Below are 64,407 nucleotides of genomic sequence, written 5' to 3' on the forward strand. Positions count from 1 at the left end.
TTGTTTTACAAAAAGACATGCAAAATCCTAGAATCCTTCAGCTCTTTTTCCTTAAGAGACAGGAAATCAGATTTCTCTTGTGAGGCAAGCCCTGTGCCTCCAAAGGTCTAGCTTCAGGGAGGAAGGAGAGGGTTGGCTGCTCAGGTTCTTACTGCAGGGTCAAGCCTCCAGCCGTGGCTGCCATGACAGTCATGCAATCTGTGTGCAGCACAAAGAACCCGGCTGTGGTGCCAGGGGAGTGAGCCCGGGGGCTGAGACTCAGCCTACAGTGCCCTCGCCAATGGCATTTATGCCCCTGGGTTGGCTCCTCCCAGAGGGGGGTGCACAGAGGTACAGTACAAGCTCAAACTCTGCCTCTGAAACTAGATGTCCCTCGTGGACAATATGCGGTTCCTCAGCATATGACCAGGGTGCTTCTCAGGTCAAATGTGACCCATCTCAGAAGTTGACAATGCTCAGTTTTATTGTATACTGTTTCCTATTCGAGGAGACAAGTCCATGCCTCAAAGCTTAGTTGTCATGGCAATGTCAAATTTCTAACCAAGTATCTGGACATGCTCACATCTGTTCATCTTGTCTCGACGAGTCAACTGTTTGCATAGCCCTGGGCCTAGAAGCAGCCCTGTTCCCTCCCATTGCGGGTCCCTCAGGGACACTCTGGGGCCTTGTGACCTCACTTTTTGGGAGCTGATCAGAAACCAAGGGCAGAGGTAAGGTCTGAGAATGACTTGAGGGAGGGCTGTCCAGAGAGAAGGGCAGTGAGGTCCTCCTTCGACAGGTCCCCTGCAAATGCTCTCAGTGGCTCCTCAGCTGGTTTGGAGAGGCTATCTCAGAGGAAACACCCACCTCTGGGCTCTGAGAGGCTGCCTGGCTTGGTCCTGTTTGTGAGAAGGCTGATTTTAAAATCTCCACATCACCCTGGACTTCTGGTCCAGGCCAGATGGCATCAGCAATGCAAGGTGTTCTGGTTATCTATTGCTGCATAGCAAGTCACCTTAAAACATAATGGCTTTATTTTTTTTTTTATTATCTCTCATGGGTCTATAGAGCTGATCAGGTTCAGCTGGGTGGGTGGTTCTGGCCTGGGGTTGCTTGTGTAGGTGCAGTTCGGTGGAAGCAGTGGCTGGAGTCATCTATAGGCTCAGCTGGGCTGAAAGTCCAGAATGGTTCCTTCACTCACACGTCTGACGCCACAGCTGTAATAACTAGAAGAGCTGGGGCTTGGCCAGATCTCTCGGTCTCCCCTCCAGACTTCTCCATGTGACTAGCTTGGGCTTCCTCACATTATGGCAGTCTCAAAGTAGTCAGACCCAGAGCAAGCCTTACCTGAGAGCCAGGGGAGAACTGCAAAGGCTTCTTCTGATGTGGCCTTAGAAGTCACTCAGTTGTGTCCACTACAATCTATTGGCGCACACAGGGCCAGCCCATATTCAAGAGGGAGGGGGCAATACAAGGGCATGAATGCCAAGAAGTGTGGTTCATTGTGGGAACCATCTTTAAAGACTATTTACCACAAGGGGGGTTTCCTATGGCAGGGGAAGGCCAAAGGCAGCCAGGGTAGGACAGCTCAACAGTTCCTTCTGACTCAAGATTGAACTGGACTTTTTCAGAAATGTTGTCATTCATTGACTTCACAATCATTCTCTGTCACCCACCACATTGATGATGACTCAGAGCCAGCCTGCCCTAGAGTCACCAACTTTCAGAAATATAAGTGCCTTTTTCCTATAGGAAATTGCCCTATATTCCTGTCCTCACTACTTAATCCCAATCACTGATTAAAATCTACATTTTATTAACTAAAGCCTTCTTCATGGTCAGCTAGTTCAGAAATGCTCAGGAAGTTTTTCCTCAAGTGCAGTCTCAAAATGATTTAACTCACTAGTGGATTTACAGCCAGACCAAGGAAGTACACAGCTCTATATCCATCCACCCCTGTGATTCTGATCAAGCTCTTCCCTTTCCAAGTCTCAGTTTTCTCCTATAAGAAAAGGGGTTTGAGGAGAGAGATGAGGTTGACCAGAAGTCTGGACTCCAAGATAGGCCATCATGATCAATAGGTTCCAACTATGGCCTTGGACAAGTCCTTGTCATGCTCCTAATCTCCCACCTGTAACATGGGAAGTCAGATAAGATGACTCTATGGGTCCTTCCAGCACCATCATTCTTCAATTCAGGCTCCCATCTGGCCCCACTTAAGCATATGCAAGGATGCATCCATCGCCTTAGGTTTGGGAGTCAAGCCTGCTGTTCAGCACAGATTGTTATTCCCAGACCCAAGCCCTCCAGCAGTTCAAACATTGCAGACAGGCAGGCACTGCCATGGAAACTGATCTGGAATCCATTCACTAGCTCCCAGCTACAGTTGAGTGATGGGTCAGCATGGGTGGCAGGTTGGTCTAGGAGAAAAGATTGAGATGAGGGGTCAGCCAGGCTGGGTAGAACTCCAGACTGCTATTTGGTTATGGAGTGACCTCAAGGAATGCCTTAACTTTTCTGAGCCTCAGTTTCCCCACCTGTACAGTGAGAGCTATAATGCATACTTTCTCAGAAAGGCTGAAGAGTTAAAGATCTTATTTGAAAAAGCCTGATGCAGTGTCTGTTATTATTCAAACTGCACACTGGAAAGCACCGTCTGTCTCAAAGGCAGTGGCGCCGCTTCTTGTCACCGCCACAGTCTTCCCTGCGATAATTTAGGAGGTCTGGGCTTGGGAGCGCTCCCTGGGCAGAGCTGCCATCTTCCCTGTCGGCTATGGGATGGATAGGCCCAGCAGTCAGGCTGGAAGGACTATTCGTGCTGCTGCCTCCGACGATGCCCTGGGCTGTCGCACTCTCCGGCACGCTGTGCTAAAAAATGACTCTGAAGAAAAGTAAGCAGACACTCCGGGCCATAAATATTTCAGAGCGGAATGAGCGTCCTTCCCCCAGCACTGACTTGCCATATATATTATTTATAAAACCATAACTTGAGTTGAAAGGTAGTCGTCGAAAGAATAGACAGTCTCAGATTCACTTGGTGATTAGAAAACTATCTAGAAGGGAAGAAAATTGTGTCTGGGCTAGATGAGGTCACAGGAGGTCATCTGGTCCCGCCCCCTGGTCCCAGCCTGGCCCAGAAGGAGTCTGGCCAGAGTGACAGGTTGGTACAGTTGGGAGAGGCCCTGGACATCAGCAAGCTGCTGGGTTCACACAGCCCAGGGCCTCACTGGCTGTTTGGAAAGTTTCCATAAATTACAAACAAAAGTCCACAGGTTTAAAAAAATCTTTCATCCACCTTTATAACAGGGAATGGAGTTGTCATGAGAGAAGAAGCTGAGAAAGGCTATCAAAAGCTATTGAGTGAGCAGAAAGAGCCCTGGGCCAGGAATTGGGAAACCTGGGTTCTAATCCTGGTTCTGCTCATTCATGATGTGACATCTGGCAGGTTACTGTGCCTTCCTGGACCCATTTTTCCCATCTATGAATTGGAGGACTCAGTAGTCCTCATTCTCTAAGACTCAGCATCCCCTCCTATAAGAAATGCTTTGTGCCCTGGCCAGGTAGCTCAGTTGGTTAGAGCATCATCCAGATATGCCAAGGTTGGGGTTTGATCACCAGTCAGGGCACATACAAGAATCAACCAATGAATGAGTAAATAAGTGGAACAACAAATCAATGTTTCTCTCTCTCTCTCTCTCTCTCTCTCTCTCTCTCTCTTTCTCTCTCTTTCTCAAACCAATAAATAATAATAAAGAAATGTTTTGTAACATCTCCTTTTCTCTCCAGAAATTAAGTTCACCATTAATATAACCTATCTGCATACATAATTTTACACATTAAGATAGCAATTCCTTAACCTGTATATAAAGGAAAAATAAAAGGAGAGTGATTTATAATCAAATAATATTTTAATAATATGTAAATGCTTGGGCATGTCTACACTAGAGGACAAAATGAAGCAGTGGAATTGGGGCACCTGTTCATATACTCATCACCAATGTGGCATTTCAAAGTGCAGGCTGACGTCGTGCTGTTGTATCGGCCACTCAAATACCACGGGCAGCCTTGAGTTCGGGATGTGACTGTCTGAAACAGTGAATGCTCTTGGTAAAATCCTGCGACAGAACAAAGGACAATCTCTCCTCAATTTCCACTATTGCTGCATTCCTGGGAGATACAGTGTATGTTAGAATTGTGGAAAAAAAAATGCTGTATGTTATATATGTAAAACAGACTTTAGTTCTAGGCCCAGGTCATTTTGAACAGATTTCTCACCCACTGGAATGTCTGGTGGGATATTTGCAATTTGAGTGGGATGCAGTAACCATTCCTCCCAGAGCAGGCCCATTGGGCACAGTAGAGTCCTGGGCACCCCGGCTCACCAACTGCCAGTTCCCCCTCCCAGGATTGTGGTGACCGATAATGCCCTCATGCTTGTCCAAACACCCCCGGGATGGAATAAGCCACACAGAGCCATTGCCCACTCTGTTCCCAAGGCCCTTCTGGCCTGCTCTGATCATCTGACACAACCCACCAATGGCTTGATGACAAACACTAACCAGACTGGCCTTGTGGTGCCCACTTCAGTTTCTGCCCTGCTGTGACACTTTGGTTGCAGGGTGGCGGGACTTATAGACACACCCAGCACGATTGGAATGGAGCCTGGGCCCAGCACCTATATGAGGTCCTGACCCCATCCCTCTCTCTGCCCACTCACAAAGTTGAGCATCTGATGGGCACAGAGGGAGTCCAGCACCCACAAGCCTGGATGCCACGTCGTCTAAATAACAGTGCCCTTGAGCACCCCAAAGGAGGTGAGGGGCCCAAGCCGGTCTCCTGGGCTGTGAACACCCACACTGCCCGTCCCTGACCACACCTCTGCTGTCAGCATCCAGCCAGTGGGAAAGGGGAAGCTGCTACAAAGGGGAGATGAAGAGTGTGGGTTTCACCCCTCAGCACTGACAATGGGGGGCGCTTCTTGCTGATTGAAGATGAGCTGCAGTTAACTGTGAGAAGATGTCTTGCAGACACCTGCAGATGTGCTCCCGAAGGCCCAGGAGGCACCTGCATTTGTCCTGAGAGCGTGCCTCTCCCCTACAACCCCACAACCCCACATCGCGCCCACAGCCCCCAGCTGCCCGCTCAGACACGCAGAGCCCTGGGGGCCATTGTTCAGGCCCGAGAAAGGCCTCCATGACCACTGCCTCCCGTGGTTGGGGAGCTGCTCTTGGTTTTACTTTTTCTATTATGTGCCCATTATAGGAAATTTAGAAAATACAGAAAAGCATAAAGATAGAACTAAAAATCACTGGTAATTCATGACCCAGAGGTAGTTCCAATTAACATTTGGTGTGTGTGTGTGTGTGCCTCTGTACATGTGTATGTGTGTACATGCCTCTACATGTGTGTATATATATGCATGTATATACATACATACATATATACATAGGTATCCTATAGGATAGTCAGAATGCCCCCTCTCTTTAAAAAAATATATTTTATTGATTTTTTACAGAGAGGAAGGGAGAGGGATAGAGAGTTAGAAACATCGATGCGAGAGAAACATCGATCAGCTGCCTCCTGCACACCTCCCACTGGGGATGTGCCCGCAACCAAGGTACATGCCCCTGACCAGAATCGAACCTGGGACCCTTGAGTCCGCAGGCCAACGCTCTATCCACTGAGCCAAACCGTTTAGGACAGTATGCCCCCTCTTTTTGTTCTCTAAGGAGATGGTCATCCAGGTTAGCCCCATGGAGGCCATGAGACAATGAGTCCAGCAGAAGTAAAGCCCTCCTGGCAGGAGAGGGCTCAGGCGACCCAGAAGAAGCTCCTGGCGTCAAGACCCAGCCCAGCTGCTTGGGGGCTGCACACACATGGGGGCTGACTGAGGAAGGATCAAGGTCCAGTGGGCTTCTCCTGGTGGTGGTCAAGGTGAACAAAGCACCATTCTCAGCATCCTGGCCAGAGAGGCTGCCCCGAATTTCCTGCCTTCTGACCGCGGTCAGCGAGCCGTCAGGACATGGGGTACCGTCAGAGAAGATCGGGTCTCTAGCAGCCACTTTGCAGTTACCTGGCCTATGCCTGGAACCAAGAGGGTCCCAAAACTCCGAGTGTCTTGCCCAGCCCTGAGGCTCTTTGCTACATTAGGGAGGTGACTCAGCTATTAAGCCATGGACTGACAACACACAGGCACATGCCACTGGCAGCCAGTGCAGGGCCTAAGGGCAACTTTGCTGTCAAATGCTCTGCCACTCACCAATTGCCCTCGAAGCCTCAGTTTGTTTAGCTTTAAAATGGGCATAAAAACTGTACCTACATTATAAGTTTATTGGGAAGACCTTATATAAACTGCTCAATAAATGGTCACCCTTATAACTGAGATATCCAGAATTTCCTTAGGCCTTATCAGCCGGTTTCTTGTAATAAGTTCTATTTTTATGACTCTCAACCCCCACCCCTGCTACTATGGGACCGCCCTCATGCAGCAGTTCAAAGTGCCATGGAATGTCTCACATGAGCTCAGGGTTTTCTCTGCTACCAACGAGAACATCAGACTGTACAGAAGCTCCTTTCTCATTGCCATCAAGAAGGTCCTCCCTCCCAGGACCCCCCATCTGTAGGCCAAGGTGGGGGATGCTTCCCTTTGTAAGCTGTCCCCCTCTGGCACCCAGGCTCTGGGTAGAAGGCCTGTACCCAGCTCCTCAGGGCCCAGTGTCCCAGGTCTTGCCTGCAGCTGCCTCTGCCTGGACCAAACTAGGCCAGGGATGCATAGGCGTAGATTACACCTTCACCCTCTGCTCAGACTGACGACTCCAGATGGAGGCCCATCCCACTTATATCCCATGGCTGCTGCAACATTTTACCATGCCAATGGTGGACACAAATCTGGCACCCCAGGTTAGCATATCATGGTACAGAGCAGCGGGAGGTGGTAGAGGAAGGCACATGGGCTGGGCATAGTCTGGAAGGTTTCTCAGAGAACCTGAGCTGGTAAGGCTTGCACAATGATGGGGCCTGGTACCGAGACAGGGGTGAACCTCCCAGGAGACGAAGGATGTACACCAGGCCCCAACCAGAGACAGATGTCATTGGCCAGCTGGGAGCCCACAAGGCCCCAGCATCCTCCAGGGAGACCCCAGGGGTCTGAATCATTAGGCACTCTCAGGCTCTTTAAGATCAAATACCTATTGTATCCCCAGCATTTGAGGGGGAAGGAGCACACGCCGTGCTGAGAGGTGATGGGAGCCGGGCTGGTGCCACTGTGTACTTCTCAGAGGGCAGACACGTCGCCTGTGAAACAGGGTTTGCAATGCCTGGCCCTGGGGTAGAGGTGATAGTGGAAGCGGGGCGAGGCCCCGCAGTGCCCGTGCGTGACTTCAGTGTGGTCATTCACACACAGGCAGGCCGGGTGGGAGCTTCCGGACTGCTGTCTTTGGCCAATGGGACAATAGGTCCTAGGAGTCCTGCTCAGACCTCAAGAAGCCTCAGCCACTGGCTCACTATGAAGCTATCGTGTTCTTCTACTTGGAGGGCACAGAAAAAAAAAGTCTCTAGGAAACGTGCTTTGTAGGCAATGAAGTTCTTCAAATGTGTGTTTCCGCCACCACACCCCACCCTGGGCCCAGCAGGACCGGAGGCCACATCTTCTCTGACAGTCTGTCCTCCCAGCCCTCGGGGCCTTCTCACAGCAGCTGTCTCGGATCCATCCACCTCCGCCTCTACCTACCTCCTCCCCCTCGGTACCCACCCACCCCCCAAATTTAAAAAATAGAAATAAAAAACGGAACGAGTTAATTTGCTAAAATGGAACAGAGTGCAATAACTGATTACATTTTCCCCAAAGGAAACGAGTTAATTTGGCCAGTGACTCATGTGCCAGGCTGCCAGTTACAACACACCATCCCAGACACAACTCCTCGCTGGGCCCAGCTGGCAGCCGCCCGCCCTGCTCTCTGCAGCAGACGCAGTTTCCCTCGCAGGAGGGGCGGGGGCCGGGAGCCGAGTGCCCACAGGATAAAGAGCTGTTTGTGGCACTTCTGAAAGTGGAGGGCACACACACACGTATGTCTACACAGAAGCACATGCTATAGCAAAACTCTGGCATGGGCCACTCAGTACATCATGCAGCGATAACCTCTGAATACCAGTCCTGGGGGAAATCCAATTACACGGACTCATTACTAAGTCATTCCCATTTTCCCGGCATCTTAAAGCTCCCGGGGAGAGAAGAGGAGGATACGCAGGTGCTAACGTGAGCTCTGGATGGAAATCCCTGGCCCAGCATCTCGTGGGTGGAGGCCCCAGATGAGCTCCTCCACGTCCTTGGCGTGAAGAGAACACTGGGACCCCAGGCCCACCACCCGTCCTCTTCACGTGGCCACGTTTATCAGGAAAGCAGCGCCCAGCTCGGGGGAAAGTCCCCAAGGAAGACCCTAGAGACAGAAGACTCACTAGGCCCAACCTCGTCACACGTGCTGTGTGATTTTGAGCAACACGCCCTCTCTGAGCCTCACTTTTTTCTATAAAGTTTCTTGGTAAAGAACAGGGTCCATGTGGCTCTGATGGAGGTCAGGAGCAGAGAGGGCAGAGGGAGCCAGAGCACCCAGCACCTGGTCCTTGTGCTAACCCGTCTTACAGAAGAGAAAGCTGAGGAAGAGCAAAGAGGCTGAGAGGTGGGCCCGAGCCTCAGGCCAGCCGGGAGGACCGAGAGGCCAGGACTCCCAGCCCAAGCCCATCGCACAGGGGCAGGTGGTCTGAGCTTTCCAGAGCCAAGCGCCTCACCCCCAGATGAGAAAATTGAGGCCAAGGCCACCCGAGTTCAGCGCTTTGCGTGGTCTTCCTGCCCACACTGTCCTCTGGGGTCCCTCTGTTAGAGCTCATATTGTGGGCTCCCTGGGGCTCTGTGGAAGGGTTGTCCAATCTCTTAGAGAACGACAGCAAGGACCCTAGTGACTGTCCCAGCACTTAGGGTGGGGGTCAGGGGGCAGGTAGGGATTGCTGGGAAGGGGTGGGAAATGTCTGCTGGTTTCCCAGCAGGGCCTCTTGCCTCTTTGGCCGGGGTTCTCAACCTTCTGGCCCTTTAAATACAGTTCCTCATGTTGTGACCCAACCATAAAATTATTTTCGTTGCTACTTCATAACTGTAATGTTGCTACTGTTATGAATCCTAATGTAAGTACCTGATATGCAGGATAGTCTTAGGCGACCCCTGTGAAAGGGTCGTTCGACCGCCAAAGGGGTCACGACCCACAGGTTGAGAACCACTGCTCTTTGGGGAAGGCAGGCGTTGTTATCAAGAATGAAGGACATCGGCGCCCGTCTCAGGATAAACTAAGAAAATCTCTCCCTGTGGACTGACACATGGGGGCAGTGCTCAGAGAAGCAAGACCCCATCCTACACTCCTGCCTAAACTCAAGGCCCAAGGCCCACGCACAGAAGATCACCCACCCATGACATCGCAACCCCGGGGGAGCAACTGCCGGGTTTCTGGACAGCAGTCACCAGCTGTGCCCACTCTGAGGCATGTCCAGGCTCCACCATGCCCTTGATAATGGCCGGTGCCCCTGCCTTGGGGTAGGTCAAGCCTGGCTCAAATCCTCTGTCACTTACAGAGGGACCTTGGGGAAGGAGGTTTGATAACCACCCTGAGGTTTGCTCCCCGCCTCTGTAAGGAGACACCTCCACTGGGGGCTCAATGAGCTCACAGCCCTCAATCCGTGGGAGCCCCTCCCCCTCCGCCATGGACATCTGTGGCCTGCTCGCTTCTGGGAAGGGCATGACGAAGGACAAGCAATGCTGGTCAAATCTGTGCTCAGCATCCTCCAATTCCCACACCCATTGTCATTTCAATACATAAAGCACGTGCTGACATGTCCCTTCCTCTCCGGGAAACAGGCTCGGCGTGGCCCCAACACCAGGCGCATCACTGCCTGCGTTCATGAGACCCTCCTGAGGATCTGGGCCTCCTGTCCTCCTCACTCTCGCGTCTGGAGCAGCAGATTCTGGACTTTTTCAGGCCCCAGACACAGCAGAAGACGTACTCTTGCACCTGGTTTTTTAAAGCACACACCATATGGCTCCTGAGTGTCCTCATATTTTCCACCTGAATATCCTCATACAGGATGCTTGGACTGAAGGCGGACAACTGGGTGGCCTCAATTTCCAGCTTTAAAGAGAAATTTCCCTCAGTGGCCAAGGCCAAAGGGAGCATCTGCTGAGAGTGGGACTGTGGGCAGGGGCTGAGGCATGGGGTGCGGGGAGGTCGGGTGGGGATTGGGGGGAGTAGCCCCACCTGGGAGGAGTTTGCAGGTCTTTCTGGGGACATATGCCATCTAGCTGCCCCAGGAAGGGGTGCACGTCATGGAGAGCAGGTTGTCCCAAAATTCATAGTCAAAGGGGCAGCTCTCTCTCTCTCTCTCTCTCTCTCTCTCTCTCTCTCTCTCACACACACACACACACACACACACACACACACACCAGACTAATGTCTTAATGTCCTAAAGCAGGTGTGCATGGCCTTGCCTTTCACTGAGGTTCCAGCAGGAATGGGTTTCTACTCACCCCTAAACCCCTGGACCACGGACACCGACACCTCAAGCCTCACCAGCAGGAATTACTTAGCACTCAGGGCCTTTGCTAAGTGAGGAACTGTGGCTGGCCCAAGACCACTGGCAAATTCAGGCAGAACCAGAACAACCTCCCCCCAGGCTTGGGAGACAGCACACACCTCCTTCCCCACGATGCCCAGTATCATAGGGACTGTGTCTCCCGCCATCAGGCTCAATGAAGATGTGTTAGTTTTCTTGACTCAAATATGCTGTGTTCCTTGTGTAACGGAGGGAGGGAGAGCCAGCCCAGAGCAGGAGGATCAGGATAGAGAAAGGGCCATGTCCCAGGACTGGATTCTGTTGGAGGAGAGTGGGGGGAGTCCCTCCAATGTCTGGCAGCCAGTCCCAGGCTGGTCCTTGACCTTCCCACCATCACCTCCGCATCCTCTACTCCCACCTGCAGCCCCACCCGTCCCCCCACTTCCAACCTCACACTGGGCCCCAGGCTTCTGTCCAGATGTCCCCCCACCCCACCCCCTGCTGAATCTTCAGGCCTTTCTTCCTCCTTACCCAGTCTAGACAACGTCTATTTTCTCTCACCTCCTCCTTCACCCTGGAGGCTGGGGCTGAAGAGGGGCAAACCACCCAGACCTGGGTCAAGGTCAAAGCCTGGTGTGCCACCCGCCTCCCTCCAGCCTCTACCTCCGTCCATTCAACCCCTTAGATGTCAGGTGTCACCTGCTCTTTAGGCGAAGTTGGGGGCGGCCCCTCCCTCCTTTCTTTTTTTGTCCCTGGGGGCACGGAGGCCAGAGGAACTCCGGCAGGAACCAGGTCATGCCGCCGCTTCCACTTGCTGCCACTAGGTGGCGCCGTGTTAACGAGGATCCGGATGGAAGGGACAGACTGCGTGGCAAGGGCCAGAGCCAGGTGCTCCGCCCACCCCTCCCACGCACATGCAACCATCTGGGTTCTCTAGCCTCTGGATCCTCATGCCAGCCACCTCAGCCCAAGTGCCCCTCCAGGCCCCACGCTCGCCCTGAGTCTCAGGGCACACACACTGGGGTCCCCTCCACAACAACTCCCACTTCTGGGCGCCCCGTTCTCCCTGACCAACTGCCCCTGCCCCACACCTGGATGCCTGGCCCTTCTCTGGCGTGACCCCCACAAGGCCACCCTGCTCCTGGAGTGCAGTGCAGAGGCGGATAAATAGGAACGTTGGTGAGGGAGGTGAGCCTGAGAGTCTGGGTTGGGGCTGTCCCCCACCCCACCCCGGGTGGGTCCCTCCCTCTCTCTAAGCCTTAGTTTCTTTATTGGTAAAGTTTGATTGATCCAGTCCACAGCGTAGATGAAGTGAGCGTGCACGAGTCCTGGCACAAGGCATGGCACAGACTCGTGCTCAGTAGGTGGCAGTGCCTCAGTTTTCCCTTTACATCTCCCCAGACCACACCCTACCTCTGCCTTAGTCCCCTGAGTTTCAGACTGTCGGTGCCCCGGGCTTTCCCAGGGCAGTGCAGGCTGCAGCTCAGGGGCATCTAAAGAACAGCCGCCTGCACCCCACCTCTGCCTCCTCTGTTCTCCTTCTTAGCAAATTGGCCAATTCCCACCACCTTTACACTCCAGAGAGACACCCCCTTCACCAAACTCTTCCTGGCCTCTGGGTCTATCCTGTGGGTTCACCCCACCCCGTGTCCGGGCCCTAGGCTCCTGGGACAGATCTCCATCCACTCGGTATAGCCTGGCACAGGGAGGGGGCAAAATAAATGCTTGCTAATTGGCTTCATGTGAGAAAGAGACAGGACACCAACAACACATTTGACCCCACTCTGTGCCAGGCACTGTGTAAGGGGCTTCTTTACGATATTCCCTACAAATATCCTGTGAGTGGTTTACCGACAAGGAGGAAGCTGGGGCTCGGAGAGGGGGTGGATGACAGAGTCGAGACTGGAGCCCGGTTCAGGCTGACGTCAGTTCCTCCCCAGATGCTCATGCCAAGAACCCTCCTTCCCTGCCTGAGACTAAACCCAGAGGCATGGCGGCTGGGCCACCCTCAGACTTCCCAACTCTGCATCCTACCTCTGTCCTTCTGAGGCTCCTGCTGTCTTCATCGCCATCTCCTAGCCTTTGCAGGGGACTCCTCATCAGCCTGCTGGGAAAGAGGCCTTCCCAATCGCATCACCTCCTACAGGAAGCCTTCCATGACTAGTCCCTAAATGGAGGCGTCAGGGGACACTCCATGGCCTAGGTTCCCTGCCTCAGAACCTTGCTGGAGTCCCTGGCTCAGACACACTGTAGACTCAGCCAGCTCAGGGAGCAGCTGAGAACACACCACCACCATGATGCTGTTCCATGAGGTCGTCTTCATCATACCCCAAACCCAATTTATAAAAAAGCTTTTAGAAGGGCATTTAGGGTACAGACTGAATATGCCCCCCCTTCCCTATTCATATGCGGAAGCCTCAATCCCCAGGGTGATAATATTAGGAGGAGGGGCCTTTGAGAGGTAATTAGGTTTAGATGAGGTCATAAGGGTGGAGCCCCCATTAAGGGGTTAGTGCCTTCATAAGAGAAGAAGAGAGACCAAATTTCTTTCCTGTGCACTCAAAGAAGAGGTCATGTGAGGACATAGCAAGAAGGGGGCCCTCTGCAAGCCAGGAGAGTTCTCACCAGGAACTAAATCTGCCAGCACCTTGATCTTGGACTTCCAGCCGTCAGAACTGTGAGAAATAAATGCCTGTCGTTTAAACCACCCAGTCTGTGTTATTACAGCAGCCCGAGCTGACTGGGACAGGGTAGATGGTGAAACTAGGGCCCAGAGGGAATAAGTGACCAGTGCAGTCAGCGCAGTCCCACAGTACCCAGAGCAAAGACTACACACAAACCCAGGTCTGTCACTACATTTAGTGAAAGAAAAATAAAGTAAAAAAAGGAAAATGGAAAAGAATAGATTTAAAATACATACATTCACAAGTGGCAAGACAAAGCAAAACTGGAGTGTGCAACTGGGAGAGGGGTGGCTAAGTGCTGGAGAGGCCCTGGGCTGGGATTGGAAGGCCTCTCTCGCCCACCCACTTCTGTCACTGCCTGGCTTGTGTAGCAGAAAGCTCTGCCTCCCAGTCACTAGGACGAATGCCCTGAACACCTGGGGCCAGGCCAGCCCAGGCAGCTCCCAGAAGCCCACTAGCACCCATCCTCTCAGGGTCTCAGGCTGAGAGTCATTGTACCCTGGGGATATTCTGGAAAGTTCCTCTGAGACAGCATCGTGGAGCCAGCCCTGGACTGGGATTGGAAGCCTAGGTTCACGTTCTGCTCCTGCTTGCTCCTGCCTCTGTGGTAGCCCTGGGCTCTGCTTTGAGCTTGCTTCCTCAATACAACAAACAACGGGCTTGGGTGGCTGGGCTCAGAGAGCCGTGTGCTGGAGGCAGCTCGCACTGCTCTAGAGAGAGATTGTGTACATCTGGCCTTGGCAGGAGAATTTACACCATGAAAGGCAGCAAACCCTACTGCTTCCTCCCTCTCTTCCTTCCTTCCTTCCTTTGTTTCTTTCTCTTCTCTCTCTCTCTCTCTCTCTCTCTCTCTCTCTCCAGTGTTAATCACTTATCTTCAGGGGCTGGGGGGGGGGCAGCACATTCCTCCTCCCCAACAGGACAGGACAGCCCAGGAAGCAAGCCAGCACCTCCCGACAGCGGGCCTGGCCCCTCTGCTACCCCTGCAGCCCACCGGGCCGCGCAGGAGGCAGCAACATCTGTTCTTCCACTTGCTTGATTTCTTCTTTCCCTTGCATAGGGATGGGAAAACACGCTGTCCCCCTCCCCCCTGACCCCCCCACTCCCGCCACACTTGACATCTGCCTCAAGCATGTCTGGTCCCGAAGTGTCCCTGGAGGAGATAATATTTTAACAGAGTCACATCTGGGCCTCATGGGGACCATCAACAAGGGCGGCTGGTTTCTGAGGTCCGAAGCAGGGGGACACAGCAGCAAGCCCAAACCAAGGAGAACTGTTCCCACTGCCCCGGGCAATTGCAGAGCTGATCTATCAGAAAGGTGGGCAGGCAGGACTGTCAGGGATTCAGGCAGCACCAGCTTGGAGTTGACCTAATTTGGACATGGGCTCAGCTAAAGCTGGCCTTCCAACACTCTAAGGGGAAAAAACGGCTTCGCTAAGCTATAAGCAGGATCGCAATAGAGCTGCCTAACCTACTTAAGGAGAGTGATGGCTTTCAAACACTTCTATTTTAATGCAGGCATTCAGGTACACTAAGAGCTGGTACCCTGGTTATGATCTGCCTTTTGTTCCTTGAGATCGACACCCTCCTTAGCACTACCCAGAAGTCGGAATTGCTGCCTGCACTGAGCACCAATAACGCTCCCTTTAAAGAATGTCCAGCCAGCCTTTCAGCCAGCGTCTGTCCCCTCTCTCATTTAGCAGCGTTTGCTAAAGGACAGCTGTGCCCAAGCCCTGTTGCGCCTGCACACTCACACACTGTCCGTGTCACATTGGCCCTGCTGCCCACGCTGTGGCTCTGGCTGCAGAGGCCCTGGGGATGGGACGTTGTCGGACCACACATATCCCCAGGTAGCACAGGCGCTGTGGCTGACTCTCATGCCCAAGTGTAACCTCACCTGGTGGCTGCTCCTTCACTGTGCGATGGATGGATGTTGACTGGCACTGCTCACACCCCCAAGCAAGTGGCTGGCAGGGAGGTCTGGGGGAGAAAGCCAGTAACTGCCTGCTCTGGACTCATTAGTGGCTTTTAGCTGTTTCAACATTCAAACTCGCTTTCAGAGCAGCTCTAGCTGAGGTGCATCCCGCCAGCTGCCCCCTCTTCCTGGACCTTCCCTGGATCTTCCAGCTGCTATGTCTTTGGTTTCTACTGAAGTCTGATCTTCCCTTCCTCTGGGAACCCAGGTTTAGAGGTTACTCTGAGCTGGTAATATTAAAAAACTGGTTATAATAATAACCCCCAAACACTACATCCTGAGTGCCACCCTCATCGGCTTCACCCTTATTCACTCCATGGATACTCTGGCTCCCAGGGGCCCCCAGACAGAAGGATCATCTTCTTCCCCACGTGACGGCTGCCCTCTCCCTCTACTGCTGCAGGTCACTATGGCGAGGATGCCTCTGCCAAACCAGTGACTGGGATACTGAGGCTGCAGAAGACACCATGGCCTCTGCCTGCACCTCGGACAGACTGGGCCAAGGAGCCATCTCAATGAATGACTCAATCTTTCATTCATTCAACAACACCTATGTGTCAGGCCCTGTGCTGGGCACCAGGGACACCCTGGAGCCGAGGTGAGACAAAGCAACTGCCCCTGTGGAATGTAAAATGGGTGCTGGAAAGGATAGCAGCAATTTTAGCCTGGAGTCATATGTGCGCTTATGAAGCAGGAAGAAAGGTTTGGGGGCACAGGAGAGAAGCCTGACTCAATCTGGGGTTTAGGAAAGGCTTCTTAGAGGAAATCACCTCTGGGCTGATGCTTGGAGAGTTCACCAGAGCAGAGGGTGCAGGCGAAGGGGGTTTTGGCAAAGAGAACAGTATGTGCAAAGGCCCAGGGGAAAGCAAGAGTTAGAGAAACCTTGGGAGGAATGTAGGAGCTAGAGTTTGGTGAGGCTTAGAGTAAGAGGGCAAGACAAAGGGCCAGGCCAGGTAAGGCTAGAGGGGGCAGCATGGGCAGATGGCCTGGGAGGGTGGCAACCAGCCTTCATGGGAAACCAAGCTATGCAGCCAATGTTATACTCTGTGGGGCTCAAGCCAGGGTGGCTGAGGGGAAGACAAGGGTGGCGCTGATCTGGGTGTGCTTCTAGGAAGGACCTCACCCTTTGTGTCCCAAAGCCCTGGAGAAGCAGGTCTCAGAGTCTGTGCTGCTCTTCACCACAGCCCTCCCCTGTGCCTTGTGCACTGATCCCTGGGCTCCTGGACACAGCCAAGCAACAGGCCCAGACCCCTTGCCCATGAACGAGGCAGCCCCTCGCTGCTCCAGGATTCCAAATGTTACCAGCCAAGGGTTGTGGACCATGGGGTTAGGCTCTCACAGAATGCCTTCTCCTGGGCTGCACTGGGCAGGGGACTGCCAATGTCCCCTGTGATGGGAATGTCTGGAATACCACCCTCCACCTGCCCTGGTGCCTGGCCACGGGAATGCACAGAGCCTTTTCACAGGCCTCAGCCCCTGGAAGGAATGTCCTCTCCCTGGTAGCTGCTGGGACCGATGGATGTGATGACTGATCAAGTTTCCTTCTTTAGAAATTAAAAACATCCTGGACACTAATGACAATGAAAACACAACAATCCAAAACCTCTGGGACACAATGAAAGCAGTCCTGAGAGGAAAGTTTATAGCTCTACAGGCCTATCTCAAAAAACAAGAAAAAATGGTAGTCAATCATCTAACTCTACAACTCAAAGAATTAGAAAGAGAGCAACAAGAAAACCCCAGAGTGAGCAGAAGGAAAGAGATAATAAAGATTAGAGCAGAAATCAATGAAATAGAGACCAAAAAAACAATACAGAAAATCAATGAAACCAAGAGCTGGTTCTTTGAAAGGATAAACAAGATTGACAAACCCCTAGCCAGGCTCACCAAGAAGCAAAGAGAGAGGTCCCAAATAAACCAAATCAGAAATGATAGAGGCGAAATAACAACAGACCCCACAGAAATACAAATGATGGTTAAACAATACTACGGGCAACTCTACTCCAACAAACTAGACAACCTGGAGGAAATGGACAAATTCCTAGAAAAATACAACATTCCAAAACTCAATCAGGAAGAATCTAAAAACCTCAATAGGCCAATAACTATGGAAGAAATTGAAGCAGTCATCAGAAAGCTTCCAGCAAACAAAAGCCCAGGGCCAGATGGCTTCACAGGGGAGTTCTACCAAACATTCAAGGAAGAACTAAAACCTACCCTCCTCAGACTACTACAAAAAATTCAAGAGGAAGGAACGCTTCCAAGCTCATTCTATGAAGCCAGCATCACCCTAATACCAAAACCAGGTAAAGACATCACAATGAAAGAGAATTACAGGCCAATATCCCTCATGAACATAGATGCCAAAATCCTCAACAAAATCTTAGCAAATCGGATCCAGCAGTACATCAGAAGGATCATACACCATGACCAAGTAGGATTTATCCCAGAGATGCAAGGATGGTACAACATCCGTAAATCAATAAATGTGATACATCACATAAACAAATTGAAAGAAAAAAACCACATGGTCATATCAATTGATGCAGAAAAAGCATTCGACAAAATCCAACACCCATTTTTGATAAAAACTCTCAGAAAGGTGGGAATAGAAGGATCATACCTCAACATAATAAAAGCCATATATGACAGGCCCACAGCCAACATCATACTCAATGGACAAAAACTAACACCATTTCCCCTAAGAACAGGAACAAGACAGGGATGCCCACTCTCACCACTCCTGTTCAACATAGTACTGGAAGTATTAGCCATTGCAATTAGGCAAGAAGAAGAAATAAAAGGCATCCAAATTGGAAAAGAGGAAGTAAAACTGTCCTTATTTGCAGATGACATGATATTATACATACAAAACCCTAGAGACTCCATCAAAAAGCTACTAGACTTAATACATGAATTTGGCAATGTAGCAGGATACAAAATTAACCCCAAGAAATCTGAGGCATTTCTATACACCAATAGTGAACTTTCAGAAAGGGAGATCAGAAAAACAATCCCATTTACCATCGCACCAAAAAAATTAAGATACCTAGGAATAAACTTAACTAAAGAGGTTAAAGACCTCTACTCAGAAAACTACAGGACGTTGAAAAAAGAGATAGAGGAAGACATAAACAGATGGAAGAACATACCATGTTCTTGGATTGGTAGAATCAACATCATTAAAATGTCCATACTACCCAAAGCAATCTATACATTCAACGCACTTCCCATTAAAATACCAATGGCCTTCCTCAAAGATCTAGAACGAACTTTCCAAAAATTCATCTGGAATAAAAAAAGACCCCGAATAGCTGCAACGATCCTGAGAAAGAACAAAGTAGGTGGGATCTCAATGCCAGATATCAAGCTGTATTACAAAGCCACTGTTCTCAAAACTGCCTGGTACTGGCACAAGAACAGACATATAGATCAGTGGAATAGAATAGAGAGTCCAGAAATTAGCCCGAACCAATATGCTCAATTAATTTTTGACAAAGGAGGCATGAACATACAATGGAGCCAAGATAGTCTCTTCAATAAATGGTGTTGGGAAAATTGGACAGACATATGCAAGAAAATGAAACTAGACCACCAACTTACACCATACACAAGAATAAACTCAAAATGGATAAAGGACTTAAATGTACGACAGGAAACCATAAAAATTCTAGAAGAATACAAAGGCAACAAAATCTCAGACATATGCCAAAACAATTTCTTCACTGATACAGCTCCTAGGGCAGTTGAAACTAAAGAGAAAATGAACAAATGGGACTACATCAAAATAAAAAGCTTCTGCACAGCAAAAGAAACCATCAACAAAACAACAAGAAAACCCACCTCGTGGGAAAACATATTTGCCAACGTCATATCTGATAAGGGCTTAATCTCCAAAATTTATAGGGAACTCATACAACTTAACAAAAAGAAGATAAACAATCCAATCAAAAAATGGGCAAAGGATCTAAATGGACACCTTTCAAAAGAGGACATTCAGAAAGCCAAGAGACATATGAAAACATGCTCAAAGTCACTAATCATCCGAGAGATGCAAATCAAAACAACAATGAGGTACCATCTCACACCTGTCAGAATGGCCATCATCAACAAATCAACAAACGACAAGTGCTGGAGAGGATGTGGAGAAAAAGGAACACTTGTGCACTGCTGGTGGGAATGCAGACTGGTGCAGCCACTATGGAAGGCAGTATGGAGGTTCCTCAAAAAATTGGAAATGGAACTCCCATTTGACCCTGTGATCCCACTTCTAGGAATATATCCCAAGAAACCAGAAACACCAATCAGAAAGGATATATGCACCCAGATGTTCATAGCAGCACAATTCACCATAGCTAAGATCTGGAAACAGCCTAAGTGCCCATCAGTAGATGAATGGATTAGAAAACTGTGGTACATCTACACGATGGAATACTATGCTGCTGTTAAAAAGAAGGAACTCTTACCATTTGCAACAGCATGGATGGAACTGGAGAGCATTATGCTAAGTGAAACAAGCCAGTCAATGAAGGAAAAATACCACATGATCTCATTCTTTCATGGATAATTAAGACCATTACAAACTTTTGAACAATAATAAATACAGTGGCAGAGCTGCCTCAAACCGATTGTCGGGCTTCAGTGGTAAGGCCAGGGAGGGTTGGGGGATAGGAGGGAGGGGAGTAAGAGATCAACCGAAGGACTTGTATGCATCCATATAACCATAACTAATGGACATAAGACACTGGGGGGTAAGGGAGGGCAGGGGCTTGTCAAGGGTGGGGGGGAAAAAGGACACATATGTAATACCCTTTGTAATGCTTTAAGCAATAAAAAAAAAAAAAGAACACACACACACACACAAAAAAAGTTTCCTTCTTTGCTTGGCCTCCTGTGACCTTAGGAGTCCAATGGTCAGGCTCAGCAACTGGCCCATGAGGAATGCAATAATCACAATGTTATTGTTTGATTATTGATTGATTGATTGATTATTGGTTATGTATTGAGTGCTTCTTATCAATCACTATGTGGACTGCTTTACAGGTTTCATCTTGTTTAATCTTCACAACAGCCCAAGTTTCTATGTTACCCCCACTTTAGCGATGAGGAAATGGACCACAGAACTTTGTGGGCCTGAGATTCCAACCAGCCCCACAACCTTCTGCCTCTCACTTCCTTTCCCTGCCCCTCACCCCACCCCAGGAATCTTCTTATTTTTCCTTTGTGTTCATTTTCTTCTTTGTCTTTTATGCTAGTGTCTATGCGCATTTCTGTTTGCCTGGTGAAATCCTTTTCTGGGCAAGGTAGATATGACTAGGCAAACAAACACATTTAACATGACCCTCCCTCCTAGTACTGAGCCATCGTCCTCCCCTCAAAGGTGTGGGTCTATAGGCCCAGGTGGCTTTATTCCCAGGAAGCTCCAGGCTGCTCACGCAAACAAACCCAGGGCAGGCCTGTCCTCCAGTTCTCATGTGCCCTGACATCTCAGGGGGACAAGGCTTGGGGCCAAGCGAGGCTCTTCCTGCCCAAGCCATTCATTCCTTCATCCAGTCATTCAGCACATGATTGGCCTGAGGCTCCAATGGGACCACCAGAAGGTTGAGTCTCAGCGGTGGATTGATGAGACCAGTGGGGGCAGCACTGCCGTCTGAGACAAGAGTGGCAGTGTACCTCCAGCGCTGGGGTCCGTCCTAGGACTGCACCCTGAAGCAAGCTCCCAAATTGGGCCCTAGAATCACTAGTCCTGCTCCCTGCAGGCACCTCCCTCACCTGCTCAGGCAGCACTGGGCCTCCCTGCCCACAGAGCATCGGCTTCGCGAGCACCGCGGCGAGGCTTCCTGAGAATGGCTGCCACTTCGGCGTGCACAGAGTCCCTTACTCTTCAGAGCTGTCCCAGCCCCTGGGACCTGGGACCAAAGCACTTGAAGAGGATTTGAGACACCCACCTCGCCCCCTCGTCCTACCTCAGCCTGGACCTCCCTCCCCAGCATGAGAGGCAGGGAAAGGGGAAACTTCCATTGCTCCTTTGTGTCGACAGACAAGCTGGCATTGCAGGCCTGACTCCAGGCCTGGTGGGAACAGGGTAACAAGTTTGCTGGGAACCCCTCAACTGTGGTGATGAGGGTTGGGGGTTGGGGAGCGGCCTTGGGAGGTGCAAAACAAAGGCAGGGCAAGGTGCCACCCAGGTCTCCCCGCCGGGGGCCACCGGGGCTGCCACCCCCTGGGACTCTGCTGGCCCGTGAACTCTCTGTGGCTCCTGGAGGCGCCATCGCCCTCATTTTCCAGAAGGGCGCCTTGCAGGCTGAGAGGTGGGGAAAGAGCGGTGCATTATTGTGCACTTTTTCTTAAGTCAGTGATAAGCTCCTTCTATTAGACTATAGATCTCGTCACATAAAATAGATTTGTGGACTCGCAGCCAGGGAGAGCCGCGCTCCTGAGCTGCGGAAATGGCTCATTTTCCCCCCTCTTCCTCGAGTAACTGATGGTCATGAATTTTTCACCCAAATGTCGCCACTAAAGATGTCACCAGCCTCCCACCCCTGGAGATTTTATGATCTGGCTCTAATGGGGTGGGGGTGGGGGCATGGGGAGAGGGGACAGCTGTTGTCCTGGAGCTGAAAGGGGATGTAGGCGAGTGGGGACAGAGCAGAGGCTGGGGTTTCCGTTCTGGAGACAGGAGAGCTCCGTTTATTGAGCAGTTACTGAGGGGCAGACGGAAGCCAAGCACTTCACACCCACTGTCTCGCTTCATCTTCACAACAGCCTGGGCAGGGAGGTGGCAGGGGGGCTGGGACTCAGAGAGGTGGAGTAACTTGCCCAAGGTCACGAAGCTCCTTAAAGCAGCAGAACCAGGGGCAAACCCAGCTCTGAAGGGCTTCAGATCACTGTTTCACTGCCTGTGTCACAGGCTCAGGACCGGGGGCAGGCTGTCCACGTCCCCGTCTCTGGCTCAGGATCTCGATGAGCAAATCGCACCACCTGTGGAACGGCAAGGCCGAGAAGTAAGACATACACTGGCTTTTCACTGGGGGGAGGGGGTGCAGAGGGAGCGGGGGAGAGGAACTCTTTTGCAAGGCTCAGAGTCGAAGTCAGATTTCATGGAGAAATAGCCTTTCCTCCTGCAGGGCTAACCTCTGAGAGACTGAGATGCTCCTTGAGGCAAGGCGTGTTTTCCTTTGGGGTAACTAGTTAGGGTGACATCCACAGCCGTTGCGGGAGAGGGGAGGGAATCGGGGCTGGAAATACCATCTTCATGCTCAGGGGCCACAGGCAGCCGCCCCCACTCTAGGGGGCCTCCATCGGCTCCTGGCCAACTCCTGCAGCACCAGAAAGGAGGGAACCCCGGCTCTCCACCCCTGGGGAGGGCTAGATGGCCGGGTAGAAAGAGAGGATTCTGGGAGGAGAGGTAGGTGTGGGGAAGGAAGTCCTTAGGGAACAGCCCCCCAAAGGTTCCCACTCAGTACATAATGCTTTGAGGTAGGAAGTGCAGGTCGGGGTTACTGTCTCCATTTTTCAGAGGAGGACTTCGGGTCACAGGTGGGGGTCGTGGAGGAGGGGCCTGGAAGAGCACGCTCTGGCCTCTGTACCAGATGCTGTGCCCAGTTCCTGCCACCTCCTCTCTCCCCAGTTTCATGTCACCTGCTCAGAACAAGCTCCAGCTGGTCTCTGGCCCTGCTGCCGGTCCAGCCCTGGCCATTCCGGTCATGCTTTCCCACGGGAAATCAGGGTGACCCAAGGAGGCCTGGGTGACAGGGGTGGGAAGTGGGGGGCATTGCCAAAGCCTCTCCACAGCCTAGTTCTAGTATCTCCCTGTCCCTCCACAACTCACCTCAGCTTCCTCCTCTGAATGAAGGGGCTTCTCCAACGAGGTGAGACCCTCACCTGCATCCTCTCTGTCTCAGGAGCAACAGCACAGCAGCCCTCTATGACTTGTTGGCCATGAAGCTGCCAAGGCCTGGGGTTAGGGGGTGGGGATGTGTCATCTGAGCCCATGGAACCCTGGGTAGGCCTGGTGGGCTGCAGCGAGGCATCCAGGAAGACATGATGGCGGCCCTTCAGCTCTCCCGGACAAGGATCCAGGAAAAGTGGAGGTCCGGCCCTCCCCGCCTTTGCAAAGCCCTCTCCCCAAGGGTGAGAAGGCCCATCTGGGGGTCCTCATGGAGCCATGGGAGGGGGCAGCAAGGCTGAGGGGTGGGGGCAATGGGAAGGAGGGGACAAATCTAGCACTGAGCCCCTAAAGGGAACTAGAAAATGTCTTGGATTGATTGACACTTTACAAGAATCAAACACTTTGCACGCGGGACTGCAGGCTGCAGCCATATTATTGCCCTATAAATGAGTAAGAAGCACGTTGACTGATTCATGACCAGGAATCGAGCCCAGGACAAGTAAACAGGCGATTACGATGCAGCCCAATAGATGTAGTAAGTGCTGCAGCGAGAGGAGGGAGCTCAGGGTGCTTGCTGAGCAAGTTACTAACTGCCCAGGGCAAGGAGGTGGCTGGGAACACTTCCTGGAGGAGGGGACCACTCAGCTCATAAACATTAGGGACACTTGGGCTGCAGTTCTCCCGATGGCAGACAGTGATGTCACCCTGAGGGGTGGAGAGAGGGCTGGCAGGGGGTGGGGTCGGGAAGATGGGGGCCAGCTCAGATTGCTTGGGTACTTAGAGTTTTTTCTTGAAATGACATTTTTTTCCTAATTACTTATCACACTTGTGAGTAGACAGATCAATGGAACAGAAAGAAAGCCCAGAAACGCATCCCAAAACACTGTAATTTAGTGTTGATAGTGGTGGCCTCTTAGGGATGTAAAGGTGCAAGTTCAGGAGGGGTTTAATTTGGATGAGTTTATTTGAGCCACACGGATGACATATGCCAGAAAGCAAGATCTCAAATGCTCCCAAGATGAGAGTGTTAATGAATGGTTTTGGCAGAACTGGGCAACCATCCGGAGACCAGTAAAGCTGGAGGCCAGGACACCAGGACACCAAACTGCAAATGGACCCAAAACTTAGATGTAGAAATTAAAACCATCAGAGAATCAGAGGAAACCATGAGGGAATCCCTGTATGAGTGTAGGGTGGGGAAAAGTCTTCCACTAATGACTCAAAATCCAGAAACCAGAAAGAAAAGATAATGATTAAATGAATAATACTGACAACAACAAACTTCTCCACGATAAAGGACACCACAAACACATTCAAAAGACAAACAGGGAGAAAAATGTTTGCCACTCACATCACAGCCAAGGGGCCAATCTCCCCAAAAGGTAAAGGGTTCCTAGGAAACAAGAAGAAAAAGATGAACAACCCAACAGACAAGTGGACAAAGGATTTGAACAGAGCATTCGGAGGAGAAAGAAATCTAGGTGGCCCTTAAGCATATTAAAAGGTACTCTCCCTCATTCATATGAAGACTTAGACGAATTAAAACGATACCAGGATACCATTTCTTACCTATCAGATAGGCAACAACCCAAAAGTATGACAACACAGCCTGCTGGTGAGGCTGCTGTGTTGGGAAACAGGCACTCTCATATGTGGCTGGTGGGAATGAAAAAAGTACAACCCCGATGAAAGATGATTTAGTCATTTCTTATCACCATTCCAGACGCATTTACCCTGTGGCCCAACAATCCCACTTCTGGGAATTTACTCAACAGATACATCTTGAGCACGTGATGGATGTACAAGCTTCTGCATCGCAGCTGTGTGTAATAGCAAGCCCTGGCAGCAACCCCAGTGTCCATCTGAGAGGACCGGTGAAATGAACGGTGGTACCTCCACACAATGGAATACTATGCAGCTGTTGGAGGAGAAGGAGGAGGAGAGGGCGGATATGCAAGAGCCTCCTGCATGTATCACTAGGTGGAAACATGAGGAATAGCATATGTGTTTGCAAATACATATCATTTCATGCATCTGCACAAAGAATACTGGATACACCGAAACAGGGGGTCAGGGGTTAGGATGGCTGGGAGATGAGTGGAAATGGGACTTCCGGAGCCTTTTGATGGCAGTTTGGATTTTGAACCACGTGAATATATTGCACATTGAAACTTCGATAGTGACATTAAAATAAACAACATGCCATGTAAGTAAGCGTGGATGTTTGTCAGGTACGTGGCTGGTGGTTTGTTTATCCCTAAATACCGAGGCCTAGACCTATAACAACCTGCCCTCCCTCAAATTTGGGAGAAAGGGCTATAGGCACTGGAATCACTAATGGTTCCAAGCAGGGCAGGCACACGGGAGCCCAGGAAAGCCCAGGGCTCAGGACCAAAGAACACCTCCAGGGCAAGGGGACTGTGGCCGGAATCCCACGGGCAGCTCTGGATCAAGGTGGGACCTTCTCGGGGCACAAGCACCTACACCCCCACATTCAATCTCTAAGCTCCCAAGAAGCAGCTCCGCACCCAGCTCCTGGCTTCTCTGCCAGCTGCTTTCTGCATGAGGAAGAGAATGCTCTGCTTTGGGGAGAGAGGAGCTACCTCAGTAAGCTTAAGGAAGCCCAGAGTCCAGGGGCTGGGTGGGCTGGGTCCAGGGCCCTCAGCCCATATGATGGCAGGTGGCCAGAGAAGCAGCCTGGTGCTCAGGGGACCGAGGGAGTGTCCCTCTCCTCCCTCCCTTTCAACATGAAGACTTCCTTCCAGCTGCAGATGAGGGCTAGGCAGGGAAGAAGGGAGTCCTAGATGCTTCCCCACTCCCCACCTCTTTCAGGAAGCCTTCCTGGGTCCATTGGGGTGCTGGGACACCTCTTTGAAGCCCCTCTGCCACAGCATGTCCTGGACTGGGACCCTTGATCCTGACAGTCTGCCACCCAGAACTGGTCTGCAGGTGTCCCAATCCAGAGCACCCAGCCCCTCGCCAGTGTCAGTGGGGCTCCGTCCATATAAACACGGAGCAGGAACACTTTGCAAACTTTAAGGGGCTCTGCACTAATAAGGTCTCCCTGGGGTGGGAGGGCGGGAGAGGAGGGGCCGTCTGGCTGTGGGTCCCCACCACAGGCCCAGGTTTTACTGCCGGCATTAAATGCCACGTTTGCTCGCACCCCACCCAGCGGCCTGTACACACCTGTACACGGAAGGCTGTAATTTTTCTGCATGAGTCACAGGCAGGATCACACCCAAATTACCGGCACTCCGCTCCTTAGGGCGGGCTGGCCAGGCAGTCGCCTTTGTCTTCCAATTATGTTGTTTTTTATTGCTCTTTAACTATAACAGAAACACCCAAAGAGGCAAGGTCTGGAGGGCAATTAATGACATACGGAAAAGCCACGCAAAACCACTGGATTTGGGGCCCATGGGAAGCCCTGTCTGGACCCAGCACTAGCTCCTCTAGTTGGGTATTAGGAAGCTATGTGGTGTGGTGGCTAGTGAGTGTGTTCTGACTTCCTACAGGATTCAGATCTTGGCTTTGGTACTAATCAGCTGTGTGACCTGCACAAGTCACTTTACCTCTCTGAGCCTCCATTTCCATTTCTATAGAATGGAACGGCTGAGGGGATAACTAAGCTGGCATTCTATCTATGCTGAGTCCGCTGCAGCATACAGTTGGTGCTTTCAGTTTTATAGGCATATTTATTTTCACTCAGCTTCCTATCTTTCTCTACAGCCCCTAACATACTCTCACGCACACAGTAGGCACACAGGATAGCTAAAAGAGCAAGAGCTTTGGAGTGCAGGTTTCACCCATCATAAAGATATATATATATATATTTATATTAGAGGCCCAGTGCATGAAATCCATGCACTGGTAGGGTCCCTAGTGGGGCCTCCCTTCCTTCCCCCATCTGGCCCGCCCCCTGGTCAAACTCCAGGATGAACTCCCAGTTGAGGGGACAATTTGCATACTATGCTTTTATTATTTAGGATTTTTTATTTTTATTGATTTCAGAAAGGAAGGGAGAGGGAGACAGAGATAAACACATCAATGAGAGAGAATCATTGATCAGCTGCCTCCCTGCACACCCCCTACTGGGGAATGAGCCTGCAACCTGGGCATGTGTTCTGACCTGGAATCAAATCCTGACCTCCTGGGTTCATAGGTCGATGCTCAACCACTGAGCCACCATGGCCAGGCAACCCATCATAAATATTAACTAAATACCTTGATGTGTCCAGAGCTGGGGATCCAGTGATCCAATCTCTGCTCTTAAGGGGTTCATCCTCCCTGAGAGAGTGGAGACCCAGAGCTGTAACAGGCGAGACAAAGCAGGTGACAACTACACATCCTGGAAGCAGGAAGTCATGCCTAGGGTGATGCATGCCTGAGCCTGAGCTGTGGAGGAAGAGGCAGAGGGAGGTAGGTTAGGAGAGCGTGTTCTCAGGCAGAACAACGCGTGCAAAGGTCCGGAGGCGAGACACGGCTGGAGGAGGTTTGGGAACAGCTGGAGCTGGGAAGAGGATAGGGAAAGATGAGGCCTGAGGAATCACCAGTGTCAGACCTGAAAGGACCTTTTCACCCAGGCTAAGGAGTTTGAGCTCCATCGAAAGGACAGGAGGAGCCCTTGGAAGGATTTGAAGCTTTTTGATGCTCTGATGTTGAGGGTGGGAGAAATGTGCATTATGAGGGTGGTGGCAGAGACAGTTCAGAAGCTACAGCAGTGATCAAGGCAAAAGATGGACGAAGCTAAATCTGGAGCAACTTTGAATCTCTCCTTGGCCATGTACCAGCTGTGAGAACTTAGGCGAGTGGTTTACATACTCCTGGCCATGGTTCCTCATCTCCTCATTTCTAAATCACAGTAGCAATGCCTACTTACCAAGATAGCAAGATTTAATAGGGATTAAAAGCAGGACTATGCCACACTGATGTAAATAAATAATTGGATAAATAAATAAATGGGGGAGAAAGCACAGCTCTTCCATACAATTAACACTGTAGAAGAAAATGAAAGTGATCTTTAGACAAATAGCAGCTAATAATTGTTGCAAATGGTATACACTCAAAGACTACTAAAATTAAGGCTAAGCATGTGTTGAAGAGAGACAGGATGTGCTTAGTCTCAAGTATCACTCTCCAGATACTTATTAACTAACTAGACGCCCAGTGCACAAAATTCATGCACTGGCGGGGGGGGGGGGGGGGTCCCTCAGCCCCACCTGCGCCCTCTCGCAGTCTGGGAGCCAGGGAGCAGGCCTGAGCCAGCAGTCAGACATCCTTAGCGCTGCTGCAGAGGCAGGAGAGGCTCCCACCACTGCTGCTGTGCTCGCCAGCTGCGAGCCCAGCTTCTGGCTGAGCAGCACTTCCCCTGTGGGAGTGCACTGACCACCAGGGGGCAGTGCCTGCATTGAGCATCTGCCCCCTGGTGATCAGTGCATGTCATAGTGACTGGTCATTCTGCTATTCAGTCGATTTGCATATTAGCCTTTTATTCTATAGGACTAGGGGCCCAGTGCATGAATTCATGCACCCTGAAAGGAACTGTGGGCCTTGAGGCTGTGGTGGGCACAGGGGTGTGTCTCGGCCCACCCTCCATGCCCCCATCTGGCCCCTCCCACCGGGGGACCCTGGCCCCCTGTCTGTAGGTAGCCCTGTTCCCACAACCTCCGCTCGCACCTGCTGACGGCATGGAGCAATTGGGGCTGGTGCCAGTAGCAGGTGCAAGCAGTGGCTCTGGCACCAGCAGTGGGTATGAGTGGGGCCGGTGCAGGCAGCTGGTGTGAGCGCCAGATGGGTTCATGGCATGCAGAAGCAAAGAATTTTCAGTAACCTCAGAGGCTCGCCTTGATGACAGCGACCAGTGCCCTGCCTTGGTCTGGTGCCCCTGCTCACCTGATCCACCATCCTGCCGCAGTCGACACCTGCCATGTTCCTCACTCTGCTGCCTGTTGCCAACACCTGCCATGTTCTGTGCATGCCCCCTGGTGGTCAGCGCACATCATAGCGACCGGCTGTTAGGTTGTTCAGTTGTTCTGCCATTTGGTCTATTTGCATATTAGCCTTTTATTATATAGGATAAGGGAAGGAGAACAGTAACTTTACAGGGAGAAACCTGGTGGACACACCTAGCCAAATGATCAAGGCTACTGCAATAAGTCACATTTCTATGATGTACCTAGCAGGACACAACAGTGTTTTTGTGGCATTCTCACTCAAAATGTATAACCTCACTCTAACCATGAGAAAACACAGGACAAATTAAAGTTGAGAAAAATTGATAACTGATCAGTATTTTTCAAAAGTGTCAAGGTTATGAAAGATGAAGCAAGCCCATGGACTTGTTAGCAACTAGAGTGAGGAAAAATGACAATGGAAGGCAGTGTGGGATCCTGGATAGCATTCTGGGACCGGAAGAGGATAGTAATGGTAAATTCAAGCAAGATCTGGAGTTTACTTAATAGTATTGTCCCTATGTTGAATTCTGGCTTTTCATGATTGTTCTGTGGTTATAGAAGATGCTAACTTTAGGGGAAGCTGGGGAGGGATATATAGGAACTCTAACTATTTTTGCAATTTTCGGTAAATCTAAAATTAGCTTAAAATAAAAAGTGTGGGGTTTTTTGTTATTTCTTCAAGGACTATATTAGTGGTTCTTAACCTTGGAGACACACTTGAATTAGATAGATTTTTAATGACGATGCCCAGGCCACTCCTCAGACCAGTTGGACCGGCATCTCTAAGGGAGGGACTAATCTTTGAAAGTCCTCAGGTGACACCAATGGCAGCCCTGGTGGAGGGTGCCCTCTCTATAAGGTACTTGGCCCATAGTAGGCCTTCAATAAGTCATCATTCCTCGGCATAACTGACACCTTTGTGCATTCAACAAATATTGGTGAGTACCTGCTAATGTGCAAGGCACAGCAGGGACGAACAAGAAAGACAAGATCTTTATATTCCAGTGGGGGAGACAAACAATAAATATGTGAGATTACACATGTGACAGGGACTTTAAAAGAAACAAGTGGATACAATAGGGGGAGTAACTGGAGGGGTGGAAGCTCCATTAAATAGAGTAATTCAGAAGGGCAGCCCTGAGGATTTGGCATTTAAGGGGACATTTCAACCGGAAAGATGGAGCCCGGAGAAGGGATGGGGGTGAGGGAGTACATGATACAAGAAGAACAGCCAGAGTCCTGAGGCAGCCTTGTAGCCATAGAGAGGGAGGGGGCATGGGAGACGGGCCATGAGGAGGAGTCTGGGTTTCACTTCAGGTGCAATGGAAAGACTTCAGGAAAGGCTTACGCAAGGTGGAGTGGGGGGATCTTCTTTTATCTGATTTAGGATTTTAAAAGATCTCTGGAAAATAAAAAGATTACTCTGGTGGCCTGTGGAGACTGATCAGCAGGGAACCCATCAGGAGATGACTTGCTCTGTTTGGGAAAGAGATGATGGTGGCCTGGACCAGGGAGGTGACAACAGAGGAGGTGAAATGCCAACGCATTGAAACAGGCCTCTGTGTTGAACCCAGGTTTGGGGTAAACAGTCCCCTGGCTGCCCAGCTCTCCCCTCCAGCCCCTTTGCTGGACAGCTGAGCTAATGCTCCTTCCAGAATCAGCCAGCAGCTACGTTAGAGCCCACTGTCCTCCAGGCCAGCCTGTCACGGCCCCAAGACCCCTTCCTTCAGAGCAAACCACACATCACATCACATATTAGCCCCATAAGTCAGTCACATGCTCTTTGAGTCCCTTAAACTGATAGGGAAAGTGAAACTCAGAGAGGAGAAGGCATTTACTCAACATCATACAGCACATGGAACCCAGGACAGACTGTTCCACCGGCCAGACTGGGTCCCTGATTGAGGCTCACCTCTTCCTCGGAGCCAGAAGGATGGGTGGAGGTATTGGCAGAGAGCTGCCCCTGTGTTCTTGGCAAACAAGGCAAAACTAACAGCTCGAGCCAGGCTGGGTCCACACAGCCTGAAGATGGCAGCACTGACAGCTCAGAGATATAGCTCCAGGCTGGTCCCTGGATTCCTTGACACCCTAGCCCAGAGAGACCAAGCTCCCAGGAAAGTCATTCTCACTAAGGTGTGAATGACTGATAGCTTGTCCTTTCCTGAAAGAGAGAGAGAGAAAGCATGGGGGACATACACTGGGTTCCAGAAGCAGGAGAAAGGGAAGGCACTAAAGATAAAAACTTTGTCCCCGGACACAGTTTATTCTCTTGGCAGCTGTAGGCCCTTGGGGCTCAGTTACTAGCTGCAAACTCCTCCACTTAATTTCCCAAATCAACAACAGATGCCGGAGCTCAGTGTCTCATCCACCCCCACCAGTGCTGGAGTCCCCTCCACAGTTGGTGGCTGTCCCTCCCCTGGCTTTGGATGCCGCCAGTGCCAGGGCCTTGTGCTTATCAAGGGAGCTTATGCCATATGACAACAACTGCTAGAGAAGTCCCTTTGTACAGGTGTGCAACAGGGAGGGAGGTATTAAAAAACTACAGGAGGATCTATTAATTTCCCTTTTATAGATGAGGAAACTGAGGCACTGGGAGGCAAAGGGTTGCCCGACATCACACAGAACAGAATGGAGCTGGGATGCAAACCCACACCAGAGGCCTGACTCCTGGAAGCTCTCTAGCAGGTGGCCTGAGGGGTCCAGCCCTGGCCTGCTTGCCCCATCATAGCAGTCCATTTGGTCAAAGTTCTACCAAGACCTGGACAGTGTGGCTCATAGCCCCGTGCACTGAGAGGTTTACAGTTCGATTCCAGTCGGGGTACATGCCCAGGTTGTGGGCTCGATTCTTGGCAGGGTGCGGCCAATTGGTGGTTTCTCTTTCTCATAGATGTTTCTCTTTCCCTCTTCCTTCCTCTCTTTCTAGAATCAATAAAAACATATATTTTTTAAAACGTGTGTTCTCCCAAAAGCCATGGTGAGGTGGGGTGGGGAGGGGGGGCGGGGAGGGTGGCATGACGGCGGCACAGGCCTAATAGTCACAGGCCCAACTCAAGAGGAGACGAGGCAGGGATGGGGGCCTCAGGATATCACTTCACCTCTCTGAGCCGCATTCCTTTTTCTTTTTTAAAATATATTTTTATTGATTTCAGAGAAGAAGGGAGAAGGAGAGAGAGATAGAAACATTGATGATGACAGAAAATCATTGATTGGCTGCCTCCTGCATGCCCCCCAATGGGGATAGAGCCTGCAACCCAGGCATGTGCCCTTGACCTGAATCAAACATGGAACCCTTCAGTCAGCAGGCTGATGCTCTATCCACTGAGGCAAACCAGCTAGGACTCTGAGCCACATTCTGAGCAAAGTTGGGCCCATAGGCCTGGTTCCCCATGATCTGGGCAGGACATCCCCCCCCCCCCCCCCCGCCAAGCCTTCCCACCATGCAGAGCACACACAGGGTTCTCCACTGGTGATTAGGGGACTCTGGGATGAAGGGATGATGGAGACCAGTCTCACCTCCTCCTCAGGAGGCCCTGACCTCCCCTCTGCCTGTTCCCACGTTCCTCCAAGGCTCACCCACCTCCTGCCTTGTTCTCCTGGGACTCAGGCCCCAGCCCCATCCTCCCACCCAGGCACAGCTACCTCAACCCAGGCCCCCTCCCTCCCTGCAAAAGGCTGCGAATGCTTCTGAGGGCTGGAACATCTGGCTAATGACGGGGAAAGTGCTGAGACGACAGGTTATTTCAACACTGTCATCATCCGTTGGGTATTTCAACACTCAGTGCTTGTGCAAGAGACATAATGGGACCTGTCATAAACTCACGCTGTCTCGAAGCTCAGGCACGTCGCGGCGGGGCTGATGGGGAGCTGTTGGGGTTTAGCAATAGGCGCTGTCTTGGGGCCTGCAGCCTCCTTAGGGTTGTTTTGGCTCCACTGTGGAAGGCCCCGGAGAGAAATCTCAGGGTGTCAGAGAAAACCCAGAGCAATTACCGCGGGGGTAATTAGATGGTGGCAGAGATAGATAGCCCACCTTCCTGCCTTCCCGCTTCCCTCTGCCTGCCAGGGAGCGGGAAGGGGAGGACTAGCCGCCCCATCCCACGGGCCGGCCCCCACCCAGCCAGCCTCCTGGCTTGTAGGGAGGAGGCTGGAGATGACCTCACGGCAGCAGCAGCTGTGAATCACGGCCCTGACCACATTCCCACTTCCCTGGGGGTGGGCAAGCCTGTGGGTCCTCAGAGGTGCAGCTCAGCACCCACAGCTGGCGCCCTCCCACCATGGCGGCTTCTCCGGCTGTGGGGAGGCTCCAGGCGCCCACTGAACTCTCCACAGCGGACCAGCGTCAGGGCTGGGCTTAGAGTCCTTGATCAGCTCATCCCGATCCAAGATTTGGTCTGAATCCTGGCCGCCCCTTCAGGAGGATACGTAGAAGGAGGAGGGTCATGTAGCGCCAGCTGCGGCAGGGAGGTGAGGTCCAGAGCAGCGCCCTGCTGACCACACAGGATAGCAGTAGTGGGGAGCAATGCTGGGCTCCCCCCACCACACAGGACAACAGAGTCACTGCCCCGAGCTGGCAAAGCTGGAGGGATGAGTGACCAGAGACCCCGAAAGCCAAGTGAAGCCCAAGCAGAGCACCTCCAGGCGGAGAGCCAGCCCACATCCTCCCCCTGCCCTCCCCCCATGCCCGCCTCACCCCCAACACACGTCTCCAGAGTGTCCGGGAGAGACAGTTCCGGTTGGGGACCTGGCGAGAGCTCATGGAGGCTGGGCTGGGATGGGAGTTTAGGCTGTTCACCCCGGGAGATGAGGTGTGGGAGGTGCCAGAAGAGAGCACCCAGGAAGAGGGAAGAGTGTGGAGAAGAACATGGGGTCTGGAACACATGCTGCAGGCCATGTGGGTAACACAGACTGAGGCCAGGCAGGGAGGCCCAGGAGCCTGCGTTCTTTTGAGAGGAAGCCATAGGCCATTGACCACAGGAGTTCCACGTGCTCCGCAGTGCAGGGAGCCTCTTCTTAGGCTCTGTCTGGCAGCAAGAAGCAGGTGGAGAGTTCTGGGGCAGGAAGAGGAAGGTGAGAGGCAGAGCATGACCATTAGGCCAGACCATAACCAGCTGGGGACAGTGGCCAGAATGAGGGGTGGAAGAGAAGGCAGGCGCCGGGTGTGGGCCTGAGGATGTAGATCCCCAGGATTAAGCTCCATGCTGGGAGGACTAGGATGATGAGGGGCCCTTCTCAGAAATGTACCAAGGAGGTGGAGAGGGTTCGCAAGGGACTCTGGGTCTTTGCGGACATTGGCCCCAGGCGGTCCACGCCCCTCCACCAGCTAGGATGCTCATTCTCTGCTTGAGCAGACCTTTTAAGAGATAGTCAGCTATCCTCCCAGGACACATTATCCAAGAAAATGATCCTGTATGGCTCTTGGCTCACGCTCTAGGATGCAGACTCCTTCCCTGATCCCACCTCCTGGCCTGTCTCCTTTTTGTACAGTGTCCCCTCCTTGGCCTCTCCTGGGCCTCATTCAAGGTCACCCATATGGTCACCAGGGCAGCCCTCCCCAGCCTGCCCACCGCCCACCCCCCCAGCTGAATCCTACTGAGTCCTCAACACAGCCCATGCCTGTCCCTCCACTGGTGTGCCCACTGCTCAACCCCCACCAGCCCCCACCTCCTACCTGGGCTCCCACTGCAGCCTCCCCTTGTCCTCCCCTGGCTGAGCTGCAGCCCAGTCCCTCCGCCTCCAGCCCCCCCCCCCCCCCCCCCCCGTCCTCTCCCAGCTCCCCTGCAGGAAGCTGGTCATCCAGCCCTCAACCAGGCATCCATTGCCTGTCCTTGGGGCAAGGACCTGTCAGCAGGACTGTGCATCCCCTCTGCCAGAGGCTCTGTTCCAAGTGCTATTTTTACAGGAGGAAGTCACCACCTTCACACATACAACAGCTGGGGAGAGGGACGGTTTTCCCTGACTGGCGCCCGGGTCTCAGTGATGCTCACGCCTGTCCTATGTGGTCGGCACCATCATCGTTCCACAGGTGAGGAGCCAGCCACCCCTCCTTTTCCTGGGAAGGCAGTCACCCAGGCCCTGCCCTCCCCAGCACCTCAGCCTGGCTTCCTCTCAGGCACCTCCAGTGCCCAACACTACCCTTGCCTGCGTTCACAGGCCCACGATCAAGCAGCCATGAAGCAGAAGGGGCCTGGCCTTGGTGTTGGCAGTCCCAGCTCCACCCTAGATTTTTGCTCCATCATTTGGGGAAGTTTTAAGCGTCAACGGGCTTTTGTTGTCCCCCTTCAAACGGAGGCAGTGGTGTCTGCTTCTCTGGCCAAGGGCATGGCTTGGTGAAGAACACCCCTGAGCACAGGCTGGCCGGCGGGTAGGGTCTAGCTCTGCCTCTTGGGGCTGGGCCACCTCACTGCACTGGGCCTTGTTTTCTCATCTGTAACTGGGGGATAATAACTTCTCTTTTATCCAAAGCCCAGGAAGGTGTGATGGGTGCTCTGTCATGTTTTCCCTCTGGTGGTCGAGGTTCCCTCTGGCTCTAGAGCCATCTATTGTTCCTTGATGGATCACTTCCCTGGGGAGAGCTCTGTAGCTCTGAGGCTGGACCACCAACCTCTCGACAAATGGGTCTGCGGTCTCAGTAAAGGCACCGCTGCAAACCCAGAAATGAGCCCATTTCCCATCAGCCTTCAGAGAGCTGCGGGGGCCAAGCCAAGGAACTCAACGCCCCTGAGGCTGGGCAAGGACTCAGGGGGCACCACAAGCCCCTGCCCACCTAGTGGGGCAGACCAACTCCAACACACTCTCTCACTCTCACTCACTGTCTTCCCTCCTCCCCTCTCCCCCAGTGAGTGCCCCATTTACGAACCTTCTCTGAACATGACCTATGCCCTCTCAATGTAAGGCGCCTTTCAGGCTGATCCACATGATGACAGGGTAGTTAGGACCTCAGGATGGGGAACAGAGAGGGGAAGTCAGCCACATAAGGGTGGGATGGAGGTGGACAGGAATGGCCATACTCCCTCCTGCCTGCTCTATGCCAGGTTGCACGCTGGGCCCTGGTGTCAGAGATTCCTGATCCCCCAGCCCCAGGAGACATTCTTAGCCCAGAGGGGGCTGCACACAGCATAAGAAGAGCCACCAGCCCCATCAGAATGGGGCCCGCAGGGCAACCATGGTGCTGTGGGAGCCTAAGGAGGGCGTCCAGGCTGCCCTGATTCCCGGGGCACAGGGGCAGCCTCACTGCCCAGCCTCCTGCTTCTCCAGAGGCAGCCGAGATGCTGCCGGTGGTCCAGGCTATGGGCCTCCCATTGTCACTTCCCCCACTGCTCTGCCGGATGGCACCGTCTCCTAATGCATCTGCCTGTTTACATTCCCCCAACGAAAAGCAGCTTTGTTTATGGAAAAAAGCTATTTTGGTTCCACGTTTTCTCTCTCAACTCCTCCGACTCCCAGGCAGAATGGCTGCTGCTCTCTTGGGGAGCTGAGGCGCCATGGAGCCCATCTCCACCTCCTTGAGGAAGTGCCCCAGGGTTCCCTCATCTGTAAGCGGGGCATAACAGAGACCCTGGCCAGGGGACTCGGGCACAGTGCCACCCTCTCCCACCAGGGCTCTAGGGAAAGGACCAATGTGAGAGCCACCGTCAGCACAGGGCAGACAAATGTTCCCAAGGGCAGAACAGGGGCTTGGGACACCCCGCCCACCCCCCCTCGGTGCACCACACCAGCCCTGGCTCATCAAACCGGCCCATCTCCCCTGCGGGTGAGTGATATCATCCCCATTATACAGATGAGAAACTGAGACTCCCAGAGGTGAAGTGGCATCTCCCAAGTTTCAAAGCTAGTGAGACCCAGGGGTTTCCCTCCAGATCTCATGCCAGTTCCCCAACACCAGCCCTGGGATGGAGGGGGATGTGCATATCTAACAGGGGAGTCCATGGCCATGGCCATTTCTGTAAAAAGCCACAGCACACATTTCATTCCGGGCCCAGGAAACAGTGAGCTAAGCATGAGCAGGCAAAATCAAGTCCTGTGACATGGGCACTTCTCCAGAGGGAAGCTGCCATTTTCCAGATGGGAACCCCAAAGCCCGGCAGGGGTAAGAAAAAGCAAGTCATGCCATCCTGCTGAGAAAAAACAAGAGGTGGGTTCCCTATGCCCAGTGCACCTGCCCCAGGCAGGAGATGGGGAGACAGTGTGTGTGTGGGGGGGAGGTGGGACGGCAGGGGGCTCTACTGCATACTCACCACACTCCATGCAGGATGCCTCCCCATCCTCCTACCTCATGGCCATGCTCACTTCCTCTGTGGAATTTGTAATTTCTGGTGCATGCACATTACCTGGACTGCCAAAGCAGGTCAACAGCTGTCACCATGACAACAAAGAAAAAGGGAAAGAAAAGCTGACGGAGGTGGAACACCCCCTACAGACACTGCAGGACACCTTCCCTGGCCCTGAGTCCCCTGCCCCAAGATGGGGAGCCCACATGGGGAGGCAGGGGCAGACGACTGGGCCCTCTCCCCACGCTCGGGATGGCAATCAGGGAATGATTAGAGAAGAACTTAAAAGTTCTCAAACCTGCCGAAACCGGTTTGGCTCAGTGGATAGAGCGTCAGCCTGCGGACTGAAAGGTCCCAGGTTCGATTCCGGTCAAGGGCATGTACCTGGGTTGCGGGCACATCCCCAGTAGGGGATGTGCAGGAGGCAACTGATCGATGTTTCTCTCTCATCGATGTTTCTAACTCTCTATCTCTCTCCCTTCCTCTCTGTAAAAAATCAATAAAGTATATTTAATAAAAAAAAAAAAAGTTCTCAAACCAGAAGCTGGATGTGCTCATAGCCCTGTGCAGGGCCTCCCTTTGTCCTCAGGGGCGCTCAGCACGTGGCTAGAGCAGTGATGTAGGCCTGGGGTCACCTGTTCTAGAATAAAGCAATCGGCTCTAAGCCTTGAGGGGACACTGCTTCCCTCAAGGCCTTTTGCCCTGGGCTCCTCTCGCCCTGCCTTGCCCACGGAACCACATGCAAAACCACAAAGGAAACTTCCAGACCCTCAGTGGAGGGATATACAGCACCAAGTGATCTTGTTCCTTGGGCAAACAGGTGTCCACGTCACAAAGGTGCTTGCAAGCCAGCCTCGCACCAAAGCAGTGTTGCCCTAGATGCCGTTTCTCCATCCTCCCGTTAACCCCAGAAGGGAGAAGAGTTGCAAATCAGCATGACCCCCCGGGCAGAGGGCAAGAATGGAGGGGAACCTCTGTGCTCATCCGAGGGGCGGTCAGGGCTTCGCTTCCTCAGTTGGCCCTCAGGAGGTCACTATGACCGAGTCAGCACCCAGGGCCCTTCTTGGAGCACCTTTTTATTTTAATATTATTTGTTGATTTGAGAGAGAGAGAAACATCGATTTGTTGCACTTATTTATGCATCCATAGGTTGCTTCTTGTATGTGTCCTGACCTGAGATTGAACCCGCAGGCGTATCAGGATGAGGCTCTAATCAGCTGAGCTCCGCAGCCAGGCCAGAGTGTCTTCCAGAAGAGGAAAATGTGACCCCTTGGCCTAGTGGCCTCCTGCCCCAGACTGTCTCCCCAACAGTGATCTCCACCCCCCAGTCTAATAATAGGAACGGCCGACTTGAACCAGGCCTTCCCTGCTCCCTGGAAAGCACTGTGATTGGCTGAGAGCAATCGTTTATAAAATACAGTCACCGTCTCAGCCTGCCCCTGCCCTCGTCTTGCATCACCACACATGGGAGGAAGTCCTGTGACCGGGGACGCGTTGGGGCTCAGCCACACGCCATGGGCCCAGGGCCTGGATTCAAAGGACCCCTCACACTCGAATGCAGTCCTGTACAGTTTACAAAAGGCTTTCCCCTGCCTCATCCCAATTCACCCTTTGAGGTGGATGAGGAGACAGAGAGGGGATGTCACACACCTAGAAAGCACAGCGCCAGAACCCAACCCCCTTCTTTCTTCACCTCAGCTCACAAGCAAGTGCTCAATTGCCTGCTCTGTGCCCAGTGCTGGGTGGTAGAGGCCTGGGGTGGGTGTGGTCATGGCCCTGCTCCCGGCCTCAGCCCGTGCCATCCAGCCCTCCATCAGCAGAGGGTCCTGGCCAGATTCAGATCAAATCCCACCCTGCTGGCCTGCCCAGAGCCTGCAGCAATAGTTCCCGCTGCCTAGAGGATCAACCCAGTCCTCGGCCTGATGTGCTGAGACCCAGTACAAAATCGTCTCTGTCTGCCTCCCCTCTCTAATTCCCTCTTCATCACTTCACACTCTCTTTGTTTTGGCCAAATAGACCCAATTCTTCCTTCCTGAAAACTGCTGACATATGGCAAGCACACCCTATTTCCTGTCCACCGGGACTATATGAAGCTACCAGAACGCGCCCTGTGCACACTCAGTGTGGCCCCTCCAGGCCTTTGCCCGGGGTTTCATGTTCCCCCATCCATCCACATGCACTTCAGTGCCTGGGTCAAATTCTACCCTCCACAAAGTCACCCCACAATAGAAGTGACCACTGCCCTATAGCAGAGCTATAAGGAGGCAGCAATAGCAGTTTCCTGGACAGCTGTGAGTAGAAGTCAACCCTTTGGAATAGTTCTTCCTCCTCCAATGTGGGCAAGGTCACTCTGGCTGGCATCAGAGTTGCAGGCCTGTCTCTTATTCCTCCCACCAGATGGTGAGTTTCTGGGGTGGTGTGGGGGTGTGCAAGGAAGGATGTGACTCCTCTCCGAGACCCTAGTACCGAGCACAGCGTCCCGCAGAACACAAGAACTGCTACTGATGACGGTCCGAATGAATGAATGAGCAAAAGGACAAATGAAAGAAGAGGACAGAGAGTGGCCTGGGGCAGGCCTTTGGGGTGTCCATCATGCTCAGAGCGTGCTGGACAGTGGACTCCCCCCTTCTGTGGTATAGACCACCTGTGCATCATTCTTTTGCCTGAGAAAAGCCTCTGAACACTTGCCCAACGCCTGGAGAATTCCCTACCTTATGAGTTTCCATCTTCCCTCACGGAAGCCACTCATCCACCTTCTGGCCTCGCTTGCAGCTAGGGTTTAATCATTGTCCTGGCCTCCACCAGTCACACCCCCAGACTCAGGATGGGGAGGGGTGACCCAGGAAACAGATGCCACGTGGAACTCATTCTGATTGGCAGGGGTCAGCTCCTATGTCCAGTTTCCAGGGCAGTGCCATGACTAGTGTGGGAGGGCATGGGGGCCAGCCAGATCTGCCCACACAGCAGTCCTGTAGGGAGATCTGGGCCCGCTCCTGGTTCTGGTATTCTAGCTTTCCTGGAAATTTCGTGCTATGGCATATCCTTAGATAAATTTCTTATCTGCCTAACCCGGCCAGAGATGGCGTCTGTGTCTGAAATTCCAGACCCTGGTTAGCCTCACAATGAGGAAAGTGCCCAGGAAGCCTCCGCTGAGCCCGGCTTAGACAGGCATCTGTGCATGGAAAGACGGCCAGCCAGGCCCTGTGCGGGGCCCTGTGGGGGGCAGCAGGCTGAGAGAGGGACAGAGGTGCACCAGGTCAGGCCCTCCCTGGCCGAGAGGTGCCTACCCTCCAAAGTGGGCCAGGACAGGTTGTGAGCGGTGTTGCCAGAGGTCCTGACGTTGCCCCTTCACCCCTGCTCTTGTTTCCGCCTATCAATCCTCTCAACCTCTGCTAACTCCTTCTCATTATCTTTTAATACTCAGCTTCTCATCATCTCCTTCAGGAAGCTTCCAGCTCTACCTCTTCTGGGCTAGGTGCCTCCTCGGTGGTCCCAGAGCCCCCAGCCAAACCTGCCAGTGCCCTTCCACACTGCATAACTGTCCATTGCCACGTCTATCTGTGTTCTTACTGGATGGTGACCCCCAGAGGGCAGGGGTCATGTCTGGCCCACTCTGGGAAGTCCACATCAAGAGCAGTCCTGGCACATAGGAGATGCTCAGGGAATGTTTGCTGAGTAAGAGTGACTGCGTGAGTGACTGAGTCAGTGAGTGAACATGCTCACCTGTAGAGAAGTGAGAGGACTCTGGGCTCGGTAAGACTGGAAGAGAGGCAGTTTCCCAGGAGGCCCTGGGGTTTGGTGGGTGTGCCCATCCCTACTTGACCCCCCCCAGGCCAGTGATAATCTGCTTGGCTTGTGTCTGTGTAGAGGAAATATGCTGCCTGGCCATTGCCTGCTACTCAAGCTACCATGCACTTCTTAGCAAATCCAATGGAAACATATTTTCCAAACCCCCTTATCCCACGTTACTTGTACCTTATAAATTTAAACCTCTCCATTTGTTTGCTTGTCAAGCAGATGTCAGGGAAGGAGGCAGCAATAGCAGTTTCCTGGACAGCTGTGAGTAGAAGTCAACCCTTTGAAATAGTTCTTCCTCCTCCAACGTGGGCAAGTGGGGGAAGTTCCCAAGGGGCTCCTCGGGAGGCATCAGGCCACTCCACCCCACCAGCCCTGCTGCCACGGTCAGCACAAGGATTCAAGTTCAAGGGGACTGACGCCCTGCTGTTGCAGGCTGGGGTCAGCAGGGTCATGCTGACGTTGCAAGGCTGCACCAGGATGATTGACAGCCCAGCCCAGCCCGTGGATGGTGGAAGACTCTGAACCCCTTTCCCAGGATGTCTGTGGAGTCTTCAGGTGGGAGCTGCTTGTGACCTGAAACCCTGCCTCCACTGCATTTCAGTTTGGGGACAGTCTCAGCTTCTTGCTCAAGATGTCCTAGTCCTCCGCCACAGCCATGCCGGTGTGTGAGTCCTTTCCCCCACTTCCACCAGGCACTTGTTTGGGTAGAGGTTTACTGGCAGTTGGAAAGAGAGAGAGATCTCATTTGCAATTGTAAGAATCTTTCTCCCTCATTGTCTCTCTGCTGTCTCTGCCCTGGCACCTCCCTTCTTCATCCTTCAAATCATGTCTACTGTCTACTGTCTACTGTCAAAGTAGAGTTGTCCAGCCCCTGTTTTCTCCCATAGAAAGGCTAATCAACTTTCCAAAACAGGAACAACTCGTTTCTAAGGGGAATTTGGTGCCGGTTCCTAAAACGATGGATTTTTATCCCACTACACTGGCACTGGACTCACCCTCTCAACAGACACAGTTCCTGGCACCTCTTGCATTCCTGGGACCCAGAACTGAGTGGAGCAGAGATCCAGACCTCACAGAGTCCAGGCGGCAGGGAGGGAAGCCGTAAGAAGACCACGGTAGGGTAGGCAGGAGATGCTGGGAGGGGGCAAACACAACACAGACTCAGAGAGGACACGTAAGGGGCAGCTCCTTCTACCAGGAGGAGCCAGAAACGGCTTCACCGAAGAAGTGATGGGAACGACAGCCTTAAAGGAGTTCCATCAGGGGAGGAGGAGCTGGAACAGAATCGCCATCAATACCTCTCTGAGATGCACCGCTCAGGCTGGGCTATAATCGTCAGTTCTTGTTTCTGCCTCCCCCATCAGACTGGGAGCTCCTGGAAGATGATCTTCCTTCCAAAGCCAAGTTCAATCAACCTCAGCCTGGGAGGAAGACAAGTAGGGGTGGGAGCGCTGGCAGCAGCAAAGAATCCCTGGGCACCCAAAGCCACAGGACCCCTGACACTGTGGCAGAGACAAGAGGTAGAATTGGTTGGATTTGCATCCTACACACGGCAGTGGACACGATCACTTCAAACTGAAAGTGAGCAGGACAGGGGGTTGCGGGTCCTTGGGCCACTCTTATAAGTGGCCTTTCCATCAAGCACTTGTGAGCCACCAATAATCCCATCACAGCCCTCTGCTCTGACAAGAGCCATGAGCTCACATCTGCCCAGCACTCTAGTTAGAAAGATGTTCCACTGCCCATGAGCACAGTGGAATCAAGGTGTGGACCCTACAGTCCATCTGTGACCCACATACCTGAGGGAGGAGAGGAACAGGAAACACTGTGTGCTGTGCGGGGTTATTAGTCAGTAGGTTCTCCGGTCCCCTCACCTCCCTGTTCCTGGAACTTCCGAAGCAGAGAGAGTGGGCAGCTGGCAGGGTGACAGTTCATTACGGGCTGCCTTGCATTGTTCTCTAATTACTGTCTCAGGCTGGGGAGGCTCCTCACCTGCACAGGATCCTGGAGCACAAAGGATGTGCCTCCTGCATCTTCTCTGTGCCCACCAGCCCCCTGCAGTGCCAGCCCCGCCTCAGGTCCATGCACACCCTCTGATTCCTCAGCTGATTCCTCTACACATTGGCTCCACATTGTTATCATTTGGGAGGTTGATACAATACTGATGCCCAAGCCCCTCCAAGGAGACTGACTTAACTGGTCTGAAGTGGTGCCTGGGCACCAGTATTTTATTAACACTAAAATGATCAGTTTGATGTGCAATGAGGGCTGGGAGCCTCTGCTGTCGCATCTCCTGCAACAAATGCAGCAAATGCCACTGGGAAGTGTGTACCTGGAAGACTGGCTCTTGATACTAAGTTTCATCCCTTTTCATATCTCACCCACATCAATGGTTTCAACCCTCCCCCCCCGCCACCCCCCCCCCCACACACACACTATATCAGATGACTCCTAAACCTCAGTGTCCAGCCAGAGAGAGTTTAGGCTCCAAAATACAACCCCACAGGGACAGAGCTCCATCAGTACTAGGACCTGGGTGAATAGCACCACCACCACCGTGATAAACAGCTGCATCCTTTAGGCCAGTGGTCAGCAAACTGCGGCTCACGAGCCACATGCAGCTCTTTGGCCCCTAGAGTGTGGCCATGAAGTTTCAGTCGCACTGTACGTGAGCGCCCGCACATGGTATTTTGTGGAAGAGCCACACTCCAGGGGCCGCAGTTTGCCGACCTCTGCTTTAGGCTATCAGTGATGGGAAACCAACGTGAACCAGTGTGGCAATGGAAGGCCTTGTGGTAGTTTCTGTAGCGATGGGTCTAAGGCTCATTAGCACCACCAAGGACCACAGCTCTTCATGCTGAAATATCCGGGGGGAAAACCCTATTGACCTAGTCAAGTGCCTACCCTACACCAATTAGCTGAGACCTAGGGCAGAGGTCGCACAGCACAGACAGGGCTGCTAGAGACAGAGGAACACCAGATGGTTGGTGGAGTGAAGACGGATCTCAACAATCTCTTCCCCCAAACACTAAGCATTTACAGTGTTAGATGAATAACGACAATAATAACAAAATTTAGAGACGGCGCTCTTGCTAACTGGTGTATTAGTGAGGAACCTGGTAAGAAACAGATCTGGCACTCAAATGGGGTAATTGAAGAAATTTAATAAGGAGACTAATTACAAAGGGGAGAGCTAAGAGAATCAACAAGGGATGGTGAGGCACCCAAGGATTAGCCGTTACACCCCCCTCTCTGGGCATGAAAGGGCACGGGGAGGCCGGCAAGAGCAGCAGCACAGGAGAGGGCTGCCCAGCTAACCACTGTCTTAGTTGAACAAATGCAGCCACTGCCAAACTTGGAAGAGTAGGCATTGTGGGGGCTACCGAACCTCTCTCTCGGCCTGTTTTCTGATCTCCTGCTGGCCTCTCATTGACTGAACATAACTGGAAGCCAGCGAGAGCACAAGGGATGCAACCCATAGTGGTCAGCCTTCCAGGCTGAGAGCAGGTGGAGAGGCATGGAGAATGCATCTGAAGGGACAAATGTGAAGCATCCGCACATTGGGCGGTCACCCAAATGGAATCTATCTCTGGCCTCCAGTTTCGCAGCAGCAGTAACTGTAAAGTCACTCCTGCTCCCCGCATTCTTCTTCTACCACGATCCATCACTAAGTCCTACTGAGGTCACCTCCCAAACGTTTCTGGAGTCCGCTCCTTCCTCTGTCTTTATTCCTTCTCCCTTGGACTTTGCAAATTATTTCTCAACTGGCTTCCTTCTCTATGTCCAACCAAACCCACCCACCAAGATGCGGTTGACTTGGCCATGGCCTTTCTTAGCTAAAATCCTTCCGGGGCCCCCACTGCCTTCAGGATAACGGGCAGCCTCACCCTCTGCTACAGAGCTACCCACCTGCGCAAAGTGGGTTGGAGGCAGATCATCAAGGTTGGTGGCAATCTGGCTAAGGAATTGGGTCTCCTTCCTTAGGCAAATGGGAAACAAAAGAAGTTTTGATAGCAGGATTTTGTTATTGTTCTTGTTGTCAATTTTCATTTTGAAAAAATTTCAGACTTCCCAAGAAGTTGCAAAAATGGTACAAAGAATTCCCATATACTGTTTTTCCAGATTATCTAAATGTTAATATCTTACACAGTACAACAATCAAAATCAGGAGATAGTGTTACCTAACTTATAAACCTTACTCGAATTTCCCAGGTAGTCCCACTGATGTCTTTTTTCTGATCCAGAATTCAATCTAGGATCACCTTGCTTTTAGTTTTCATAACTCTTTAGTCTCCTTTAACCTGGAACAGTTCCTAGTCTTTGTCTTTCATGTCCTTGACACTTGTAAACAATACTAGTCAGTTGTTTTCCAGAATGCCCCTCCACTTACTGGTAGCTCTGTCTGATGTTTCCTCATTAATAAATTCAGAGTATTCATTTTGGGTAAGAAAACCACAAAAGTTCAGTTATCTCTTTCTTAGCGCCTCATACCAGGAGGTTAGTGATGTCAGTTTTCCTTGATATTGCTGATAATAATTTTGACTATTTGATTGAGACTTTGCCTGCCAAGTTTCTGCAGTATAAAGTTGCTATTTTCCCCTTTGTTATTAATAAGTCTTGTGGGGGGAATCTATATACTTTTTGCCCACCAATTTTAACATCCTTTAAAGATTCTTACCTGAAACGATTCTTATTATGGAATTTGCCAAATGGTGATTTTCAAGTCCATCATTTCTTCTACATTTATTAGTTGGAATTCCACTGTAAGGAGGAAAAAAAGGGCAAGATATCCACCAAACAAAAGATGATTTCCAGGGATCAAAACAGCCTGCTCAATATATTGCAAGTCATATGCCTGATAAGGGACTTGTATCTAGAATATATAAAGGACCCTTACAATTCAATAATAAAAGGCAAATAACCCAATTTAAAAATGAGCAAAGGATCTAAAGAGACATTTCTCAAAAAAAAAAAATTTACAAGTGACAAATAAGCACATGAAAAGATGTTCAACATAATTAGGCATTAGAGAAATGAAAACCAGTGAGATGTTACTTGGCACCCAACTGGCTAGCGATAATAAAAAAAACACATATAATAAGAAGTGTTGGGGGGTAGGCAGTAAAGGGTAAAGGGGTCAGCTATATGGTGACAGAAGGAGATTGGCCTTTGGGTGGTGAACACACAATGCAATATACAGATGATGTATCATAGAATTGCCTTGAAAACTATAGAATTCTATTAACCATTATCATCCCAATAAATTTTTTTAAAAAGAAGTGTTGGTGAGGATGTGAAGAAATTGGAACCCTCATACGCTGCTGGTAGGAATGTAAATGATGAAGTCGCTTTGGAAAACTGCCTTTCCTCAAAAGGTTTAATATAGAGTTCCCATATGACCCAGAAACTCTCCTCCTCAGTATGTACCCAAGGGGAATAAAAGCATACGTCCACACGAAAACATGTACACAAATGGTCCTAGCAGCATTATTCATGCCAAAAAGCAAAAACAATCCAATGTCCATCAAGTGATAAATGGATAGATAAGATGTGGCCTATCCATACAATGGAATAATATTCCACAATACAAAGAAATGACATACCAGCACATGCAATAACGTAGGTGAACCTTGAAAGCCTTGTGCTCAGTGAAAGAAGCCAGTCACAGAGGACCACATGTTGAATGATCCCATTTATGAAATGTCCAGAATAAGCAAATTTATAGAGATAAGTAGATTAGTTGTGGAGAGAATGGGGAATGAAGCTAATGGGGATGGGGTTTCTTTTGGGGGGTGATGGAAATGTTTTAAAATTGTGGTAATAGTTGCACAACTCTGTGAATATACTGAAAGCCATGAAATTGTACACTTAAATGGGTGGTATGTGAGTTATATCTCAAAAATGCTGTTACTCTTTAAAAAACCACACACACACACACACACACACACACACACACACACCAGTAACAACCCTCCCATATCCACACCCATCCTGAGTTCCTGCCTCTGGCTCTTCCCATGCTAAGGTGCTTGCACCCAACAAATTACACAGAAAAACAGCATTCTTGCAAGCCAGGCAAACCCAGAGTCAACCTGACAGAGTTGCCTGTGATTAAGATGGGGAGATCCGTGGCTGCATTATGACCTGTGATCTCTTGACTCCCCAGTGAAATATACTGAGCCAGACTGTGGTTTTGTGTTTTGAAGTCCTAGGCCATGAATCAACATAATCTACTTATCAAGACCAAAGGCTGTGGTCACTGTGCATGTAAAAGGAACAAGTCACATTTCTTGGCGCCTTCATGCCAGAGGGCTGGGCTGCTTTCTGATGCCCATTGGGAGCTATGCCCATGGATCCTGCTGGACTGACCACACGCCACCCCAGCGATACCTTTCCCACAGCTCTTATGTGCTGCTTGGAGCCTGGCAGTCTGACTTCCCACTTGCCTGGTCAGTGGCTCCTGGTAGGTTAGCCAGGCCCCACCTGGCCCATGCTGGATCCTCTGGCTCCAGCTTTCTTGTTCTCATTTACATCATGCTGTAAAACATGAATCCAATGGGGGGAGGGGGAAGCAGAGTGCAAGAAAGGGGTTAAAAAGTACAAATTCCCAGCTATAAAATAAGTCCTAGGGATGTGATGTACAACATGGTGACTATCCTATATAATAAAAGGCTAATATATGCAAATCAACCAAACGGCAGAGCGACCGGTCGCTGTGATGCACACTGACCACCAGGGGGCAGACGCTCAATGCAGGAGCTGCCCCCTGGTGGTCAGTGCGCTCCCACAGAAGCTAAGCTAAGGGCTGGCGAGTGCAGTGGCGGTGGCTGGAGCCTTTCCTGCCTCTGCAGCAGTGCTAAAGCCTTCACAGTCCGACATTCCCTGAAGGCTCCTGGGCTGTGAGAGGGCGCAGGCTGGGCTGAGGGACCACCCCGCCTCCAAAGTGCACAAATTTTGTGCACCGAGCCTTTAGTAGTTAATAATATTGTATTGTAAGTTTGAAAGATGCTAAAACAGTAGATCTTAAAAGTTTTCATTACAAGAAAAAAAATTTGTAACTATGTATGGTAGCGGAAGTTAACTAGACTTATTATGGTGACCATTTCACAATATATACAAATATTGAATCATGTTGTACATATAGACATAATATGTCAATTATATCTAAAAAACATACACACACACAAAGAAAAACCATACAACTCCAATCAGGGGGACTTCTTTTGTTTTTACAGCTCCTAAGCCTGGCCCTGCCCTCACCAAGCCTTCGTCAGCTCAGGTCACCATGGCACCCTCACTCCCAACCACACTGGCCTTATTTCCACTCCCTTGCCTCTCACCTCCAGGCCTCTGACCAACCTCCCTGGGTTTTTTTTGTACCTAGTTAATTACCTCACTGTGTCATGAGATCTCTGCTGAAACCCATCCTTCAAGGAAGCCTTCCCTGATGCCCAGGACTCTTGCACGTCTCTTTCCAGCACTGGTCAGCGTGTCAACGTTGGTGAGGTCACTGAATTAATGTCTGCCTCCCCCTCAGGTCATGCACTCCCTGAGGGCAGGGGCCTGTCTGCTTCACTTATACTGGTACCTCCCAGAGCTGGCCCAGAGCCTGGTACACAGCAGACAATGAAAAAACTTTGTAGATAGCATGAAAGAATGTTGCTCTGAAGTCTCACTAGAGCCCATTCCTGTGTTCAGCTTCCTGAATCACCCCATCTTCCCCAACATAAATCAGAGCATGGCCTCCTCTGCCTAGAACCCTCCAAGAACTTCCCTTGTGGTTATAATAAAATCCAAACTCTGGCAGGGCCTGGTCCCTGCACCTCTCTCTCCTGTCAGCCTGGGAAGTGCCTGGAGGGTTATAAGCAGAGAAAGGCCTTGCCTTCTGAGCTGCCACTCTGACCTCTTGGTGTCCCCAGGCCTCTCTGAGTTCATTTCCATGTCAACCTCGTGCAGCTGAGATGGGAATCACTCAGAAAGGAGGACCCACACTAAGCACAAGTTGAAGAGTCACCTGTAGCTGCCCAGGGGCCTGCACCCCCATGACACTGCAAGAGGCGGACAGTGGGTACCTGCTATCACAGTGCTCGGAGTGTCTTATCACTGACATGGTTTAAAATTGCTGGCACACGGCGATCGTATGAGCAGGCTGAGTCAGTTCTGTTATTGTTATTAAATTCCATATGGTGATGTGCCCCTTACCACCGCCTGCACCCAGGTAGGACCCATTCACACGACCCGCCCACCACCACCTCCTGGCACATTTCTGCTCTGCAGGACAGTGTCCATTGGTCATTCCCTTCTTGGTCAAGTGTAGGATGCAACCTCGTGTTCACCCCTTGGTGGCTCCCTGATATAGGTGAGGCAGGCACAGGCATGGCTTTTATGTCACCCCACGTGGCTAGTCAGGACAGTCCTTCCTGCCAGGGAGGGTAGTCGGAACTGTCACTTGGTCGCACTGCAGGAATTCAAGCAGTCTTCACACGACAAGCTTTCTGGGTTGGAACTTGGGACGGCCATCCACAAAGGATCTGTTGGCTTTCTCTGTGATAAGTATGGGCATTCTAGATGCTTCCTTTGAGTCCTTATAGAGGTTAGGCTGCTGGGAGGCCATAGGAGATGCTGTTGATGGGGTGGAGGCGGGGGCAGGAAGAGCCTCTGAACATGCTTCCTGGCCGTTCCCTCTGCTTGGCCCTCTCCTCGCCCTCAACCACACATATCTCACCCTTGTATCAGGGAGGCCAAGTTCTCTGCTTTTTTTAGATAAGTAAACTGGGGCACAGTGATAGCCCTTGGAGAGCAGCTGGTCAGACTCCAGGGAGGGTCAGTGCAGTTTGCCCAACTGCCCCCACCAGGGCCTGCCTCTGTCTCTGTCCCCCACCTCCAACAACAGAGAGGGAATGAATGACAGCACGGAGAAGAGGCAGGATCGGGGTCCTATTCTCAGAAAGGACCAAACAAAGTCCTGCTTAACAACTAGTCAGTCGGACAGTGGAAATCCCTGTGCATCGTAACGTTTCAAAAGAAACGCCAGGGAAGGAAACTTTGGCCAAGTGGGCAGAGAAACCTTGGCCAGGAAAACAGCCTCTCTGTTCCACTTTCTGCAGGGGGTTTCAAGAGAGGTTTGGCTGCTCACATCCATCCCTTGTTAGGGACCTGCCCCTATCCCAAGCATTAGCATCCGCATCATGATTCATTTTGTCCTTCCAGAACCCCTTAGGGGAAGATGAATTATGCCCATTTTACAGGTGATGGTACTGAGTCTCAGAGAAAGGCAGTAACGGTGTAAGGAAGCCAGGTTCTCTGCCTTCTGGGAAACTAAACCTGGATCTCCCTACCCACCTCCTCTCTCCCCTCTGGCTCCCGGCACAGGCCCCCAAGTCTTCCCTGCCTCACCCACCTGCCTACAGGCCTGTGGCTGGCCACTGCAGGAGGAATTCCAGGCCCCGTCCCTGAATATTTTGTGAGAAGAGAGCTGCCAGAACTTTGGGCCCAACATGAAGGACATTAGTAGGTGTTAGAAAAAAATATTCAAGTGTGAAATGAATTCCTGCAACCTCCTGGACATACTGAGAACCTTCATTTCGCCATCTGACAATCCCACAGCTAATAACTCAAACGGGGAGGCCAGGGCTGGAATGACCAGAGCAGAGATGGGGCCAGATCCACACAGAGCCGCCGAAGGGCCAGAGGGACTTCGCTGGCTGCCATCCTCTCCTCTTTATCTCCAGCTCCCTGAGCTTTCTGAGTTGGAGGCCTTGCTCTCCCAGGTAAACCTAGAATCTGGACAGCCAGGGGTAGGGGCCCCCATCACGATAGAGTGTCAGGGCTTCTAGACGGAGAGATTAGCTTTAGGGTTCCCAAGAGGGCATGCCTTCCCCCAACACACACACACACACACACACACATACACACACACACACACACAGCCTCCGCCTGCGACCTTAGTTCTCCAGGTTCATATTCCTAGCTGACTGAGCCCCACCCTGTCCCTTTTCAATATAAACCCCTCTGGTGGGGGTGGGAGGGTGGCTGGGAGAGATTAACCTATGCATATATGCATAGCCCATGGACACAGACAATAGTATAGTGAAGGCCTAGGAGGGGCCAGATGGGGTGGAAGCTCTGGGAAGGCCTGGGGTCTGATCTAATTCTTGCATGCTAGAATGCTAGCTGGGGGCCAGGCTGCAGAAGGAAAGAAGAAAGTGAGAAAGGAGGAAAAGCAGGAGATGAAACAAGGCAGGTGTCATCATGCAGGACCTGGGCTTCTATTCTGATAGGGCCACTCCAACAACGAAACCATCCACTCAGCAAATACTTATTGAGCATCTACCACAAGCTCAGAGTTCTTATGGGTGCTGAAGTGACAGCAGGGGACAATGCAAAGTCCCTGTTCTTGTGCTGCTTGTATTCCAGTAGAACTTCCCATGCAGGCAGTAGTTAAAACTCTAGGTGCAAATGACAGAAACCGGAATAAGCTTAAGCAAAAATGGGGACTCTATTGACTTCATTGACCCAAATGTAGTCAGGCGGGGAGGTGCTGGCCCATGGGAGGCAGGGCTCTGCATGATTCAGGCTCTGCCTCTTATCTCTGCCTCTCTCAGGGGGCCAGCCTGGTCCACTCTCACTGCAGATCCCCTAGCTCCATGAGGCAGGGGACGTGGGCACTGGCAGCCTCAGGCTCACTTCTGCAAGCTCTATGACCAGAACACAAGAGGGGTTTTGCTCTCTCCACTCTAGATTTTGATGTCCCAGGAAAGGATTGTGATAGGTCCAGACAGTATCATGTGACCGATCACGATGGCCAGAAGAACTGGGTCTGTTAGAAGAAGGAAGAAAAGGGTGCAGAGCAGACAGACAACACATGTCCATTACCCACGAATATTATTGAGTGTGTGCCTCCGGCCATCTTTTAGTCCATTTTGACTGCTATAACAAAAATACTACAGATTGAATGGCTTATAAACAACAGAAATTAATTTATTACAGTCTGCAAGCTGGGAAGTCGAAGATCAAGGCACCCCAGAGTCAGTGTTTGGTGAGAACCCACTTCATGGTTCATGCACAGCCCTTATATGGTAGGAGAGGTAAGGGAGCTTACCTCTAAGGTGTTTTTTATAAGGGCACTAATCCCATTCATGAGGGCTCCATCCTCATGACCTAATCACCCCAAAGGCTCCACCTCCAAAAATCACATTGGGGGTTAGGATGCAACATATTAATTGGGGGTGGGCAACACAAACTTTCAGACCACAGCAGAAAGGAAGAAAAAAGAGTAAGTACTGGGGCCTCCATTTTCTGGCTGAGAAACTGAGGCCTTGAGAGCTCTTCCCATCATAACACTGCGAAGTGGAGCCTGTGCCTGTGTCAAACCCAGCCCGCTCCTGGCCAGGCCACCAAAGGGAAACTCAGTTGGGACTTAACTCCTTGTGCAATTACAGTGAGAGAAGGAAAAACAGATTTCAAATATGTGTTGAGAAAATTCACCAAGATCAAAATGGCATTTCCAGCACAGAGCTCAGCACAAATACAGAGAGAAGGAGGAAGCCTCATTCAGATCAGCATCTCACAGCCCACATGGAAGGGGTTTTAGGAATAATATCATGGGTAGAATAATACATTTAGGGCTAATACTAGTCTATGTTATGTAATAGATAATACTATTGTATAATAATATATGTGGGTGGTCAAGGAAGTCCATGCCAACCTGGAAATAGGATAATAACAGCTACTATTCATTGAGTGCTGGAACACTCTATCTGTTGGGGGAGCACTTGTGCCCCACTCCTGAAGTTACATTGAGAGTAGGGAGCCCCCTTTACTTCCTGCTCTTTGTTCACTTCCTCCCTCCCCCCTCACCCCCCGCCCCCCAGGGAAAAGGGCAGACTCACGAGACTGGTGGATTTGGGAGAAGGAAGTGACCATGCCCGCTTAGTCCCCTTCTGGGTATGCTCCATTCTAATCAGCTGCCCCAGAGAGGCTCCAATTCCTGCACATATCTGTCAACTGGGTTCTGAACTTGAGATGGGAAAAAGTTATATTTATTGCCCTCCCTAAATCTCTGACCCTCTCTAGATCTCAGCCTTCATTCTCCCTCCATGGCACCTGGTCACCTCCTCTCATAGAACAGACCTCAGAGAAGGCCATCAGACGTCACCCCTGCCTCCTGGAAACTTGCAGTGAAAAACAGAAAAGACTGCCTGAGGTGCTGTGTCCAACCTTGTATAGAAACAGCCTCCTTGACCGGTCAGTGTGGCTGAGTGGTTGAGCATCGACCTGTGAACCAGGAGGTCACGGCTCTATTCCAGTTCCAGCCACATGCCCGGGTTGCGAGCTCAATCCCCAGTGGGGGGCATGCAGGAGGCAGCCAATCAATGATTCTCTTGCACCATTGTTGTTTCTGTTTCTCTCTCCCTCTCCCTTCCTCTCTGAAATCAATTAAAACAACAACAGCCTCCTAGCTAAGCACTTAGAAATACTACTACCTACCTCACAGGGTAGTGTGTGAGCAATCATTATAAAAATACAGACAGAATGGTCCGATTTCAGCATGGCCTTCAGTAAACAATCAATACAACCTGGCTCCTGCAGTTATTATCTGTGTGACCTTGGACAAATCCCTGGCCCTCTATGAACTTTAGCTTCTCCACCTGCATAACCTGTGCAATAAACAGCACCCACGGAGATGGGTTATATGAGGGTCCTATGGGGAAAGTGTGAAGTTCTTCACAATGTGTTCAGCTCAGGGCAATGACAGAGGGTTGGGATTCTCCCCTATGCCCTACAGTATTGGTCTGCCTCACAGAAACCAGAGAGACAGCCTGGTAAGTAAGGGTGATTCTGTTGCTCAGAGCTTTGTAACTTTTGCTGGGCGCTCTGTGTCTCTCCACTTTCCAGCCTGGGAATGCCAGCAGGCAGGAGGGCCCTCTGATTCACCTCGGTTTCCCCAAACCAGTGTGGGACTTGGCGCCAAGGAGGGGCTGGGTAAATAGCTGTGAGATGAGTGAGTACATGAGTGAGCGTGTCAGGAAAGAGTTAGATCCACAGATATTTACTGAGTGCCTATCAAGTGCCAGGCACTTTGGAGTGAGAAGTGAGTGAAAATGGCTCTGTCCTTGCCCTCATGGAGCTTACAGTCTGCTGGGGTAGGGTATGAAACCACACAAATAGATACAGTGTCATGGAAGGCCTTCTCATCTATGGCAAGGCATTCAGATTTCATCTTAAGTCTAACTGATAGCTATTAGAAAGATCTAGGCGAGGAAAAACGTGATCTGATTGACATTTTTAAGAATGACTCTGGCTGCTCTGTGGAGAAGGGATGGAAGGTGGACAGGTGCTGAGGCCAGTACAGGTGCCCAGACAATGGAGGATGGCAGCTGACATGGGGTAGTGGCCATGCAAACGGTGAGGTTGCATCTTGGAGCTGGAAGGTGAGGGAGAGGGAGGTGTCAAGGATTCCCAGGTTTCCCGCCTGAGCAAGGGGGTGGAGTGTGGTGACATTTCCTGAGGGGAGTGAGAGTTGAGTGTGAAATCTGGGGAGCTGGGCATGCCCCGCAGACATCCAGGCAGAGGTGTTGGGGGCAGCAGGTATTTGGAATCTGGTGCTCAGGGGTGAGTGCCAGTGGTCGAAAAGATGAACGAAGGTGAGTGACAGTAGGTGGAGAGGGGCCTGCTGCCCTTGGGTCAGCTCTTCAGAGGACTAGGAGGTGACACTCTGCAGCTAGGGAGACCTGGGTAGCCCCCACCCTTCCTCCCACATCCCACTCCTCACAAGTCTAGAACTCTGGAGCCCACTGAGGACGTTGTTACCATGGCGGCACGGTCCTGCAGATTCAGGCAGAGAAAAGGCACAGACTGGAAGGAACACACTGTGGGGCCGACGCCAGGAGCAGAGGGAGGAGAAAGGGCATGAAGTGGGTTTGAAACCCCTTCCTCAGTCTGTTTCCATAGCTGTCCCGGCCTACAGCTTGCACTTCACTCCCTTTAGCTCCAGGGGAGGGCAATGTGGTGACCCTGGCCCTGAGAACCCTCCTCTCTCCCCTGCTTCTCCGAGCCCCTCCCACTGGTTCCAGTCCCCCATCAGACTGCGAGCTCTGCCCTCTTATGAACCTCTCATCCCGCACACACTCAGTGCTTCATGAATGTTGGTGAATTCAATTAAAAGTGTTTGACTCATACTTCTCCAGTTAAGATTAAGATACTCCCATCGTCTATCTCTAATGAAATAGAAGGTGTTCAGGTGGGGGGCCGGCTCAGTTTTTTTTCTCGCCAGATTCCAGGTCTGCAAAATGCACCGACCAGCTTGTCTCCAGCTCCCAAGCTTCACTCAGCCTCGGCTGACAAGGACAGCAGGTGCCCTTTATTGGGTGCTCACGGTGCAGCAGGCACTGTGCTAAGCTCTGCACCTGCATTATCTTGGTGAGTCCCCTCAACAACCCCATGATGTGAGCACTCTTATCACCACCGCATGGTTCAGGAGGCGCATTCAGAAAGGTCAGGGACTCAGGAGAGCCAAGTGACCCCCCGAGGGCACTCAGCCATTTCACGGTGAGCCTGTCTGACCTGGTATGTTGTCTCCTTGACTGCGTGCCCCTCAGGAGAGGCCAGGTAGGGGGACCTTGGCAGGACCCAGAGGATCACGGGAGGAAATTGCATCACCTGGTGATTCCGCTCCCAGATGCACAGAGATCTGCCCTGTGACCCCACCACCACCACCACCACCACGACAGCCGGGAGGGCAAGGCACAGCCTCTCTTGCCTGGGAAACAGACGCAACCCTCACATCGATGCCAGTAACGGTTTACCCACTTGGCTTCCTGTTAGGTTTTTTTCTTCCTTCCCGCAGGGGTGTCTCTTATCTTAAGCTTCTTAGGGGGGTGGGGGTTGTGCTGGGCTGTTTACCATTTGGTGACAGTTGGTGCCAGAACCAGCCTCTTGGGAAAAGTGAGGTGAAGAACAGCAAGCCCAGGTGGGCCCTCAGTCATCCGCACGGCTCAGGGTCCAGACTGCATGGGACAAGTAGGCCTCAGGCAGTCAATGCCAAAGTCATGTCCAGCTGTCCTGCCAGTGTCAGGCTCCATCCCACATGGGGCCTAGTTAGGCAAATGGAAGTGAGCTGGCTTGTCCTGAGCTCCTCTGACTGTGGGGAAAGGACAGGGAGCTGCAAATAATTCACCAATTAGGTAACCAAGGGGTGGCTAGGTCTGCTGGGCTAAGGGGCTTGCGTTTGTCCCTGAATTAGGAACTCTGGGTTGTTCATGACTAATGCAAAGTGAGAGAATCTGCTGTAGAAATGGACCCTGCCTCATACTCCCCCTCAGTTAAAGACCTCCTGCTGCTCCGTCTGACCTGTGGCCCAGTTCTACCAACCTGCATCCTCCTGGGGGCTAAAAAGCCCTGGGCCCACATCGCCCTAGGTCCCACTTTGCCCTTGTTAACCTGCTCAGGACCCTTGGCAGTTTGGGGTCCTGTCCATACTTGACCGTCCTTGTCCCTCCCAAACACTGGAGCCCCATCCTCAGCTTCATTCAGTGCCAGGTGTCTTGTCTCTCCTCCAATCTGCTCCTGCCCCCAGATGCCCAGCTAGGTGAGGAACCACCTCCTGACCAAACATTAATCTGCATCTCACCCTAGGAGGGCTAGAGCCTGGAGTCCTAATCCACAATCCTATATAATAAAAAGGCTAATATGCAAATCGACCGAATGGCAGAATGACCCAGTCACTATGATGCACACTGACCACACGGGGGCAGACGCTCAATGCAGGAGCTGCCTCCTGGTGGTCAGTGCACTCCCACAGGGGGCTGGTGAGCTCGCTCAGTGGTAGTGACGGGTCCCTCTCCATGGCAGCGCTAAGGACCCCTTGGGGGAGATGTCCATCTGCCAGCTTAGGCCCGCTCCCCAGGGTCCTGGACTGCAAGAGGGTGCAGGCTGGGCTGAGGGATCCCACACCCCCCCAGGGCACAAATGTGGTACACTGGGCCTCTAGTCATATATAAGCCAGCCAGCCATGCCCTCGCCATCCCCGTGGGCCTGTCCAGAGTCCAGGAGTTCAAGGCTGACCCAGACCTAACTAACCCTGAACTTCTGTCCAGTCCTCCCAACCTATGCAGCTTCTGGGCCATGTAGGGAGCAGATGCAATGATCAGAGAGGCGTAGCTGACTTGTGTTTAACTGAGAGAAATTCTCCAACAGCAACCAGGGATGACCATGCCCTAGGGTTGTGTTGGTCAAACTCTGACCAGATATGGAAAGAAATGCTCTCATCTGGTTACCCACAAACAGGATTCTCACAGCCAGGTGGGACATAGAAAGCCAGGCCCTTGGATTCCCAATTTTAGTGGCAATGCAACCAGAACTCAGGGGAATGGGTCAGATGAAATGCCAACAACCTTACTAAGCCACCAGACTCCAAGAGCTAGGAAAGAAGTCAGCACTGAAGGGTCATGAAATCTCTCAGACCCTGCCTCACATCATGGTCACGGAGAAGGCGGGGTACACATGAAAAGCAGCACCTGAGGAGGGAGGAGAAGATGTGAGAGCCCCAAGAGGCCGTCCCTTAGTGCCTCAGCTGCCTGGCTGCTGCCACAACCAGACAGGACAGTGCTACTCAGGAGGTCACTGAGGGAGGGCTGAGAAACGTAAGGGAGAGAGAGAGACAGCTGAAAACGCAGTGGTGGATTCACCAACCATCACTGTGAAGACACACATGGGGAATCGCATGTGCTCAGGGTCATGGGTAAGATGAGGACACCTGGGTGCCAGGGAGTGGAAGGAAATCTGACATGTGTGAAAGCCTCTGGAGTCGCTCATTTTCCCATTCATTCCTTTCAATATTTATGGAGCACTTTCCAGGTATACAGTACAGTGCAGAAATAAGAGCACAGATTCTAGGGTTAAATGACCCAAGTTCAAATCCTTGCTCTGCTTCTATTTTTTAAAAAAAATTATGGCAAAATACACATAACGTGAAATTTGCCATCTTAACTATTTTGAAGTGAACACCTGACCACGATCTGTGCAAAGGGACCGTCTGTGCTTCTGGCTCCACCTAACCATATCCCGGTGCTCTGTGCTCCTGGTGGGCCGAGGCTGGGACCCACATAATATTATGCGTAGAAATCCTGGCCCTGGGAGTGCTCCGGCTCTGCCCCACTCTCGGGCAAGTGGGGTAGTGAGTGGTGTGTGTGTGTGTGTGTGTGTGTGTGTGTGTGTAGATACCGGCCGGAGAAGTCCCTGCACTTCATTCCTACGTCTCTCCAGCCCTCCACAGCCCACTGAGCTTTTTAAAAGTTCTAACTTTAAAGAGCTCAGAGGCCCTTCTGGAGGCCTGAATCAGCCTGAAATCTGCTTTTCCTCTGGATGTGAGGGTGAGCAAACTTGGGCCCACTTCAAAGTGACTGGGGAAGGGGAGTGAAGAGGGTGGAGCACATGCTGTCCCCTCTGGGAAGGAAATCTCCAGAGGCGGGGTGCAGGGGTCCTATCAGGGCAAAGGGGCCTGAGGGGAGACAGGAACGGTTAGGGCCTGAGGGTTTATTGAAGACCCAGGAGATGAGAATGACTAGAAATGAGAACACTGGAGGGGCACCTCTTCCCCTGAGAAGTGGGGCTCCTTGCAATACTTTGCATGAACTGAGCACAGACTGTTCGGGAAGGTGGATTTGGCCTCCTTCAGGAGACAAACGCTCCCCCAGAAGACGTCACTGGCTCTGGAATGTAGAGAGAGGGCCGGGGAGGCAATGACAGGGGCCCGGCAACCACAGGACTGACGGGAGGGCTCCTCCCTGCTGGTTCCCCACCCAAGGGCTGGTTCCTCTCCTTCCATCGGGGACACGTATAGAATGAAAGCAAAGGGACTCTTAGAATGTCCCCAATGGAAGGGCCCTTAGAATCCAGCCACCTCTTTATACAGACTGGGAAACAGACTCGGAGAGTTGGCACCCTCCCCCTTACCCATCCCGCACCACCCGGCTCGCGTCCCCGCTCCGCCCGCGCCGGGCAGAGGGCGCCCTTCCCCGCCGTCCGGGCCCGCGGCCGCCTGCACCAGGCAGGTCCCCTAAGGAAAACCTCTTAAAGAGTTTTTCCTTTCGCGTGAACTCACCGCCTCCATCCAGCCGCGCGGTCTCAAAGGTGAACATCACATAAATGCGTTACAGATGTGCTTCCTCCCATTTTTGGCTACCGCGGCGCTGCGCACCAGGAGCGGCGGCGGCGGCGGCGGCCACAGCGTGATCCAGGCCGTGTTTTCCATCCCGCCCGCCAACTTTTTCAGGCTGTAGTTATTTGATAATGATTTTTTTTAACCTCTCCCAATAATTGTTATCCAACCCGCCGGTGCAGCTCAGGTGATGGCACAGACTGCAGACACCTCCTCCTCCGGGTGCATGGCTGCCGCCCGGGGGTGAAAAGCCACAGCCTAGGCAGGAGGACTCCCAACCGCCCCCCATGAAGCCTCTGCACAACACCCCTCAACCCCCACCAGGCCACCTCTCCAAACCCCACTCTCCAGGGGCCATGGCTGTCTGATGAATGACTGAACAGAGAGGGTGTGCTGGGCACGGAGTTCCACACTGCATTTATTAGGCACCTACTGTATTCCCAGACCCTGAGCAAAGTGATGACCTAAAAAATAAGGGAGAACAGCTACTGCCCTCAGGACTCCCAGTTGGGAGGAGACCGGGGCCACACGCCCATTATCTGCGAAGCTGAGAGTGGCTTCCAGCTCCGGATTCTGGACAAAAGCTGCTCAAAGGGACAGGGCTGGACAAGAGGGGCTTGGCTCACCGCAGGCCCATTGCAAAGCTCTCTCCCACCACCATAATCTTCATCCTTTCCTCTAGCCTTTGCAAAGGGTCACCGCCAGGCTCAATCGAGGCTCCTAGAGCCTCATAAAACACTACAGAACTCAGAAAACTGGGTCCAGGCTGCTGGGGCCTGAAGCCGCTCTAGCAGACGGCTGAGAGGCAGGCCCCCAACAGAAGCACTAAATCCCATTTGGAGTTCACCCCCCAAGGGGAGGGATGGGCTGGTGAACCGCCCAGTGAGCTCCTGCTTCCTACCTGAGGATCATGGGTGTTAGACAGAGCAGAGCCCTTTGCGGGGTGAAATGAGTCAACCCTCAGCTTGGTTACACTCCCAGAAAGCCCAAAATTCTTTCGTAAAACCTGAATTAATTTTAATATTTTAAATTAATACATTTGAGGTGGAATTTGGGCCGCCAGCAGCAGGGGGTGAAGGAGGAAGAAGTGAAAGATTAAGAAGGTGGAGGGGTAGCGTTGGGGATGCTATAAAGAACCGGGAGGTTCCAGTTTAATTCCTGGTCAGGGCTCAGGCCTGGGTTGTGGGCTAGATCCTCAGTAGGGAGTGTGCAAGAGGCAGCCAATCAATTATTTTCTCTCATCATTGATGTCTTTCTATCTCTCTCTCTCCCTCCCTCTCTGAAATCAATAAAAATATATTTTTTTTTAAAAGAAAAGAGTGTCCCTGCTATAATCCAAATGGTCCTGTCCCCCATCCCTCTCACCACTGACTCTGACACAGCTCCCCAACCTCTCAAGGAATGGTGCCCACCATTCCCCCTACCAATGGCCTGGCTCAGAAATGCAATGTCCTCAAGAGAGACCAGCCAATCCCAGTGCATGCAGGGGTAGCTGGGGAGCATGATAGGAGGTGTGGCAGCAACCCCAGTGATCACTGTGGATCACTGAGGCCCCCTGGAAGGGCCTCAACTTGCTAATTGATGGCTTCTCATCCTTCACGAGATAAATCCAATGCAGCTTCATAGGCGCCTCTTCCATCTGTCCCTTAGACCTGTATCAGCCCCTGCCTGGTCAGTGCAGAGTGATAGATTCCCTGCCCTGGAGTCACACTGGATTTGAGAAAGACCATAGAGTTACAAGAGCCAGTTACCACCAGAGTGGCACCTTCTTCCTGGGCACACCTCCATCATCACCTGCCTCCAGGCAGCCAGAACTCGAGCCACAAGGAGCTATTGCCAGCTCTAACACTCTCTGTGTTGCATTTTCTCAGGATTTTCTGTGGAATGCCCTACACATACACACACTCACACACATACGTACACTCATTCACCTTTTCAGCACAGAGTCTCCACTCAACCAGTACTGGACATATACCTGATCGTTTGATATGGTACCAGCAGAATAAAAAATAAATAAATACAAAACAAACAAGCCACAAAGATAGTAAGTTTCACTGATGAGTTTATCCAAAATTTCAGTCACAAAACCCAGAAAGTACTCTACTTTTTGGTATATAAGTTTTATGACTTAGGATTTAGTATCCTTTTCTATTTTTAATTCTCTATGGGAAGAGCATACCATCTGGCCAGTGTAGGACCTGCACAAGTCCAGATCAGGGCTATCTCCTCCAGGAAGCTTTCCAGGCCACCCAGGCTGGGTCAGGTCTGTCTGCCATGCTCTCACAGCCCCCCAGCTTCCACTATTGCCACCCCAGCACACAGTATTGGGGTGTCTGTTTGCCCGCCCCTCTCCCTCACTCCTGAGCCCATAGGAGCAGGAAGAAGGCCTCATTCCTCCCTGTGTTCCTAGCAGTGTTAGCGCGCTGTCAGGGACTGTTTGTGAAACCGAGCCTGATACCCAGGCTGGCCTACGTGATTGCCACTTGCTCCAGCTTGTGCCCTCCAGTCTTGCTGGGATAAGGTGTGCCCAGTTGGCCCTTTCACAGCCTGCCAACTCCCCCAAGAGTGGTGGGACCCTCCTCAGAGCCTTAGAGAAGTCCCTCTCTTCCTGTCTCCCTGGTTCCAGCTGTGGCCCTCACTGCCCTCCAGGAGGGGCTCCCGGAGAGGAGAGCCTCCCCTCCCAGTCCTGCCTGGACGAGTGGGATCAGATGCTGGGCTGGGGGCCCCTTGTCTGCGCAGAGGCAGGATTTATCTCAGTTTGGGGAGGTCCAGGGCCCCGGAGCCCTAGATCATCATTAGTTCCATCAAAGAGGCGGCTATGATCTGAAGGGGCAAGATGCATGGCGTCCAAATTGGAAACAGCCTGGTAGGCTGCAGGGCAGGAGCCGGGCGGGAGAGGGCTCAGCCGCCCCAGGGGAGTCCTCGGACACTGGAGGAGTCCCATAGACAGTGCACAGGAAGGGGAGGAGGAGGAGAAGAAGGAGGAGGGGAGAGAAAACATTCCACTCAGGCTCCAGGGAAGGAAGCCGTGTGCAATGGAGCGAAGCCAAGTCTGCAAGTCAACGTGACCTCCCCAGGGAGGCCGGGGGAGAAGGAGGCCAATCCCGTTCATGACACGAAGGGCCTCCCATGTCTGGCCCCATGCCACACACCTGCGTGCACCGTGTCTCACCTCCCACAGAAATAGAAATCATTCCCTTTCCTTTACAGATGGGGAAACTGAGGCTGGGAGGGGAGAACTGATGTGCCCAAGGGTACCTGGCCTGGAGCTGGGGCTCCAGCCCAGGTGCCTTGATCTCCAGGATTTCACCACCTCCTTGAAAAGGCAGAGAGAGCACAAGGAATATTGAACGGCTTGTAAGACCCTCCATCCTTTCTCTCCCTGTTTACACCCAGCATGTAGGCAGTGGTTCGACTTTAAACTCCAGGTTTAACATAGAGATAGAGAAACGACAGAAATGTCTTCTAGATATCAGGAAATGGCAATCCTAGAGGGCAGGAGTGGAATTTAAAGGACATATTCAACTATATAAGAACAAACTTAAAAGATCTCTCCCACCTACTGTTCTTTGCTGATGACCAGACTATTTCTACACATCCCAGCCACTCCAGAGGATGTCCTCTAAGCCCTATACTACGCAGGCCTCCAGACAGCTGGGCCCCCCCGCTCTCCACATCAAGCCCCTCTCTCCAGGGGACAGAGCAGCTGTGCCATAACCCCTAGCATTACCTGTGGGTCACCTGGGTGCTGCCCTGTCCCTTCCTAGGTTCCAGTGCCCCGCTTGAGAGGGAGGGACTCTGCTTAGTGAGTTCATCCTCCAGCTCCAAAGGGGAAGCCCAGGAAGGACATGAAAATGTCTGCAAGGCGGGCTGATGGTTCCTTAGTGGAAGATGCAGCCGGGGAAATGTTCAGGCTAGCGGGACAGGGATGAGTGACAAGACTTCTGACCAAGGGTGTTCCAGAGCTTTATTTATTGTGGCGAAAATGGACTGGGCCCAGTTTTATAAAACAACCATAACAATAAAAATCTCATAGGAAAAGGCAGGAAGGAAATACAACAAAACATTGTTGAGTTGTGAGATTGGAGATTTGGGAATTCATTTTTCTGTATTTTCTAATTTTTCTATAATGAGTGGATTTTAAAAATTCATTTTAATTAGTTATATTTCCCCCAACATTTTATTATGAACAATTTCAAACATACAGCAAAGTTGAAATGGTGTTATAGGGAACACACACACATATATATACCTCTTCCTAGATTCTACCACTAGCATTTTATTATACTTTATCACATATCCATCTATCCATCCATCCATCCCTCCCGCCATCCATAAATCCACCTTTAGTTCTTTATGCAATTGCAGACAGCACTATACTAGTATTTGCCCCTAAATACTTCAACATGCACTGGAGGGAGAATTGTTTTTCTAGTCATCTCGGGGGCTGTCCTTACCTCTGAGAAAAGTAGCCCCCAAGCCCACCCTCCTTGCAGCAGGCTGGTCAGGAGCAGTGGGGCTGGTGTGGCGTGGGGCCCAGCCCTCCTGCCTTACTCTCGGGGTGAGCTGGTCAGTCTCTGGAGCCCTGTGGTTTCTCCCCACCCAAGACAGGGGTACTGCATGTAAATAAACCGCTCCTCTCCCAGTCACCTGAGGGTGTGGTGAAAGTTACCTGAGATAAGGCCTGTACTCACCTTAGGCTTCTTGCAGGGATAAAAGTGTCAGCTTCAGAAAATAAAAATACCAGACACCTGGTGAAATTTGAATTTCAGATAAACAACACATTTTTTTAGTGTAAGTATGTCCCGGGCAATGTTTGGGACATACTTACACTAAAATATTATTTAGTCTGTATTTTATCTGGCAACCCTATGCAAGACAGGGGGAATGAAAGCCCCAGGAAGGGAAGCAAGTCAGAAGCGTAGTCTCCCACTTGTGCTGTACTTTACAAAGTGGTTTTCCGTCTGTCATCTCACTGGAGACTCACTCTTACCCTCCAATAGAGAGTATTGTTTTATTCCCATTTTGGAGTTAAAGAAACTGAGGCTCAACAAAGTCAAGGGTCCCCAGCCAGCTGACAAGGTGCAGAGTTAGAGCTCAGCCTTCAGGGGAGG

The 64,407-nt window shown here is 51.6% G+C and overlaps 1 long non-coding RNA gene across 1 annotated transcript; it reads right to left on the reverse strand.

Moving 5' to 3' along the window:
- Nucleotides 1-21,901: 21,901 nt before the first annotated feature.
- Nucleotides 21,902-59,314, reverse strand: LOC139008202 (uncharacterized). Its single transcript, XR_011471116.1, has 3 exons — nucleotides 59,237-59,314; nucleotides 45,812-45,894; nucleotides 21,902-22,210 (listed from the first exon to the last, which is right to left on the reverse strand). It is a non-coding gene; the product is annotated as an uncharacterized lncRNA (long non-coding RNA).
- Nucleotides 59,315-64,407: the final 5,093 nt, after the last annotated feature.

Source organism: Myotis yumanensis, unplaced genomic scaffold, assembly GCF_028538775.1.
Source record: "Myotis yumanensis isolate MYYU_CA2020_CCGP unplaced genomic scaffold, mMyoYum1.0.hap1 SCAF_4, whole genome shotgun sequence".
In the NCBI taxonomy this organism is placed as follows: domain Eukaryota; kingdom Metazoa; phylum Chordata; class Mammalia; order Chiroptera; family Vespertilionidae; genus Myotis; species Myotis yumanensis.